Source organism: Labeo rohita, chromosome 19, assembly GCF_022985175.1.
Source record: "Labeo rohita strain BAU-BD-2019 chromosome 19, IGBB_LRoh.1.0, whole genome shotgun sequence".
NCBI classification, from domain to species: domain Eukaryota; kingdom Metazoa; phylum Chordata; class Actinopteri; order Cypriniformes; family Cyprinidae; genus Labeo; species Labeo rohita.
In genome coordinates this window covers 21991807-22063895 of record NC_066887.1, presented here as the reverse complement: position 1 = coordinate 22063895, position 72089 = coordinate 21991807, and the positions used below count along the sequence as shown (strand labels likewise).

General features: G+C 35.6%; 5 protein-coding genes across 10 annotated transcripts in view; 2 read left to right on the top strand and 3 right to left on the bottom strand.

The window, feature by feature from the left end:
- dync1li1 (dynein, cytoplasmic 1, light intermediate chain 1) overlaps positions 1 to 4331 on the top strand; it is a 17820-nt gene extending 13489 nt beyond the window's left edge. The window contains 1 exon segment of the mRNA XM_051136671.1: positions 2703 to 4331. Coding sequence (XP_050992628.1) covers positions 2703 to 2821 — 119 coding nt within the window. The 3' untranslated portion in view covers positions 2822 to 4331.
- Positions 4332 to 4447: 116 nt separating this feature from the next.
- On the bottom strand, positions 4448 to 10463 carry LOC127181766 (CKLF-like MARVEL transmembrane domain-containing protein 7). 3 transcript variants are annotated; one of them, XM_051136674.1, is made up of 5 exons: positions 10179 to 10449; positions 9850 to 10023; positions 8923 to 9021; positions 8651 to 8732; positions 4448 to 4838 (listed from the first exon to the last, which is right to left on the bottom strand). In XM_051136674.1, the coding sequence occupies exons 1-5, from the start codon at positions 10242 to 10244 to the stop codon at positions 4825 to 4827; spliced, it is 435 nt and encodes a 144-aa protein (XP_050992631.1). In that variant the 5' UTR covers positions 10245 to 10449; the 3' UTR covers positions 4448 to 4824. The 3 variants fall into 3 exon arrangements, with proteins under 3 accessions (XP_050992631.1, XP_050992629.1, XP_050992630.1); XM_051136672.1 differs by lacking the exon at positions 4448 to 4838 and adding an exon at positions 7217 to 7443 and having other exon boundaries at positions 10179 to 10463; XM_051136673.1 differs by lacking the exon at positions 4448 to 4838 and adding an exon at positions 7217 to 7369 and having other exon boundaries at positions 10179 to 10461.
- A 187-nt stretch (positions 10464 to 10650) lies between these two features.
- Positions 10651 to 14691, bottom strand: cmtm8a (CKLF-like MARVEL transmembrane domain containing 8a). Its single transcript, XM_051137282.1, has 4 exons — positions 14404 to 14691; positions 11727 to 11894; positions 11383 to 11502; positions 10651 to 11211 (listed from the first exon to the last, which is right to left on the bottom strand). Exons 1-4 carry the CDS (start codon positions 14545 to 14547, stop codon positions 11131 to 11133), a joined length of 513 nt encoding a protein of 170 aa, XP_050993239.1. The 5' UTR covers positions 14548 to 14691; the 3' UTR covers positions 10651 to 11130.
- A 20635-nt stretch (positions 14692 to 35326) lies between these two features.
- Positions 35327 to 52826, bottom strand: LOC127181728 (catenin beta-1). Of its 2 annotated transcripts, none has more exons than XM_051136625.1 (16): positions 52748 to 52826; positions 42291 to 42340; positions 41502 to 41726; positions 41141 to 41394; positions 40480 to 40718; positions 40190 to 40391; positions 39962 to 40106; positions 39764 to 39867; positions 39340 to 39678; positions 38910 to 39068; positions 38708 to 38827; positions 38450 to 38600; positions 38139 to 38260; positions 37995 to 38055; positions 36341 to 36572; positions 35327 to 36255 (listed from the first exon to the last, which is right to left on the bottom strand). In XM_051136625.1, exons 2-15 carry the CDS (start codon positions 42301 to 42303, stop codon positions 36367 to 36369), a joined length of 2340 nt encoding a protein of 779 aa, XP_050992582.1. In that variant the 5' UTR covers positions 42304 to 42340; positions 52748 to 52826; the 3' UTR covers positions 35327 to 36255; positions 36341 to 36366. The 2 variants fall into 2 exon arrangements, with proteins under 2 accessions (XP_050992582.1, XP_050992580.1); XM_051136623.1 differs by lacking the exon at positions 52748 to 52826 and adding an exon at positions 48502 to 48682.
- Positions 52827 to 68930: 16104 nt separating this feature from the next.
- Positions 68931 to 72089, top strand: part of LOC127182420 (cilia- and flagella-associated protein 44) — a 20019-nt gene continuing 16860 nt past the window's right edge. For all 3 annotated transcript variants that reach the window (XM_051137725.1, XM_051137726.1, XM_051137724.1), the window contains exons 1-5: positions 68931 to 68988; positions 69306 to 69462; positions 71098 to 71260; positions 71515 to 71617; positions 71709 to 71925. In XM_051137725.1, the coding sequence (XP_050993682.1) occupies positions 68946 to 68988; positions 69306 to 69462; positions 71098 to 71260; positions 71515 to 71617; positions 71709 to 71925 (683 nt within the window). In that variant the 5' untranslated portion in view covers positions 68931 to 68945. The remainder of the gene's footprint in view (positions 68989 to 69305; positions 69463 to 71097; positions 71261 to 71514; positions 71618 to 71708; positions 71926 to 72089) is intronic.

The following is a 72089-nucleotide window of genomic DNA, read 5'->3' as shown; positions in this document are numbered from 1 at the left end:
TATTCAATTACTAAAGTTTTTACTGCATCCTTCATGTTATTCTGTTGGCTTATTTTTTATTTTTTTTAACAGCAGCTTTCAGTCTGAATGCGTGTGTGAGTCTGTGTGAAGGTTTATTGATAGTCTTTCATCTCCATTCATTCCATCGCTATGCATTTACTTTTCTCCTTCAAGCTCAAAAATGTCTTATTTCTGATCTTTTTGCTGAACACTGATATAGGAGAAGCAAAGGCACCTTTTTACTTAGGCTTCCCACTTGGTCTTGTGCTAAATAGTTTGCTCACAGACTCACAAACACTGACACGCTAAGGATTTAGGTGTTTTGTTATCCCTTGTCACTGATTTAAGAATATTCTGGGTTTAATGCAAGTTAATTTTAGTCGTCAAACACATCAATGCTATCTCATGACCAATTTGTATGTATTTTATGATTTGGCTAAGTTTGTACCTCACTCGTACGATTTTGTATGTTTTCTGTGAGGGAATGGTTTTAGGGCATTTGTGCAAATTCCTATAAATTTGACACTGTGTAAAATACAGACAATTTTTTACACAATGTGAATTGGCCAACTTGTAAAATATGTATAAATTGCTGTGAGATCAGGTTGAACACAATGTTTACTACCACAAAAAATAATTTCGACTTGTCCCTTCTTTCTGGGTTTCAGTAAAGAGTTACTCCACCCTAACATGAAAATTTTGTCTTTAATCACTTACCCTCATGTCGTTCCAAACTATTAAAAGCTTTGTTCGTCTTCTGAACACAAAAAGATATTTTGGATGAAAGCCGGGAGGCTTTTGACTGTCCCATTGACTGCCAAGTAAATACGACTGTCAAGGCCCAGAAAAGTATGAAAGACATCATCAAAACAGTCCATCTGCCATCAGTGGTTCAATCTGAATTTTATGAAGCTACGCAAGGAAAATAAAAATAGCGACTTCCCATTTTAAAGAATATCCACTGGGCGCAAACTGCATACGCTGTTCTGTGTCAGCCGCCCTACAAGGATACGTCTTCTATGTTTATTTATGCTTTGATTAGAATGTAAACAGCGTATCCGTGTGGTGCGGCTGACAGAATAGCATACACGGTTTTCTCCAAAATGACACTATGGTGACGCAATTGATGAATAAAGTCGTTATTTTTATTTTCTTTCATACTTTTCTGGGCCTTGACAGTCGTATTTACTTGGCAGTCAGTGGGACAGTCAAAAGCCGGTTTTCATCCAAAATATCTTGAATTGCGCTCTGAAGATGAACGAAGCTTTTACTGATTTGGAATGACATAGGGGTAAGTGATTAATGAAAATTTTTCATTTTGGGGTGGAGTAACCCTTTAAAGCAAACCCCTGGTATTAAGACCAAGTAAACTATATCTTATACTGAAGTATGTAGTCGAAAACCCATGAAAGATTTATGTTATTTAAAAAATAACATTGTTTTATGCATATTTTGGACTATAAAAGGTGCCATCATTTTGTTGACGTGAAATGGTTGCAATCGTGAGCTCATGCCGCTACCCATTGCTATTTTTAGCACAACACAACTCGGAATACACTAGATTATTTGATAACTGATTAATCTAACGATTATTAGAATGATTAATTGACTAATTGGATAATTTTTGGTGGTGATAAAAATAGACCTATGTAAAGAATAGCTTTTAAAATTACTTAAAAGTAAGCAAGAAATCATATGATTTTATTGAACAAAACTGTTAAAATTTATTATAAACAATAGAGCTAATGTACATTACGCTGTATATTTATTTAATTTACATATTTATTCCATTGAATCATAGCATTTGTGAATTCACAATAGCATTATGCTTTATTATGATTTTTAAATGGGTTTAATATATTATGCAGCCTTGCAGCCTAGCCGATTACTCAATGTAGGCAAAATGAAATTGAGGATTGTTTAAAAATGAATACTCGAATAGGATCAACAAATAGTTGCAGCCCTAAAATACACAACTCGAAAAATAAAATTACTGATGAATATAAGAGTAGGCTAAAACCAAATGCCGTACCATCAATTTTTTTTCCCACAAGGAGTCTAAACACACCCGGATCTTGAGTGAAATCCGTACTGAGAAACTCCTTCAGTGGCTGCGGCATCTAGTGTTTCTTGTCTCTGCCGTTTGTAAGCTCTTTTTGTAGCTGTGATCTACTAAAAGCCTTAAAGGCATCATGGCTAAAGTGGAGAAAACAAAGACGCATGTCTTTAGGAAGTTTTATTCGCCCACTTGCATCTTCCTATTCTTTTCTACTCTTCTTATCACTAGGAAAGTAGTGAAAACTTACATCGCTTTTCTTCGACTGATAATTTACAATCTGGCATCGTATCAGTATTTTATCTTCTGAGTTGTGTATTCAGATTTTGTGTTGCAATAAAAATAGCAACGGGTAGCACCAGTAGCTCACCAAGTGCAACGATTTCACGTCATAGAAATAATGGTGCCCCCCAGAGTCCAAAATATGTATAAAACAATATGGATTTTTTAAAAGTGAAATTATAAATTAGAAATAACTTTTTTGTGGTAACTAACATTATCCTACGAATCGATTAAGCTTAACTCGTATTGAAGCTATAATGTTCTTTTTTTAAAGCTTTGGTTAATACTTCTTTCAAATAACGTCATGAATTTTGGCCAGCGTACTAATACTAATTAAATTTGATCTTATCTTGTTCGTTCTCAGGCTCCAAGTTGGGGTTGACAGATGTCCAGGCTGAGCTGGACCGGATCGCCAACAAATCCGACCTAGACTCCTCAGCCCCTAACGCCACCACGCCCCCTGCCGAAAACGACGAATCCTGAACGAGAGGCGGGGATTATTCACCGGCAAGCTCCTCCCCCTTTGCACTGCTCTCTCCGCCCCCCTGAACCTGCCTCCCTTCTGCCACCTCTCCTCCCTTCCCCTCCCTCACTCTTCCTCTTGATCTTATTCAGAAGGGGGATTTATTCCTGTTTATTCCTTGTACGGCCAGTGACCTGAAGCTGCATGTCGGGCAAATTGCGATCGCTACGTCTGTCTCCACACACACGCACACATGTACAGCGGACGGGTCCGTAAAAAAAACATAGAGACAGGGTTGATGTAGAAATGAAGGACACTAGATCAGCGTTGGACACTAAAAGAGTGACTTAGAGAGGAAATGGGGATGTAGAGAGAAGTCTGAATTAGAAAGTGTAAGGGGTTTGTGAACTTAAGTGTATGTATATGCAAGTTAGACTTTTCTTTGGCTTTACGGTAGTGAATTATCTTTTATGAAGGATCCTGTTCGACTCAAGTAAAAGTCACTCGGCTTCTGATAAACAAACGCACATTTTTACTTATCTAAACGTCTTATCTGAACAAACAATGACTAATAAAGGGAAGCATCACATTTCAGTGAGAGAGAGATTCGATCAAATGATTCACCGGATGTGGTCACCTTGTGTTGGTGTTTAGTAAATGGTTATGTTTAGCACTCTTAAAACCCGCCCTATTCGCAGGACCAGAACAAATTTACTGACATGACTTCAATGCTTTATTATATTTATAACCCCTTTTTTGCTGCTGTTAAACGGTCAACAGTCACCAAGTCAGATTAATGTGATCTGCTGTGTGCAATTTAAAGTATATAAATATTGCACTATTACACAATAATAGGCAATGACACTGAAAATGATCTCTTACAATGCTGATTGTAGCAAAGTAGTACATTAACTGGAGAGCAAGAGAGATTTTAGTATAGACATGGTTTATGAAGTCATCTGTGTAACTGCTGATCAAGACTATTGATGGGACTGACAACTATGTCCGGTGTAAAAAATTATTTGTTTGTTTGTTTGTTTTCTATGTTCATAAGAGCTTGAAAATTGGATGTTTCTTTGTATGTGTGTTCTCATCTCTCAACTACAGCCGGTTATGGCACTGTTTATTAATGGATGCACTAGAGATCATGCAAACAAGATCAGTATTACTGTCTTTTCATTGATGTATGTGTGTGTCTGAGTGTGTCTGAGTGTGTGTGTTTGTGGGTGGGTAGGAGTTTGAGCAAAATGAACAAATTCAGCAGGATATTTGTCTGTTTAGAGACTTTAACAGCTAGAAATTAGTACCGGGATGGGGAGGGATGGGGAGGGAGGGGGAGAGGGAGAGGTGGCAGGGCAGGTGAGATCTCAGATCACCCTCACCTGCATGTACAGTCATCAACCGAACTTCTTACGAGAGGGAGGGGGGAAATAAACATACGCTAATATGGTCCTGTAATTTCACAAGATGTAGTGATGTTTCTCTGGATCAGGTCTGTAATCATTCTATTAAAGTTGTATTTATTGGGAACGGCTGCTGTCTTACACGTTCTTTTGTGTGGGTGGAGAGCGTTGACACAGGAAGTCTGTTATCACAATAGGTTCAACATTTTACAAACTGTATGTTTTTTTTATTTCTCGACATTCATTTTCTTCCATAAAGCAATAGATAGAAGTTTTGTTAATTTGGTTTAAAGATAATTTAGTAAACAAATAATTAACAAAACATTGATGAGACTATTATAACATTAAATTGTACAAAATAAAAGCCATCTCTTAAATTTTATGCACCTGTAAAGGGTATTTCTAATACATTTTTGTAATATTAAACATAACAATAATTATAGTATTAAAACTATCTCACTGCAATAAACCATGTGTGCAATAAATAATATTGTGATAAAGTTTTTTATATTCCATGTAAGTTTACTAAAACATCCATACCCATTATTAACTCCCCATCCAAGCTGTCATGGGATGAGGGCAGTTTTCAGAAGAAGCACTATAAACATCAAGACAAAGTTTTATACTGGTGTATCTGGAATAGAAAAACATTTCAGATAATCAGTTCAGGATCCAGAATCACTTGATGGATATACATTTTGCACATATTCACTTTATCTAAATGCAGTTGAAATCAAAAGTTTACATACACCTTGCAGAATCTGCAAAATGTTATTTTACCAAGAGGGATCATAGAAAATGCATGTTATTTTTTATTTAGTACTGATCTAAATAAGATATTTCGCATAAAAGATGTTTACATAGTTCTTGATTCGCTTGTTTATCCTAAACAGGTAAACTGCCTGCTGTTCTAAAGAAAATCCTTTAGGTGTCACAAATTCTTTTTGTTTTTTTTTTTTAGCATTTCTGTGTATTTAAACCCTTTCCAACAATCACTGTATGATTTTGAGATCCATCTTTTCACACCGAGGACAACTGAGGGACTCATATTACATAAGGTTCAAATGCTCACTGACGCTCCAGAAGGAACCGGGGGGTGTAAATATTTGAACGGAATGAGGATGTGTACAGTTTTCTTCTTTTGCCTAAACATCATCTTTTTTTTTCACTTAGTACTGCCCTTCAGAAGCTACAGAAGATACTTACATCTATTTCCCAGAAGACAAAAGTTTACCCTGCTCTTCAAATTCAAAATTCCTCCTTGCGCATCAAAAAAGTCATGTGACTTTGCGCTATGGAACGGCAAAACCCATCTAACCAGTGGACTGATCTCGTTTCACCGCATCTGAAATGTTGTTATGGTCATTCTGAAATGCCTGAGCAAAGTCTATATAATTGCCTCCCAGAACTGTCTTACATGACTGCGTTCCCAAACAGCAGGCATCCACCTCCGAAAACAATGACTGTTTACTTTTGTCTGCTCGCCCTGAGGCTCAAGTAATTTATTATTTATGATAATGAATATATTCAGTGGCTTCTCCTACTTTTCCTAGTAATATATAGTGTCAGTTTATCAGAAAGTGACTATTTTGTTCTCTTTGACTTGTTGGATGGAAACGGTGCTTATTCGCAAATGTTTTATGCGATATTCACATTTTTGTGCATAAGTTAAATTTGCAACTTTGGATGGAAACCCGGCTATTGTTGGAAAGAGTTAAGAAAAACCACAGAATTTAGCAGGCAATTTAACTGTTCAGGACAAACGAGGGACTCATGAACAACCACCACTAAACAAAACACAGCTGTGGATCATTCAGATAACAACACCATATTAGGAATCAAGTGTATGTAAACTTTAGAATGGGGTCATTTTTATAAATTCAATAAAAAATAGCATGCATTTTGTATAATCCCTTTTTTGGTCAAATAATTACAGTGGTATGCCAAAGTTTGGGCACTCCTGTAAATTTTCATAATTTTCCTTTATAAATCATTGGTTGTCTGGATAAGAAATTTCAGTTAGATATATCATATAGGAGACACAGTGATATTTGAGAAGTGAAAAAAAGTTTATATGATTTATGGAAAGTGTGCAAGAATTATTTAAACAAAATTATGCATGTGCATAAATTTAGGCACCACAAAAGAAAAATTAACTCAATATTTTGTGCATCCTCCTTTTGCAGAAATAACAGCCTCTAAACGCTTTCTATAGCTTCCAATTAGAGTCTGAATTCTGGCAGAAGGTATTTTGGACCATTCTTCTTTACAAAACATCTCCAGTTCAGTCAGGTTTGATGGTTTCCGAGCATGGACAGCCCGCTTTAAAATCACACCACAAATTTTCAATAATATTCAGGGCTGGGGACTGAGATGGCCATTCCAGAACGTTGTACTTGTTCCTCTGCATGAATGCCTAGATTTTGAGCAGTGTTTAGGGTCGTTGTCTTGTTGAAAGATCCAGCCCCGGCGCAACTTCAACTTTGTTTCTGATTCCTGGACGTTGTTCTCCAGAATCTGCTGATATTGAGTGGAATCCATGCAACCCTCAACTTTAACAAGATTCCCAGTCTCTGCACTGGCCACACAGCCCCACAGTCCCACAGCATGATGGAACCGCCACCAAATTTTACTGTAGGTAGCAAGTGTTTTTCTTGGAATGCTGTGTTGCTTTTCCGCCATGCATAATGCCCCTTGTTTTGCCCAAATAACTCTATTTTAGTTTCATCAGTCCACAGCACCTTATTCCAAAATGAAGCTGGCTTGTCCAAATGTGCTTTAGCACACCTCAAGCGACACCGTTTGTGGCGTGTGCAGAGAAAAGGCTTTTTCTGCATTACTTGTCCATACAGCATCTCCTTGTGTAAAGTGCGCTGAATAGTTGAACGATGCACAGTGACACCATCTGCAGCAAGATGATGTTGTAGGTCTTTGGAGCTGGTCTGTGGGTTGACTGTGACTGTTCTCACCATCCTGCGCCTCTGCTTATCTGAGATTTTTCTTGGTCTGCCACTTCGGGCCTTAACTAGAACTGTGCCTCTGGTCTTCCAATTCCTCACAATGTTCCTCACAGTTGAAACTGAGAGCTTAAATCTCTGAGACAGCTTTCTGTATCCTTCCTTTCAGGTCATCTGAGAGTTGTTTTGAGGCTCCCATGTTGCCACTCTTTAGAGAAGATGCAAAGAGGAGAAACACTTACAATTGGCCTCCTTTAAATACTTTCTCATGATTGGATTCACCTGTGTATGGAGGTCAAGGGTCACTGAGGTTACCAAACCAATTTTGAGTTCTAATAATTAGTACTAAAGGTATTGAAATCAATAAAATGACAAGGGTGCCTAAATTTATGCACATGCCTAATTTTGTTTGAATAATTCTTGCACACTTTCCATAAATCATATAAACTTTTTTTCACTTCTCAAATATCACTGTGTTTGTCTCCTATATGATATATTTAACTGAAATTTCTTATCCAGACAACCAATGATTTATAAAGGAAAATGATGAAAATTTACAGGGGTGCCCAAACTTTGGCATACCACTGTAACATTCTGCAGATTCTGCAAGGTGCATGTAAACTTTTGACTTCAACTCTGTTAAAGGGGTCATCGGATGCCCATTTTCCACAAGTTGATATGATTCTTTAGGGTCTTGATGAAAAGTCTATAATATACTTTGGTTAAAATTTCTCAATGGTAGTGTAAAACAACACCCTTTTTACCTTGCCAAAATCAGCTTTGCAAAAATCATCCCGTTCTGGTCGAGGCTTCTTTAAATGCAAATGAGCTCTGCTCGCCCCGCCCCTCTCTTCTCCCTGTGGAGTGACGAGCCTGTTTATTTTAGCCACATTTAGCCGCTAAACTTGCTAACTAGCACGTTATTAGGAAAGGCGATTCATAAAAAAAACCCTTAACTCACTTCTTCTGTAAGTGAAGCTGGATCATGAATGATTCGCGTGAACATAGACGGATATATGTAGATCGGGAGGTGCGTTCCTTTCACAAACAAACATAATCCACTGCATCTTCAGCGACTCAGATGTCAGGAGTAAATGACGACCACTATGTTCATTATTACATCCAGCAACACAACACCTCAATCGCTCAATTCTTGTCTAACTTACATCCCTGCTCCGGCATCAAAACATGGAGGTCGGACTGTTACAACCGATGAGGTAAGACGCTCATGTCAATCAACTATCGTGGGAGCGGCCTCTGTGGGTGTGACGCCACAACAATAGGCATCTGAGAACGGCTCGATTTGAAAAAGGGAATATTATTTTTACAGATTAATTAAAAACCACTGCATGGATTTTTATCATTGTAGGGTAGATTTGTACATACACTGCCAACACACATTAATGTTCAAACAACATGTAAAAGTGAACTTAGCATCCGATGACCCCTTTAAAATACACACTGAAAATACGCACAGCTTTTAACTTACCCGCAGGTTGTAAGTGGCGAGCCGCAACAAATGAAAGTATCACACTAACAACTGAGAGATATGAAGCCAGAAGACCACAAACCTGAAAAACAAACACCAGATAAGCTTACAATATTATCATTGTGACACAATTACAAGCAGTTACAGAAATGAAACTCTGCGAAAATGAGAACACCACCTCAAAACCACTCTTTTACGTATGTTTTAGTTTAATTTTTTTTTTTTACTTGAATCCTTTTTTACAGATTTGATCGACTGTAATGAAGCCTTACTGAGGCGGCAACCAGAATGGGGGTTTCATAAGTCTTCACAGCAGCGACAATGGAACCAGTGGAGATGAAGATGAATCCCAGTGTATCCAGCACAAACTCCTTAAAGAACAAACAGAATGATATTCTTCATCAGAATGTCCATAATCATATAGTTATACTAATTCATGATACTAATGTGGGTAGTAGTTGACATGTGGGAACAAATATGGAAAATTGACATGCTATCCACCTTTTTCTTCCCGTAAGAGTGGTCGCGGACATTAGTACATTTTATAGGTCTGGCTTCCAGCCTTATCTGTGCCCAGCTATTTTTAGCTCTACAAAACAGCTTTGTTTTGCTGCTTGATATTGCAAATGGGTGTGTCTTACCATATTATTTTAATGTATTATATTAATTATGAGCACATTGGTTTGTAGTGCAAACAGTTTACTGCACGTTATATTTTTCTTGCTAATGAACCGGAAATCTCACCCATAGGCTTACTTCGGCAATAAAGAAAAAGGTGGATACTCCATATAAATAATTTTAAAATGCTCAGGTTTTATTATTATACATGCAGGTTTTATCTGACGTTAATTAACACTACACACAATATTTGAAATTTGCCACACCATACTACCATTTACAAAAAAAGGTTTATATATGTTACATGTTAAACTAAAACCTTTATTTCCCTGGTTGGAAAATACATAGTTTTGGACAGACTGGTTTCTTGCTGGTCAACTAGTTACCCAGCTAGATTCCAGAAATAACTTGACAACTTCGTTGTTGTAACGTGTCTAAAAATCACACAAGCCTTATCTGGATTAGATACAGCAAAAGTCCACGGACGTTATGCGTCAACTACTAATCATTTACTAGTGAGCTTCCGTAAGAATAGTGATTTGAAATCAGTTAGCAATTATTATGTAAAACACAATACTCACGGCTATCTTCCAGTTCACAAACGATGCCCTTTTCGGAACCCCAAATACAGTCAGTATTAGAAAAACAGCGACCGTGATGGAGTAACCGAGCGTCACCGCTTCAAAGAAACCGTAAGCGTAGAAGCTGTTGTACCACGTGGAACGAACACAAATGAACGCTACCAGTACAATCACCTGCACACACAAATAAAAAGCTGTTTCTAATATTATAGTATTTGTTACGTTTCATAATAGAGTTTTATAACTGGCAGACATAATTGACAAAAATGAAACGCGGAAGGCGTGTTCAGTCGTCTGATACGTGACAGGTGTCGATTAGAAATACTTACGAGCTGAGCGACCTTCAGAATTCCTTGTTTTGATAGTAGGTATTCCAGAAATAAAACCCCCATCATCGGTCAGTTGATGCTCATGTATAACAATACTCTGCAAGTGACGCGGCGTCACACAACTGCGCTCAACAAAGCGAGCGCGTCTAGTACGATGTGGTCAGGAAACCATCTGACACGATTTACTGCCGTTGCTCAGTTTCACTTCATGATTCACAAGTCATACTATATGTTAATACCTGAGAGCATGAATCACAATTCGTTGGAACACATTATGACATAATAGATGATATCAGCATGTATCTCATCATGTTCCCCTATGAACTTGACATTTTTGGTGTGGGTGGATGAATGCACTTTTGTGAACTTCCCCTTCTAGTTAGTATACTTATGCAATTTACCTTCTATATGCCAAATGTGAGACGCTTTATTGTGTGCAACCATATGAGTTTGACATTTAGAAAAATAAAAAGTAAATCAGATCTGCTTTCAAAAATACAAATATATTGACAGCTTTAATTTGACATTAGAGGTGCACTTATGCTTTGTTAAAAACAAGGCTTTCATAAGTCAGTCACGTAAGTCCAAACATCATGATGATTTTCAACATACTTTTAGATTACGCAAATATGAACCAACATTAAAAGGTACATTTAAAGCACGCATGTGAGACATTATGTCTATTCATTCACAACCATTGTACTCCATTCAAGTTATACATGTCCATGTTCTCATAAAATCCGAAAAAGATATCAAAATATATTTTGTGCATTAGAAAGATGTGTGCATTTGTGGAACAGTTGCAAATACATACAGAGCAAGTTGTACATTTCTTTATTTTTAATATAAAAGACAATCATCATTAAATATTTTTCAAGTTTAGTCCATACCTGAACAATATAAGAATGAGTCATATTTTAACATTCAATTAAAAACTACAGTCCAGCACATTTTAGTCATCTCCTCTGTACCAGGATTTGTAACTGAAGAATGCACTACCAGCGTAACTCAGCGATACAAGGAATGCAAAAAACTAGAAAAGAGACAAATAAGCAAACGTTAAAAAATGTATGCAAAGAAAAACAATTTAAGAATGTAATTTAAAAACTACTCTAAACTCATTACTTGACCACAAATATATATTCCCATCAAAGTTATGTTGTTTACAGCCTTGCACACAATTATACTTCAAACTGATTATTACCGTGGATGCCGCCCAACAGTTGAAATCATGATGACCTTTGACCCCACGATTCACCAGCGTTGCCTCAACAATAGCGGCCGACGTGTACAATAAAGCCGCAGTGCAGTTAAAAATGAGAACCTAGGATTTTAGGGACGGAACTACAATTATTTAAGACAATTAGCACAACAATATGTTTTTTTAAAAACATTTAACCACGTTTTTGAAAGTCTCTAAGATAGTTTAGACCTGTTTCTCTAAATTTAAAATGCAGAACTATTTGTGCAAACCATCATGGCATCCTTTTTTCTACAGCTCTGTAGAGACAAGAATCATAGTATAGATATGTATAGAAGTGCACCTACCACTCTAGTCCAGGGAACTTGTCGGATTTGTCCATTGGTCAGTTTGATGATGAGGAGGAAGAGGGTGAGAAGCCAATAGAAGACAGTCACAAACATCACCCATCCAAATGGGGAAAATCGGAAATACTCTGTGCTTGCAATCAGTGCCCATACCAGCAGGCCCAAAATCTGAAGAATAAAAGAATTCCTGTTGCTTTCAGATATTTATACCTTAGGAAAACCTAAATAGAAATGTTGTAGTACAGTGATTTTTTTTTCCTCTCAAAATTTTTACAGAAAAAATATTTAAGAGATTGACAGCAACAAAAATGTATATTCATAATAGAAAACAGCAATGGCGATTTTCTCAATTGACATTCAAAAGTTTGGGATCAGTAAGATTTTTAAGATTTTTATGCTCGTCAAGGCTGCATTTATTACATAAACATGCATAAAAAAACAGCAATATTGTGAAATATTATTGCAATTTAAAATAATGTTTTTTCTATTTTAATATACTTTAAAATAAAATTTATTTCTGTGATGCAAAGCTGAATTTTCTTCAGTCATTACTTTAGTCTTTAGTGTCACATGATCCTTCAGAAATCATTCTAATATGCTGATTTATTATCAAAGTTGGAAACAGTTGTACTGTTTAATATTTGTTTTGAATTGCTAAAACATTTTTCAGGATTCTTTTATAAAAAAGTTACAAAGTACAGCATTTATTTTAAATAGAAATTTATAACAATATGGACTTTTCAAAAGTTTGAGGTCAGACTTTTTTTTCCTTTTTTTTTTTATAAAAATTAATACTTTTATTCAGCAATGATGTGTTAAATTGATAAAAAGTGATAGTAAAGGCTTTTAGTTAGAAACGGTTTATATTCTGAATAAATGTTGTTCCTTTTAACCTTTTTTTCATCAAAGAAACCTGAAAAAGGTATCACAGGTCCAAAACAAATATTAAGCAGCACAACTGTTTCCAACACTGATAATAAATCAGCATATTAGACTGATTTCTGAAGGATCATGTGATCATGTGAAAATTCAGCTTTGCATCACAGAAATAAACTATAGTTTAAAGTATATTAAAATACCAAAACTGTTATTTATAAATTGTAATAATATTTCACAATATTACTGTTTTATCTGTATTTATGATCAAATAAATGCAGCCTTGATGATTCAGAAGTGATTCCTTTAAAAAAATCTTACTGATCCCAAACTTTTGAACAGCAGTGTAGATGTCTTTTCCCAATATTTCAATTATAATTCCAGAATTTTCTACACTGTAAAAAAACCCTTTTCCTTTAAAGAGAGAGAGAAAAAAACCATTAAGAGAATTTAAGTAAAACGTCTCGATTTTTAGTTATTGTTAAACATCTTTGCTTTAAGTAGCTTATTTTAATGCTTGTTTTGTCTTATTTTAAGTCATCTTGAGGCCCCTAGTGGGCCCCGTCCCCCTGTTTGAGAACATATAATCCCCCTGCTGGAGTACATATAATCTTTCATTTATCTTTTACCGTCCATCCGTGTCCATATATATATGTTAATTTTTTTTTCCAATTTTATTTTTAAAACTTCTGATTTACAGCCCTTAAAAAATAAACAGAAATTTACGTAATTAAAACGCTAATTTGTAGTATTTTTCACATATCTGAAAAAAGGTGTATTTGAGAGAGACTTTGATAGGTTCTGGCAAACCTGTATTGAGTTGTAATTACAAAGCAGAGTTCAAAACAGGTTATTGGGTTGTTGGATTAAACCAGCCATTTCCATTTTTCCATTTAAATACATAGCATCACAATCTCACTTCCTCTGCTACACATTGTCCTTATCTTCCCTGCATTGAAACAGAAAGAGGAACATTCACACCGACCACAATCACACTCTCCAAAAATGAGTTTCACTGCCAGGTTCATGTTCAACAATGGGGAAAATGGGCTTTTGCAGTTACACAGAAATAAATAAAGCTTCACATTAATGATCCTGCACACAAATCACATAAACTCTCCATACAAGTTTGTTATGGGGACTTCGCAGCTTGCATAATAAAGGCTATACATACAAATTAGGTGTTCATATCTTTAAAAACATAAGATTACACAGCCTTAATATGCATAAAGTGTAGACCAGAAGCCCTCCAGTCATTACTACTTCCTCATGAATGCACTGTCAGGCGTTTTTACAGTTGTGTATCTTGCAAAACGTAACATTTGTCTTTTAATGTTAACGTTAGAACAATATACGATAGACTAAAATCAACATGCAACCCATTGTTGACGATTAAAGTGATTCATTGATTTACAGGTGAATGAATGTAGGCCCACAGCGTGCAAAACAACAAAGAAAATCATTTTAAAATGTATTTTGACACGAACGACTTCGAATGGACGTTTACCTTAAGTCATTATTTGAGGTAAACAGTGCTGCATAACTTGGTTTTGGAGAGGAGAATAGCCTACTTTCGGTTGCCTAGCAACCACGCCGGCCAGCGCACGTAATGGCTCTTAACAAAGCGCTATTCTACTTGCGCAAATTCCAGGGGAAAAATCTAAAGGAAAGATAACGGGAAAGACAAACAGGAGACACGTTTCCCTCACCGCTAACAAAAAAAAATCTTTACGACAACCGTTTTGGTTTTCTTTCAGTCGGATGTAAGTTGTAAGAAAGTTCTGTAAAGTAGCCTACTCACAACTTCCACATAGATGAGGTATTCTGACACCTTCAGCACCGACTCCTTGTCGTACCACCGGGTTCCTGTGCTTGAATTTCCGAATTCCAGGTAAGGGCTGCTCACGGTGGTTATTACAACTCTAGAATTTGGATTCTCCGCCATAAATGCGAGCCAAAATCTTTGTGCTCCACCACTCCTATTACTATATTAACCTCTTATTATAATGTGTAATGTTTATTTAACCCCACTAGCAGGTACTACGGATGGCAGTTCCATACTTTTCATAAATACTTGCTCTGCTGCAAACTATCAAAAAATGTTTATTTGCATACTGAGGTTGCAGCAGGAAAGACTCCGCCCAAAGACCACCCCCATCCTCAACCACACTTCCTCCACTTCCTGCACTTCCTCCATAAATACACCTGATCAGGTTAGAATAGATGATGCGTTTTAAAAAGAACAGTGTTAACATTTTTTATGAAATTACCTATTTAAAACGGATGAAAATATTAGAAAAGCATTAGAAATATAATAGTTGTAGTGAGTCGTGATGAATGCTAAAATGTCCAGTGAGGGTTAAGGGTTGCTAGTTGAGCTTCATCACTGCAGATGCTGGGAAAACATGTAGCCTGAATGGTGGTCTCTCAGTTCTCCACTAGATGGAGCCACAGTCAAATAAAACCTGTAGACATGAAAAATGAAAACCCAAACCCAAACAGAAATGGACACAAAAAATAGATATTTTAGACAGTAGTGCAGTTTTTAATATTTACGTAATATAAAAATATAATTTATATACTGCTGTTCAAACGTTTGGGGTCAGCAGGGTTTTGGAAATTTATATTTAAATAAATTAATACTTTTAATCAGCAAGGATGCAGTAAACTGATCAAAAGTGACAGTAAAGACTTTTGTAATTTTACCAAAGAGCTCAAATAAATTCTGTTCTTTTTAACTTACTTTTCATCAAAGAAAATGGAAAATGTATCATGGTTTCCACAAAAATATTAAGCAGCTGCTTTCAACATTGATAATAATACGTGTTTTCTGAGCACCAAATCAGCATATTAGAATGATTTCTGAAGAATAATGTGACACTGAAGACTGAATTATTAAATTTAGCCTTGCCATCACAGGAATAAGCAACATTTAAAAAATGTCCTGTCCTGCTCACCAAGCCAGCACTTGTTTGATCCAAATATTTTTACTATTTAAAGTAACTGTTTTCTGTTTAAATATATTTTAAAATGCTCAAAGCTACATTTTCAGAATCATTACTCTGGTCTTCACTGTGACATGATCCTTCAGAAATCATTCTAATATATTTGCTGTTCAAAAAACATTTGTTATTATTATTATTATTATTATTATTATTTAAAATAGTTGAGTGCACCTTTTTTAGGATTCTTTGATGAATAGAAAGATCCAAAGATCAGCATTTATCTGAAATAAAAAGCTTTTGTAACATTATCCATTATATCGTTCCAAAGTTTGGAGTCAGTATAATTAATTAATTAATTAATTACTTTATATTTGGTAAAGAAATTATAGATATTAATACTTTTATTTAACAAGGATGCTTTCAACTGATCAAAAGTGATGATTAAGACATTTATAATGTTATAAAATATTTCTATTTCAGATAAATGCTGTTCTTCTGAACTTTCTACTCAAAGAAACCTGAAAAAAAATCTACTCAGCTGTTTTCAGCATAATAATAATAATAAATGTTTTTGAGCGGCAAATCACAATATTAGAATGATTTCTGAAGGATCATGTGACTGGAGTAATGATGCTAAAATTCAGATTTGAAATCACAGGAATAAATTATATTTTAAAATATATTCAAATAGAAAACAGATATTTTAAATAGTAAAACATTTCACAATTTTACTGTTTTTGCTGTACTTTGGATCAAAATAAATGCAGGCTTCGTGAGCAGAAGAGACTTTTTTTCAAAAACATTAATAATTTTACTGTTTAAAACGTTTTTACTGGTAGTGTATTTAATAGAAAACAGTTATTTTTCATAACAAATATTTATGATCTCAGATTTTTAAATCGTAGTAATGTACTATAATAGACAGTACTATAATAATAATAATATACTATTTAGCTACAATTTTAGCTGTTTTTGATGAAATTGAGAAAATTTTAATGCTTAGTGCTGTTTTAAACGTCCTCTTTGTATTGTTTAGACTCTTATAAACTCGCAGACCTAAACTACTTGTTCTGCACACAGTTAATAAATTCAGTTTTATCTTAACGCTAGTTTCTCTGTGCATGTGCACAGTTGTAATGATTGACATAATTTACAGAAATAAATCTCTTCTCTACTGTCACATGTAAATGATTAATCCATTAATGTTCAGATTCATAACCCACATAATTCTGACACACACTCATTACTCAGTCAAATACTCAGTGCATGTGACATTTGTTGTATCAAATTTAATATTCCTCTTTGCGCTCTCTTCGCTGCCTTGAAGGCAGATTAATGAGAAGAAGTCTAATTGGCTGAAATTGGATTGATAAGTGGCTGCCGCAAATTTGCATAGAGAAAGTTATGAATTTTAATCTGTTTTTTTCCTTTAAGTGGATGTGTGTGATGGAGCTGCTGCAGAATGCTCATTTTAATAGAAAAAAAAACATTTTGGCAGATAGGCAAATAAAACGGAAAAAGAAAATTACAGAGGAAAGAGAAAAAGTTAGAAGAAGAATGTTTTGAAGCCTTATTTCTAGTTTAGAGGCATCTGTACCAAACCTTTCACAGATGAAATCAATTCATACAAAGCGAGTGGGAACACTGGATGACATTAGCAAGGACAGCATTGATATTTTTTCACTCCAAAGGGCATGAAGAGCTCTATATGCCTTGAAAACACCAAAGGATGAGTTAGAACAACAAAACCCCATGCGCTGTGTGCAGTATGTCTGTGTTTGTGTGAGGTTACCCACATAAAACACAGAGTCATGTCCTTACAGGCCCCTCTCCCACCTGTGCAGAGACAACAAAGAAAAAGGATTTAAAGGAAAAAAAGATTTAGCGTCTTTGAGTGGATCTGAGAATACGAAAATTAGTCTTTCTCGGAGATATAAAACAGAGAAAGAGAATCCAAGGGCGAAACATGTCTAAACACACTCTCTGTGTCCAAACACACCACACGGAAGGCCCTTAATAAAAGAATAAATACGTCAGAACTGCTCTTTAATGTTGCATTCAAAGCTAAAAGCTGGTCTGATTATTGTTGTATTACTCATTATTGCATTAAGCTCATATTTTAACTCAATATTGAATCCTTAAGTCACCTTAATAAAATGATTCAGATCTAGAACAAATACAGTGCAACTGTCTCATTGGTAGATGGTGCTAGAAACTTTTTTTATGATTCCAAAGTATATGAGGATTTAAATAAAATTTCATTACTGTAAAATGAAATGGTAAAGAAGTTTGTTTTAATTAAAAACATATAAATACAAAGGCAGCTAAAGAATACATTGGGTAAAAGGCCCCCAGAGGCACAAGAAATAAATCTGCAATTACTTCTGATTTATAACATTCAACTACTTAATCAACATATATCAAGCTTCAGTGATTTTATTAACTTCAAACTCAAAACATTTTAATTTAGGAGTAAAGTAAAAGAAGCATAAGTATATATTAAGGATGGACGTGTCTTGAGCAGACAAGAGACAAAGAACAAGGAACAAATAAATGACAGCTCTCTTCTGTTGATAAATGAGCGGTGAGTGATTGTTTTACAAGGCGGCAAAGAAATGAAATACATATTAATACTACCGCACCGAAACTCCATCTTATTAATCCTTGGAAGAAGTATTTGATAACACAATTCATATGCAAATAGGTTTAATCCATATTTAATCTGTGTTGCAGAAACTGGTGTGTTTATGGATGAACGTGTGACTGGGGTTGCTCTTCATCACTCATGTAACTGTATCGCTGCTGTCATTCCTGTTTATCAATGGCTGTGACGACTTCAGAGGATGATGCAGAAATTTACAAACTCCTGCATATACAAATCACTTTATACTTATATAATGCAGTCTTTTATGAAGAGTAGGATGCAACTGGAGGTTTGATTCAACTACATTCATGGCCAAATGCAGCTTGTAGAATATGAAATGTGAGAGAAAACTACATGATAAAATCTTTTATGAAAGCTAGCAATATACAGAACATTTATGCTATTTTAAGTTATAAATGGTGCTCACTTGGGAAATGCAGGTTCAAGTCAGGCCTGCAATTCCCCGTTCCTATCTTTCTTTTCTCAAAAATTTTGAGGAAATCTGCCATTGGCATCTGCTGTTTTTGGTTAAAGACATTTTTTGTCAATTTAACTAAACTACCGCTGATAGACGTGCTGTGTTTTGTTTATGCTTGGGAGGCTGCTTTAGAGAAGATATGACATATATGATTTTTTTTGGTGTTATAAAACAAAGCATTTGGGTGTTTAGTATTTTTAGTGCTTGTCCTTGTTTGTTGTTTTTTTTTTTTGTCCTATGAAGATCTGGCAACGCTGACACATACCACAGGGCTTGTGAGCGCAACTAACCCCGTGTCAAAATGTGTCATCGGATGCCGATTTTCCACAAGTTGATATGATTTTTTAGGGTCTTAATGAAAAGTCTATAATATACTTTGGTTAAAATTTCTCAGTGGTAATGTAAATAACACCTTTTTCATTCTGTTCAGGTCGAGGTTGCTTTAAATGTTAATGAGCTCTGCTCACCCCGCCTCTCTCTTCTCTCTGTGGAGTGACGAGCCTGTTTACTTTACCCGCATTTAGACACGTTTAGCCGCTAAACTTGTTAACTAGCACGTTATTAGGAAAGGTGATCGCAAAGATTCATAAAAAAACCCTTATACTCACTTCTGCTGTAGGTGAAGCTGGATCACGAATGATTCGCGTGAACATAGACGGATATATGGTAAGACGCTCATGTCAATCCAGTATCATGGGAGTGTGACGCCACACCAACAGGCATCTGAGAATGGCTCGATTTGAAAAAGGGGATATTATTTTTACAGATTAATTAAAAACCACTGCATGGATTTTTATCATTATAGGGTAGATGTGTACATACACTGCCAACACACATTAATGTTCAAACAACATGTAAAAGTGAACTTTGTATCCAATGACCCCTTTAAGGTTAAGACTTCCTTCACTGTTATTTTCTTGCATATGACAGAGATAGACACATTTCTGATGCATGTTTAAATATGTAATTAACAACTAGTTGTTCTGGTCAGTTCGTACATACTCTGTAGAATTTCTGCAAGGCCACGTACACACTGCAGCTAAATTCAGTTGTCAGTTCACCTTTTACTCCTTAATCATGTTCGGTACACATAATTCACTAAAATACGAGAGTGACAACCGCATTCGACAACCGAATTAACTGAACTGTATGGAACTGAACTGAACAACTAGCAACGTATTTAAACACGCATCAGAAATGTGTCTTCGTCTGTATGTGAGATGTGAGAAGAAAATAACAATAAAAGAAGTCTTAACCTTAGCACATTTTGACACAGGGCTAGTTGTGCTCACGAATCCTGCGGTTAAATGTGTTGCCAGATCTTCATAGAACAAAATAATAAACAAGGACAAGCACAAAAAAACATTAAAACACCCAAATGCTTTTTTTATAACACCAAAAATCATGCAGACCACTTTATTAATTCCATTAAGTTCCTAGCTTTATGAGCTAAGACCAAACAACATGCCTAAAAGCGATTGTAAACATGAGCATATGGCAACACTGCAAGACAACGCTCTCTTAAGCAGCCTCCCGAGCACAAACAAAAGACAGTACATCTATCAGCGGTAGTTTAGTTAAAATCGATGGACAAAAAGAGTCTTTAGCTGAAAAATGGCAGATACCAAACGGCTAAATTCCTATTCACTCCCTGCAAGATGCCAAAATGTTGCTATAGTTACAAAAGCTGTAATGACTGTTGTCACTGCTGAAACTTGCAGTGTGTACATGTCCCCATAATGTAGGGACATTTTTTAGTCCCCATGAGGAAAACAGCTTTAAATCATACAACTTTTTTTTTTTTTTAATCTAAAAATGCAGAACATTTGCTGAGGGGTAGGGTTAGGGTTAGACGATAAAAATGCTGTTTGTACAGTAAAAATCTGTCTATGGAATGTCCCCATAAAACACGGAAATGTGTATGTGCAGCTTTGTCCTCCATTGTGGGGACCAAATGTGACCTTGGACCACAAAACCAGTGATAAAGGTCAATTTTTTTTTTAAAATTGAGATTTATACATAATCTGAAAGCTGAATAAATAAGCTTTCCATTGATGTATGTTTTTTTGGGATATGTTTCTTTTTAGAATAGGACAATATTTGGCTGCGATACTATTATTCGAAACTCTGGAATCTGAGGGTATAAAAAATATTGAGAAAATCACCTTTAAAGTTGTCCAAATGAAGTTTTTAGCAATGCATATTACTAATCAAAAATTAAGTTTTGATATATTTACAATAGGAAATTTACAAAATATCTTAATGAAACATCATCTTTACTTTATATATGATTTTGGGCATAAAAGAAAAATTGATCATTTTGACCCATACAGTATATTTTTGGCTATTGCTACCCATGCTACCTAAGACTGCTTTTGTGGTCCAGGGTCTGTTCTGAAATGTCTAACATTGTGGGTACCAGCGGACCTTATGAGGGAAAAAATAAAAATACGAAATGATGTTTATCTGAAAATGAAAAAATGCAAAGAAGTTTTCTGTGAGGGGTAGGTTTAGGTTATGGATAAAAAAATATTGTTTAGTCAGTATAAAACCAATAGAAATCTATGGCAAGTCCCCACAAAGATAGCTGTGCAAATGTGTGTGTGTGTGTGTGTGTTTTATGGCCTCTAAAAGTCAACAACATTGAGTCCAGTGGCAAACTTTATTATCACTGTCTAGTGTGTGGGAGAGAGAGAGATTAGAGTCTCTTGGGGGAACCAGAGATCCCAGCGGCCCTCATTATCTGCCTATTTGGTGTCACTTGTGGTCAAGCATAAATATGTATTGAAAGATCAATGTTTGTGAGTGTGTGGGTGCGGGTGTGTGTTTGCTCAGTCCCAACATCACTGCTGGGCCTTTATGCTCATTGAGACACAGGCCAGACTCTGTTTACTTCAAAGAGACCCTTGTTCACAGCCAAGAATTATGTCTATTAGTGTCATATTCATTTACAAAAACCCATTACAGTCTAAACACTCTCTCAAGCCGCAAACAACAAGAGCCACAGACCCATACTACAAATTACGTTATTCCTTCATGACGAACATTACTTTGACTTGCTTAGTGCACAAAATCGTATTAAGGTGCATATGTTTTCACTCAGCATCAAAGACGTTTCTTTGATATGGGTGCACGCTTTCAAAAATCACACATTTATTAAACCCCTCAGTTCATTTCAGCATTAGTTGCATCTCTTTTGCTCTGTAAATGGCTGCGTCTCGGCTTTTTGCTTAAAATAACTTGCTCAATTGAGAGCCTAACCAACCGTATTTCCCTTGGGAGAGACGGAGAAGGCGGCAAGAAAGAAAAGAAGGAGGAAATGGAATAGGAGGCAGTGGACTGTGTCTTTCTTGGGCCCCCTGCAAAGTCTTCCTCTGGGAGCTGGAGGGAGTGTCTGGTCATCAAAAAGGGGCGTGGTTGCATCCAACCATCAAAAAGATCTCCAATCCCCTGGGCCAAGGCCTCCTGTCCAATTCATTCGGAGGAGCTGTCAGTCAAATGAATCGCCTCACTTTCAGACACTGAAGTGCAGCATTTCTGTTCCCAATTAAATGATGGACTCTCTCCTCAAGTACAGCATATACATAAATGCAGCTGGTCCACAAAAGGGTCATTCATTAGTCTGCTCTTCCCTCCCTCTGGGATTTTAGAGTTGTCGAACTTCATAGCCCTGGGCCATATTCGATGAGGTGATCGAATTTTAGAGTTCTACATTTTTTTTACCATCTGCTGATAGTGCAATACATGTGGAGAAAAAAAAAGAAGGAACCTAGAAGAACAAAATCTATCATTTGACGATGCTTTTATGGCTAATGTTTAAAAAGTACCTGCTCAATATGACTTCTCAGGCCGAAAAATGCAAAGTTGCACTGGGATTTGTCAGTGACACTTCGCATTTTGTGTATCCTGAGTGAATGAATGATTAATTCACTGAATTGATTTATTCAAAACAATGATTCACATATAAAATAAGTATCTTTATGAGAGTCTTTGATCTTGCACTCAACCAATTTGTTCAAAAACAATAATTCATTCAGGAGTAAATAATTAATGAGTTATTGAATCATTCAAACCAATCAATTTGTTAAAAACAAATACATGTGGAAGCAAAATAGATACACAGAAACACTAGTCTAAAAAATTAAAGAATTTGTGTTTTAGGTAAATACGTTGATGAGTGTGTGACTGAATCATTTAATCAGCGGATTTGTTTAAAAACACTGATTCATTTGTGTGAATGAAACAAATACATTTATGAGCGATTCATTAAATCATTCAATTAACTGATTTGTTCAAAAACACTGATTAATTCTAGAATGAAACAGGTGACTATATAAATGAGTGAATCACTCGATTAAATGATTCATCCAAAAACACTGAGTCTAAAGAATTAAAGAATTAGTGATTTAAATAAATTAGTTGACATGTTATTTATGAGTGTGTCACTGAATCATTCAATTAACTGACTCATCCAAAAACAAATCTAAAGAATTGAAGAATTAGTGTTTTAAATAAATTTGTTTATTAGTTATTTGAGTGTGTATGTATGAAAAACACTGATTCATTGAAGAATAAAACAAGTATCTTTTGAAGTGATTTACTGAATCATTTAATCAAACAATTAGTTCAAAAACGCTGATTTACTGAGGAACGAAGCAAGTATTTTTATGAGTGAGTGAGTCAATTAATCATTCATTCAACAGATTTGTTTAAAAACACTGATTCATTGAGGAATCAAACAAGTATCTTTAGAAGTGATTTACTGAATCATTCAATCAAACAATTAGTTCAAAAACACTAATTCACTGAGGAACGAAGCAAGTATCTTTATGAGTGATACAATATATGTTTTGTTTCACATTATATCTGAAAATAAAACTATATAAAAAAGAAACACTGATTCATTGACGAACAAAACAAGTATCCTTATAAATGAGTCAATTTATCATTTAATCAACCGATTTGTTCAAAAACACTGATTCACTGAGGAACGAAACAAGTATCTTTATGAATGAGTCAATTAATCATTCAATCAACAAATTTGTGTAAAAACACTGATTCATTCAAGAACGATACAAGTATCTTTAGAAGTGATTTACTGAATCATTCAATCAAACAATTAGTTCAGAAACACTGATTCACTGAGGAACGAAGCAAGTATCTTCATAAGTGATTCATTAAATCATTTAATCAACCGATTTGTTAAAAAACACTGATTCATTCAGGAATGACTATATGAGTGTCACTGAATCACTCAATTAAATGATTCATCCAAAAACACTAAGTCTAAAGAATTAAAGAATTAGTATTTTAAATAAATTCATTGATGAGTTACTTATGAGTGAGTCACTGAATCATTCAATCAATCAATTTGTTCAAAAACACTAATTCATTTAACTGAATGAACTGATTCAAAAACACTGAGTCTAGAAAATTAAAGAATTGGTGTTTTAAATAAATATGTTGATGAGTTATTTATAAGTGTGTCACAAAATCATTCAATCAACAAATTTGTTCAGAAACACTAATTCATTGAGGAACGAGTGATTCACTGAATTATTCAATTAACTGATTTATTCAAAAACACTGATTCATTCAAATATTAAACATCACTACTGGGTGATGAAGATTCAATGTTAGATTTTACATTCATTATTATTTTGACTGGTGGAGCAAAAAATAAAAAAAAATAACTGGCAATATTTTGCCTAAAATGTAAGTTACTCACTATTAACTTATAGCAACCTTCCAGGACACCCTAGCAACTGCATGTACATGTGCTAAAATGACATTTGATATGCAGTAGGACTTTTTGTCTGACTTGTGTAAAGCTCAAAACAGACATGAAATGTTTCATGTATGTTACTCATGCGGATTACTTTGTGTAGGCTTGTAAGTTGAGCTTTCATTAGCAACAGAGATTTCACTGGAGACTGAGGGATTGTCAATCACAATGATCTCTGCTGTGAGAAACACACATTGTCTTTGCTCTCTCACAAAGACACACACATAACGGAGCTGCTTATTAGAGCAGACAGGGGAGTCTGGGAGGTCGTCGGGTCAAGAGATCACAGGTCACCGTGTCTGATTTCCCTGTGCTCTGTCATGGGTTGGAGGGGGTGTGGTTTGCAATAAACCTGCCTCTGGCACTAAAACTGAGAATCTCTCCTAGCAAAGCATGATTGACACCCTTGCTGCCTCCAGCCTGGTGTGAAGGTTGTGAAGGTCACATATACAGTATGTTTCAGAGAATCAATGCGCACACACACACACACACACACACACACAGACTGCTCAAGGCTTGTAAATGGTGCCGGAGGTGAAGATGCATTGGGAATGTGAATCTGAATATCAGTTACATTATGAAGAATTTGCATATCTGCATGCATGATTAAGACTTCAAATATGAGATAGCTGTGAAATACATAATCTAAGATGCAATAAACCAGTTCTCACTGTATTTTCTTTAAGAAGAATCCTTTTTGTGCCACTGTGCAGCAAAGACAGGTGATATTCTAGTCTCTCTTCTCTGAGGACCCCTTCAGCTGTTTAACTGCAACCTGCCCCCATTTTCTTTTCCTTCATTTCAGTGCAACAAAGAATCTACTTAACAGATAATTACAGCCCAAGGCTCACAGAGATTAAGAGACACTGGGAGAAAGAAAGAGAGAATATCAACTGAAATTGAGTTTTTAGATTTTTTCCCCCCAGATATTATATTTTGATCAAGGCCAAATCTTCTTCTTCATCTTCTACTTCTTCTTCTTCTTCTTCGGGGCTTTATTTGTTTATTTATTTATTTATTTATTTATAATAAGTTATTACTAGTAACTTATTAGTAATAAAAGTTAATTTTATTATTATTATTATTATTATTATTATTATATTTACATGGTAGCATTATTATTACTATTTTTATTATTATTATTATTATTGTTGTTGTTGTGTTTGTTATTTTATTGATATGGGGGCATTATTATTATTATTATTATTAAAACATTCTTATTAAATTACTAATAATGAAAGTTAAATTATTTAAATTATTATTATTATTATTGTTGTTGTTTTTTTTAATAATGATAGTTAAATTATAATTAATTGATTAATAATAATAATAATAATTATTATTATTATTGTCATTATTATTATTATTATTATTATATTTATATTTATATGGGAGCATTATTTTTTATTATTATTGTTGTTATTTGTTATTTTATTGATATTGGGCATTATTATTATAATAAAATTTTTAATAATGATAGTTACATTATTTTTTATTAATAACAATAGTTAAATTAATAATAATAATAATAATAATAATAATAATAATAATTATTATTATTATTATTTTATTGACATGGGGCAATTATTATTGTTTTACTGACATGGGACAATTACTGTTATTATTAATATTATTATTAACTTATTAATAATGATATTTAAATGATTATTAATTGTTATTATTATTTTATTGACATGGGGGCATTATTATTGTTGTTGTTATTTTAATGACATGGGGCATAATTATTATTGCTATTATTATTATTAATATTATTACATTATTTATAAATAATAATAATAATTTAATTAAAAATAATAAATAAAATAATAATAGTAGTGCTTTACCTGATTCCCAAAGTATGTTATTGCTCAAATTAATTTACTTTTATATTCCACCATGCATCAAGATGATGTTTGTCTTAAATCTTAAAATTGCTTAAAAATTTAATAATTATAAAACTGACACAAATTAAACAAACTGACATTACATATAAATACCGTACATATAAAGCATAAAAAAGACATACCAAATAATTTTGTCCTTAAAAATTTGTTGAAAAATATTAAAGTTTAAATCAAAATCTCTGACTTCTGACTGCAGACTTTGGTTTTGTAACAAATGTGAACACAGTTAGAGATACTGTTGAGATCTCGTTTGGAACCCCATAGTAACATTTGACACTTTTACTCAAATCAAGTCTCCATTTGTGTGCAACTCTCTATTTAATCTCACTGCTGTCTAAGAAACATCTGCGATGTTATAGAGATCTCGTGTGATTTTTACTTTCCTGTGGGTCGCCACTGGAGCGCTGACATCATTATTAACGACATCATACTGCCTCATCCGATCTCTCAAGCTCTCCTTGCACAGATAATGAAGCTTCTCTCCTCTCACTCTTAACTAAAGCGCTTGTACATTAGCAGAAAACTCAGTGTCTCTGGGTTTATCTCTTAGTTCATCTCTTTTATCTGAGTAAAAAGCAGGCTTTCATCTCCCTGTTTCAAGTGTGCGTCTGTCCCCACCCAGCCTCTCTGCTCAACCAACAGACACCTGCACACATGTGCACGGATGTGCGTGAGCGCCAGAGTGCCTATAAGTGCCTCTCCTGCCATAAACCCCCCGGTTGCCAGGCAACAGGCCCCTTGCTCTTGTCAGAGAGGCTGAATAAGCATGTGTGTGTGTGTGTGTGTGTGTGTTTATGGGGCTTCCCAGCCTTTTATACATTGCAAGCAAATACTTAAACTGCAAACGAACAGTGAATCAGCCAGTGCTAGGATTGTTGTGTCAGCTAATCACTCACAGCAGCCCGGCAGTATATTGATTGTTAGAAAAATACTTTTTGATGGTATTGGAGTTTCTCTGTGAAAGTAGCTCTGTATTAAACTACATTTTCTGACGAGAATGTGAGTGCTATTTACATTGCAAAACTGGTTGGTTCTTGGACCAAGTCAAAAATGACTCCAAATCTCTATTATTATGATCCCTATATATCCTTCAATTAAACTCTATTAGGTTTTTGACCTTGTTTTTGCTAAACAAGGCGATTTTAAACATTTTTACTACCGACAAAACATTAGGAGCAAGCCATTTGATGAATAAAACGTTTATCTGGCAAATTGCAGAACCTAATCAGATAAAAATCTTACAAACCATAACGGCTGCTGTTGTGAGAAATCTTGGGAGATACCAACCTCCACAGTTCAACCATTGGAGAAAGCATAACGGTCAACATGGATCATGTGTACCTTAATGACCAATCACATTATAGTCCTGGAATTATTGAATTTTTGTCAGTGTTGTGCAACAGTCAGTCACTGGTTGTGTATATTGACGAAATGAATGAGAAGGACCACAAACTAAATCCTATGTGTTATTTAAATATTTTAAATGAATGTCGTCAATATGCATACTTAGCATGTTACTCATAGTTTATATTAGATGGAGAATCAGTTTGGCGGTTTAGTAAGGAGTCCTATACGCAGCGAAGTATCCTGAAGGATTCACTAATTGAGCCTAATGGACCTTTCTCACATTTCCGGGTTTCTCATAGCGGAAGTCGTCATAGTTGGGTAAAATCCCATAGCAGTGAATGGGAGAGTACCACAAATATATGTTTTGCATTCCCATTTGCTCAAATAACAAAAGAAAAACTACACAGTAGTGTTTTCACGACTTTAATTCAAAGGAAAAAAATTGAGAGAGACTGATATCGGCAGTCAGAAGAGAGAACGATGTCAGATTTACCCTCCCTCCCATAGACGCGGCATTAGAAACACCCTCGCATAGCGTTAACTAGTTTTTTGGTAACTTGATGAAAAGGTGGTATAATACAAAATATAGTGTTATAAATGCGCATACATATTTTTAAAAATCAAAATCTAAATAAGTTTAAAGGATTTATCATCATGATGACCGTTAAAACGCGTCATCACAGGCTTGTGAAAAGGGTCCATCATTTAAAATTCTGTCTCGTGAATCTTTTTGACTGACTGAATCACCGGTTCATACGAGTCATTTGTTCGTGAAGCGAAAAGAGACTTTTGTTGCAGTTAGCTCTAATCCTCACGATATCTGATCACAGATGAACAAAGGTTTCCGGACCTTTCCTGCTGAACTTAGCAAACGTAGCTAATAAAGAAAAACATTCGAGTTACGCTTCGCGTTTGAGTTGTTTTAAAGGCTGTTGCGCTCTACAGTAATTGTCTTATCGAATATATCTCCTCCCGCACCTCATATAGCTCCAGAGAAAGAAACATGAACTGCGGTAAACTATTGTCTACCTTGACACTTGCCGTCTTCACAACGCAGGGACTGACAGACACTAGATCATGATCCGTCTATGAGCTTTGATCTCGCGGACTGGCTCTCTCAAACACACAGGCGTCCACACAGGTGTGTTGCCTCGAGGTAAGGGAATATGTGGGAGGGAAGGTCAGGGAGTTCTCGGGCTGTCTTTCTCTCTCTTCAGGGCAGCCAAAATCTCCCGTATTCTGTCTTACCTTCTCTGTGACTTCTAAGAAAGTGTTAAAGTTGCGTATAACTTTTAACGCATTTCCTTGTGAGTATCTATGTTTTGCCGTGTGGAGTTAATACTCTATTAAAACATACTTTTAACACTTTTAATATATTAATCGTTAAAAGGTGAACATATGCGTCACAGGAAAATTATGATGTTCGACAGCATTGTGTGATGACATTTTAAACATTTCTGGAATGAAATGGCTGCTATAGCAACGCGTCATTAATCGACCATATTGGCGGCAATGAATGTAAACAATGCCATTGAACCGAACAGAACTCTCAAATTTAGCTGGTTATTGCTGCTGAAAATGGTGATTTATTGTCATGTTTTGGGCTGTAATAAATGGCTAGACCAGAAAACATTTGGAGTAGCCTACTATAGACTGCCAAAAGATATGACAAATAGAGGAGAAGAGTGCAAAGGTCTGAGGAACAAAAGACGTTTGTCGTTGGCCAAACTGAACCAGGATTTCCAGGGCAAGAATCTTGACAACATTTGTGTTTGTTCTTATCATTTCTGGTCAGGTAGGTGAAATATTACTTAATTATATACTTAATTAATCCTGCTTGTACATATCTTTACCACTTATTAATTTTAGTTTGTCCAGATATTGTGCTCTTTCCTGTTTAATAAGTCCTTCTCTATATGATTTAGCAGCTTCCACACATTTTTTCCTTGTTTAGACAGCATAAATTAGCAGAACAACATATTCAGTAGTACATTGCCCCTGCAATCAATGCTGTTGTTTACATCTGAGTATTTCCAATATGGCTGTGCATCTGGGTCAGGGCTGTACTTATTTACACGTATTTACACTTCCATTTAAAAGTATGGGGTCAGCAGAATTTTTTCCCTTGAAAAATTAAATGCTTTCATTCAGCAAGGATGCACTAAATAGATCTAAAATTACAGTAAAGATTTTTATAATGTTACAAAAGTTCTCCATTTCAAATAAATACTGCTCTTTTAAACTTTTTGTTCACCAAAGAATCTTAAATCTAGGCTTATTTCTAGTGTTTGTTTTTTTTAACCAATACTTCAATACCATGAATTTAAAACATTACAAAAAAGCGATCATCCGACAAAAACATAACTATTCGGTTTGACGCATGATCAGTCTTCCCCCGCACAGCCGCACTTCCACATACATCAGTCACCTGATTGTGATAGATGTTCACTTCACTAATAAATTATTAGTATGTCAAAAAGACCAAAGCCCTCTGCTGCCCCGGTAAGAAAAAAAGAGAAGAAAACGAAAACCGGGACAAAGACAGAGGTAGTATGATGTAACGAATGATGATCATATAAATAAACTACATGAGGTAAAAGTTTGTGAACAAACTTCACGTTGGCCTAGTCTAAAAGTTTAAAATAGGGTAATAACAATGGAGTTCCAGAGATCTGAGACTTTGTAACATAATCGTGTCATTTTTTGTGTCACATGATAAACCATAGGTATAAACACAAGCATTGACTAGAGTGGCCGCTTCAGAGCAGTAACGCGCCACAGACATGTGCAGTACAGGGGGTCGGAACACATGCCGAAGGCGCGATCTACTCCGGTTGCCGCGTCAGAGCCGTAACACGCTGTGTGCAGTGTGTGGTAAGAGATTTATTCATCATACAGTGTAGATAGCTTCACTTATAACGCGAGTGTTTTTTAAAATGCAAAAACTTGCACTAGAATAGGTTAGGCTAATCAGTGATGATGTTTTTTGATAATGTTAGGCTGCTTTTAGCCTTATGCTGGAGCTGGTTTGGGGCAATGAGTAATAAGTATGTAAATAATTAAATACATTAGCACAATAAAATCATGTATTGGCGATCTCGTAGGCTGATGATAGGACCCAACACTACTGTAGCATATTATTTACTCACTCTCCATGCATCCTAAGTGTATATGACTTCCTTCTTTCAGACAATTGCAATCAGAGTTATATTAAAATTTATCCTGGCACTCCCAAGCTTCATTAATCTCCCGGGCCTCCTGTAGCGAATTGATGCATTTTTGTAAGAAAAATATCCATATTTAAAACGTAAGATTTACTATTAATCTAGCTTGCGCTAACTGCTTTGACAAGGGGCATGGCAGTACTGAAACACTGTCTAAGCTGTTTGCCAATCACAACGCACTGGGATAGCTAACCAATCATAACACATTTCCTTTTTTCGGAAGGCTGGCCTTCATTAAACCCGGAACTAATCGAGCTATTTGTGCCAGGCTGGGAGAAAGGTATTGTAATAATGTAAATTATGTGAAAAATAATGCGTATGTTCTAGTACACCCCCAAAACAAAATCAAGACTTTGAAAAAGAGCATAATAGGACCCCTTTAAAATCACAACATTTTATGTAAAATTCACTTTAAAGATGTACGTTTCTCAGTTAAATTCGAGGTGATAACGTTAGCAAGGGCTAGTTTAGTAAAACATTGTTGACATCTACTGGAAATCAAACACCTTTCAAATTTATTTGAAAGATTAAACGGTAGCGTTACTGTATGCTGGAGAAGTGTTCAAATGAATACAGTTTTGTGTTGAAATACCAGATGTAATTATTCTAGCTGTTTGTCTTTAATTTATAATGTGACTTAGGCAGCATCTAAATTTTATAGTTTCATTGGAAAAAATTTAAAATAAGGTAAATTTTTAATAACTAACATTAACAAAAATAATAAATTCTGTTACAAATGTATTGTTTATTGTTAGTTCAAGTTAGTGTACCGTTTAAATATCATCAGCTTTTTTTTTTTTTTTTTTTTTTTTATAGGAAAATGTATCATTGGTGGAATGGGCTGTGAAGCAAAGGGCACCAGGTAAAATCTTGCCTAGGGCGGCAAATTAGCCAGGGCCGGCCCTGATCCGGGTAACTGACCAAACCGTAACGCAAGTGCAAACCCTCTAGCTAGCATTTTTGTGCTCTAAACACTAAGTTTGATTAGAAATTACACAAAATAATATATTAATCTAAAGTGATATTTACACTTCCATTTAAAAGTCTGGGGGTCAGCAGGATTTTTCCCTTGAAAATTAAATACTTTCATTCAGCAAGGACGTGCTAAATAGATCCAAAATTACAGTAAAGATATTTATTATGTTACAAAAGTTCTCTATTTCAAATAAATGCTGCTCTTTTAAACTTTTTGTTCACCAAAGATTCTTAAATCTAGGCTTATTTTAAATTGTAGTAACATTTTATAATATAATATAATATTACTGTTTTTACTGTATTTTGAGCAAATAAATGCAGCCTTAGAAGACATACATCACATCTCATATTTTATGTCAAGTTCTTAACACTATTAACACTGTTGTAACCCACAAGTACAATAAAACAATCTATTTATAAAAAATTAATTAGGGTTAAAAATGGTGGATGTGGTGAAAAAATGACACCACAGTTGAGGAAAGCTAGTATCATAAGTTTATTTTTACTCCACCTTTGGCTTAGATATATAAAATGCATTTGAACAGTAGAAATAAAAAAGTTGAAATCAATTTTGAGAAAAAAAAATTAACCTTTAAGACAAAAGTGACCTAATTTGAAAAAAACACCTATGGATACTTTCTTGGTTCATATAACTCCATTATATAGACATGTCGCCCTGCCCCCTGTTCAAACCGGGCAAATCTATCCCCCTCTTTTTTTCTATCTGAAGAGGGGGATGAGTGTTTTTTGTGGAGGCGGTGAGGGCTGCTCAGCACAAAGCATTCTGGCAGCACTTCAAACTACAGCCGCCGTTTGGCAAGGCCTCAGTGAAATTCCTTTCCCAATAGAAAAAAAAGAGGTGGAAGCAGAAAATGGAGACGTTCATAAAACTTCCAGAGCGCAAGTTTAAATGCTGATGCATTACAGCTCATTTAATGGTTTGTTCATTCAGCGTTTGTATGGATATAGATTCAAGCAAACAAAAAATACGCAAAGAGCCTTGTACACTCCCTTGTATAAAATGGTAACTCTATAAGGACATGCAACTTCAACAAATCAATTAAAAACCACATCAAACATGAGATTAATGCATCATATCAGAACTGCTGCCTGTTTGAGTTGATTAAATCAAACTGACTTGAATCAGCCAAGCGCAAGACATCCGATATGGATCCAATTTAGAAAAAAGGGGGTAGCTAAAGCACCCACATGCGTGCACAAGTGCAGATTTCATCGCCTGCCCTCGTCCCCACACGTTTAGATAAGAGAACGGAAATCATCTCCACCCCTCCAAGGCTGATTTACTGATAATGAATCTTCAACTTTGATTTCACACACACATGAAGATGTTAAGTAGCCTCCAGAGAAGTGGAAATGAATGACAGGCAGCAGAGAAGGGAAACTCCGGCCCATTTAAACACATTTAAGTTTATAGGCGTCTTATAACTTCTTATTGTGAATACAGATTGTACTTCAAGGAGAAGTTCACTTCCAGAACAAAAACTCACCCTCTTGTCATCTAAGATGTTCATGTCTTTCTTTCTTCAGTTGTAAAGAAATTGTTTTTTAAGGCAAACATTTCAGGATTTTTCTCCATATAGTGGACTTTAATGGTGCCCCCGGGTTTGAACTTCCAAAGCGCAGTTTAAATACAACGTCAAAGGGCCCAGCCGAGAAGGGTTTTATCTAGCGAAACGATCAATTATTTAAAAAAAAAAAGACAATTTATATACTTTTTAACCTCAAATTCTCGTCTTGTCTAGCACTGCGTGAACTCATCCGAGTCAATACATTTATCTCCCATCTCATTTTCTCCTCCAACTTTAAAATCGTATTACATCGCTGCAGAAGTACCGACCCAGTGTTTACATAGTGAATGTGCAAGGAGGGTCAAACACCCTTTACAAATGGTTAAACAGCAATGTAGGACGATTTTGAAGTTGGAGGAGAAAATGAGATGGGAGTTTTTTTGACATACCCTAACTGTCATGAACTGGAATACGCAGAATTTATGCAGAGATAGACAAGACGAGCATTTGAGGTTAAAAAGTATATAAATTGTAACATTTTTTAGAAATTAACTGATCGTTCCACTAGATAAGACGCCTCTTCCTCATCTGGGATCGTTTATTGCCCTTTAAAGCTGCATTTAAACTACATTTTGAAAGTTCAAACTCGCAGGCACCATAGAAGTCCATTATATGAAGAACATTCCTGAAATTTTTCCTCAGAAAAAACAACTTCTTTATGACTGAAGAAAGAAAGATAGAACATCTTGGATAATAAAGGGGTGAGTAAATTATCTGTAAATTTTTGCTCTGGAAGTGGACTTTAATAGACTGCTTCATAGATATAAAGAAATACATTATAGATATTTTATAGAAATATGCTGAAAATGTATTCACCTTTGGCCTCAGATGATCTTTATTGAAACGGATTCTGAGAAACTTAGCATCATCACTTGTTCACTAACGGATCCTTTGCAGTGAATGGATGCCGTCAATATGAGAGTTCAAAACCATGATAAAAACATCATGATATGTCCAAGATGTTTTAATTTTAAACCATTGCTTCTGGCCAAAATACAAGTCTATAGTTCAGTCCAGAATAAAAATTTCCTGATAACATCCATGTTTTATTCATGTCTTTCTTTCTTCTGTTGAAAAGAAATTAAAATTAAAGGAAAATATTCTAAGATTTTTCTCCATATAGTGGACTTCAATGGGGATCAATGGGTTCAATGTCCAAAATGCAGTTTCAGTGCAGCTTCAAAGGGCTCTACATGATCCCAGCCGAGGAATAAGGGTCTTTAGTTTAACAATTGGTCATTTTCTTAAAAGAAAATATGTAACATATACTTTTTAACCACAAATGCTCATCTTGCACTGGCTCTGCATCTACAGTTTCACGCATTGCGCAGTCATGTTGAAATGGTCACGCGTGACGTAGGCTGAGGTACCAACCCAGTGTTTACAAAGCAACTGTGCAAAAAAAACAAACAAAAAAAAAAAACACATTGGATGATTTAGAAGTTGGAGTTTTTCCACCCTACCCTACTTTTCTGAACCAAAGTACACAGCAAAAGAACTAACAGTTTAGAAAAGAAAAAGACAGATTGTTTCACTAGATAAGACCCTCATTCCTTGGCTGGGATCATGTGGAGCCCTTTGAAGCTGCATTGAAACTGCAATTTGGACCTTCAACCTGCTGATCCCCATTAAAGTCCACTATATGGAGAAACATCCTGGAATGTTTTCCTCAACCTTCATTTCTTTTCGACTCAAGACAGACATGAACATCTTTGACTAACCCCTTTAAGTTAATAAGGAAAGGGTGAAGTACCAAATAATGCAAACAATTGTTTGCTTTTATGTAAGTCACAACATAAATACCTTTTATATTTAGGCATCACACAACACAAATGGAATAAAAGTCTTTTATTGAGTAGCCATGTCATTATCCATGTTCCCAAAAGAAGCCGCACAGGCTAACAAACAATGACGTTGCTTCAATAGAGACTACCTCCAGATAGCATAGAAAAGATTTCTGTCTCTGTGTATACCTCATAAACCCCATCTACCCCCCCGCCCCACCCTTGCTGCATCCACACCCTTTTTGGAACAATAGTGACATTGAAAACCGCTTCTCCTTGCTCAACTTTAAGCATTTTGTAAGAATGCATATAATTTTTTTCTACTCCCAACAACCACCATTTTAAATGATCATATAAAAAGCTACACATTGTTACACTTTCAGTCAGATTACATAGGAACTGAGATTAGTGTTGTACACTAGCACGTGATAAAGATCCAGAAACCAATGAGGCAAGTCCACTACAACTTAACACTATAGAAGACATTTAAAAAAAAAAAAAAAAAAAAAAAAAAAAAAAAAAAAAAGAAAAATATGGAATACAAATTAAATGGCAGAAACAAAAAAACAAAACAAAAAGAGACCAGGTTTAAAAAAAAAAACCAAGCTAGGGTCAGTACCATGAAAAGGCTGATTTAAGGAAAAGGAAAAGGGGAAAAAAAAAAAAAAAAAATTGTTAAAATAGTTCCATCTTAAAAGATCCTTTTCATGTGCACTCGTTAGCATCCGCATCACAATCCCTCTGTACTTGCATTTTTTCCATCCAGGGCAAAAAAAAAAAAAAAAAAAAAAAAAAAAAAAAAAAGAAAAGGGGTCGTAGCAATAAAGGAGACTGATATCCACCATTTCCCCGTTAGATATCTCCCTTTCGTCTGCGACAAGTGTGTTGTGTGTCAGGCACTTTCTGAAACACTAGCCCACCCTCTGGCAAACCTTCCACGACTCTTCAAATCACAATGCAGATTCATTCAACATACAGCTGTGGAGACACAGAAGTACATTAATCTTTATTTTGAAACTTAAGCAGGATTCAGTGAACACAAGTCATTTAAAACTCATCTTACCTTCAATACATGTAGACCGTGCGTGTTTAGAGGTCCGTGTCAAACCAGGCCAGCTGATTGGAGTCTGTAGGGGGCAGGCCATCCATCAGGTCCTGAGCATGGCCCAAGTCGGGGAGTCCCTCTACGGGGTACTCCGCTCCAGGATGGTGGCCTCCAATCTCATGCTCCAGCATGCTATCCATACCCAGACCATCCTGACCGTAGCCAGAGTGGAAAGAACGATAGCTGGGGTCTAAAAGGAATATGAAAAGTCATGAGTATTGTTTAAGTAAATGTTTAAATACATACATGTTAATAAATAAACAAACAAACAAACAAACAAACAAACAAACAAAAAAAAAAAAAAAAAAAAAAAAAAAAAAAAAAAAAAAAAAAAAAGGTAATTGCGACTCACAATTCTGACTTTTCTCAGAATTACATGATACAAACTTGCAAATAAAGAGTTATAGAGTTACAAAGTCAGAAATGTGAAATAAATTAGCAAATTTGACTTTTCCTCAGAATTGAGAGTTTCTCACACAATTCGGACTTTACACGCAATTACGAGTCATGTCAGAATTGTGATAAAGATGCAATTCTGAGAAAATGACCAATATTTTTTTAGAATAAGTTTATCTCTCACAATTTTGGGGGGGAAATTGCAAAAATAAAGTCAGAATTGTGAGAAAAAGTCAGACTTTGAGTTCTTGCAATTCTGACTTTATAACTTGCAATGAGTTTATTAAGAGATAAACATCCAATTCTGACTTTTTTTTCCTTGCAATTAAGAAAAAAAAAAGTCAGAATTGTGAGTTTTTAAAATCTCAGAAATCTGACTTTCTAACTCGTAATTACGAGTTTATATCAATTCTAACTTAATTTTTCAGTACAGAGATATAAAACCTTGCAATTCAGACTTTTTTCCTTGGATCTCACAATTCTGAGAAAAAAAAAGAAAAAAAAAAAAGAACAGTTTTATAATGGAATTCTGACTTCATAACTAGCAATTACGAGCTTATCGCAATTCCAACTCATCTCAGTTCTAAGGAAAAAGTCAGTAGCAAAAATTGACTTCAATAAATTATTGAATATAATTGAATAATTCAAATAGAAAAGCAAAAGGTAAAAAAAATAAATAAATAAATAAAACAAACAAACATATACATACTATATATATATATATATTGAAGTCAATTTTTGCTACTGACTTTTTCCTTAGAACTGAGATGAGTTGGAATTGCGATAAGCTCGTAATTGCTAGTTATGAAGTCAGAATTCCATTATAAAACTGTTCTTTTTTATATATATATATATATATATATATATATATATATATATATATATATATATATATATATATATATATACACACATACATACATATATATATATATATACACATACATACACACATATACATATATATACATATTATATATATATATATATTTTTTTTTATTAAACTATTTAAATCACTTAAAAAAAAAAAAAAAAAAAAAAAACTATAAAAATATATAAATAAGTAAAAAAAAAAAATTTAAATAATCATTTACATTTATACATTTAAAAGGAAAAGTGATTAAACAGTTTAATAAAAAAAAAAAGTGCGCATGAAATTATTAAAAAGGTTATGTAAAATATAATTATATAAAAGGTACATAAATACATGTCTTACCATCTGGTCTGTATCCAAGAGGCTCTCCCTGTGCACCAATATCAAGGCCTAGGTCCCCAGTCTAAGACAAACACATTTTGTTTCATAAAAATGGATTCATACAGCATTAATGGTCTACATCTGAGAGCAGACAAATGTTTGTACCTCGTTCCAGGCCATGGGCTCTGTTCTGAAAAGAGAGCTGGTAAGTTCCACAGAAAGACGTTTCTTGTAGTCCTGAGGCTTATCTTCAGACATGCGGAACAGCACTGCTGCAGCATATGTGGCTATATAGAGAAAAGTACATGAGAGAGTCAAAATTAATGGAAACCTTGAGTGTCCTAGACCCCTTCCACTATTTAGCTGGCAACACAAGCCACCAGAGAAAGTAATTGTAAAGACCTGCCCATTGATATTAAGAGAATTTTTGTGTTATAATGCTGTATGGTATCTATCAATAGGTGGCAGTCACTCACCAACTCCCTCGTTTCTGGAGTGCAGCAGCTCTGTAAGAGGAGCAGTGGCTCCTTCTGCCTCAATGGCCTCTGCCGCTTCCTTATCCTGAGCCAGCTCGCACAACACTCCTGCCGCTACCCGCTGGATGTTCTCAATCGGAGAATACAGCAGCTACAAAGCAAGAGACACACTTTAAGAAACTCAAAAATGAGAGAGTTTTTGAGATTGAACATGGCAGCCATCTTTAATGTAGAATGTGCAATGTAAAAAAGTCATACTTGTACGAATAAGGGGATGGTGTTAAGCCCCCTGATGACGATTCTGTTGTGTACGTCTCTGGCCAGGATGTGAAGTGCTCCAGTGCAGCCTTCCACAATCTCCTCCATGCGAACTCCCTCCTGAATATTACAATTAGCATCAAACATTTAGTTTTCCACAACTACAAATGCCTTTCCGCTACAAAAACCAAATGTAACTCACCACAAACTGTTGCTGTGTGCCACCCATTGAAGTGCGCCTCTGGGTGTCCTGGTGCGCCCTCACCAGCAATTGGACCAATCGGGGAATTGCACCCTGTTCGCGGAGCGGCGCATGATTGGCTGGGCATAGCGCCAGATTACGGATCAGACCGACTGTTGCCTAGAAAGGATGTGGAAAGACTCATTAGAATGTGCAAGATGGTGTTGGCACCGATATCCTTGTGGGCAGTGCGCTGACACACAGCGCAGCTGCGCAACGGGCGTCCCGAGTTCGAATCCCAATTTTATGGACCTTTCCCAATCCCACCCCCTATCTCTCTCCCACTTCGCTTCCTGTCAGTTCTGATCTGTCCTATCATAATAAAGGCAAAAAAAAAAAAAAAAAAAAAAAAAAAAAAGGGCATAAAACTGGTGACTATCTGGCAACGTACCTTAATTAATGGCCAGTGTGAGGGTGGGTGCAGCAGTTTGACCACTACAGGCAGGCCGTAGTGAAGACGCACTGCATTCTGGGCCATCTCAGCATCTTGGTGTCTGGATGTTAGATGGCGTAGCGCACAAACAGCAGGTTCGGTGATGTCCTCTCTGTCGCCAGCCCTAAGAACAGTACGGACCAGGGCCTCGATTCCACCCACTTGGCAAACCATCATCTTGTTCTTGTAGTTGTTACACGTGAGGTTGGATAGTATGCCGGCAGCGCATGTGACAACATTGATGTCATCGGAAGCAAGAAGCTGAACCAGAGTGCCAAGAAGTCCTTCCATCCCTTCCTGTAAGGAAAGAGTGTTAGATTAATAAAAGTTGTTTACAATTCCATGACACAAACCAAATTGTTGATGGTTTGCATGAACTAACCTGCTTGGTGGCAGCATCTGACAAGTTTCTGAGGGTCCACAGGCAGTTTTGAACCAGGCGCTGGCTGGGATCTGTCAAGTGAAGGCCAAGAGCCTGCATGCCACCTAAAACCCACATAGAAGCACAAGATGAGACCCTGACATAACATAACATAACATACGTGAACAATGAACGCATACTTAATTTGCATATACATACCAGCCTCAACGATGGCAGGTTTGTTGCTGGAGCAGACAGACAACACTTTAAGCACACGACTTGTGGTCCAGAGCAGTTTCTCATATGTGTATGTTCTCATGATGTTGACCAGAGCCTGAGGTCCTCCACTGGCCAGGATGATCAACTGTGGTGGCAAAAGTTGAGACAAATTAGCATAAGTACATCTAGCATTTATCCTCCAATCAGCAAGATCAACGCAGTATGTACCTTGCTCTCCTGGTTGCCGTATGCCAGGATCTGTAAGCAGTCTGTGGTGATGGCAAGGAATTTGACATTGGTTTTGTTGAGCAGAGCCACCATCTTCTGAAGTCCTCCAGCAAGACGCACAGCCATTTTAGCACCTTCCTGATGGAGCAGGAGGTTGTGAAGAGTGGTGATGGCATAGAACAGCACACTGTCAACGGGGGACCTGGCAACATAATCATGTAACGTCCATTTAGTGGAGAACTAGTATGAGGAGGACATCGAAATGAAACAAAAATCTTTGCTGCTCTTACCCCAGCATCTTGACGAGGGCTGGGATTCCTCCCGATTTAAAGATGGCAAGAAGGCCCTCTCTGTGATGGGAGAGGTTGTGTAAGGTGCCGGCAGTACAACGCGCAGTCTCTACATCATTGGTGTTCTGCATGGTCCTCACGATGGCCGACACCATCTGGGGAGAGCGCATGATGGCGTGGCGAGAGGCCTCTTTCTTGGAAAGCTGGTGCACCATCACTGCGGCTTTGTTCACCACCACCTGGACAGGAAAAGTGAACGATTAGGAAGGAAGTGAGACGGAGCAGATTTGAAATGGCTGGTTACTTGTCATTTAGCAGTGCAACTGCAGAGAAATCTGGAGTAATTTGCTCGCCGGATGCAGAAATCTTTCAAGGGTCACTTCAAACTAGTGACTCTCTACCAATCTTAGATCTTCCAACAGGAAATGCTACATTATGCAAATGACAACATTCAAAAGCGAAACTTAAGGCGATTCAGACAGTATTGTCATTGCTTCAAATTTTAGGTCTAAAAATAATCTTAATGAAGGCTCTTTTTGCTATCAGATGATCCATTTTTAGCTTCAGATGGAAATGTTTCCTGTAGCAGGAACGCACATCTTCTCAAAGGAAATCGCAATTTTGATGGTTTAACATCAACATTTCTGCTTTCATTTCTAACCTGGTCCTCGTCATTGAGAAGTTTGGTGAGCTCAGGAATGGCTCTGGTGGCCAGTTCAGCATCATCCTGGTAGTTAATGAGATTGACAACGGCATGTTTGAGCATTTGGGAAGGTTCAGCTAGCCGCTGCACGTTGGTGGGGTGGGCAGAGTCAAACTGGGTAGAAGTGATCTGCATGCCCTCATCGAGAGTCTCAGGAAACATGGCAGCACGGACACGCTGTGCACGGGTCATGGCATACTGCCCGTCCAGGTCTAAGAGAGGAAGTTTGTGATTAACCAGACAGGAAGCAGGCAGGAAAAGGCCATTTTTTTCCTAATACAAGCATCATAATGAGTTGGAAGCAAATACAGCTACATACCTGCCACCTGCTCAGGTGTGAAGGGCTGGTTGAAGCCCTGTTCCCACTCATAGAGCACCTGGTTGTCCAGATCCTCCTCCTCAGGGTTGCCTTTCCCTGACAGAGATGGCGCTGTGGTGGTGGCCCCAGAGTGAATACCTGAATCCAGGTAGGACTGCTGCTGCCAGTGACTCACAGCAGCTTTACGATCCTGCTCCATGGCCATATCAAGCTCCATAAGGTCAGCTACAGGACATAAGACAATGTCAGACATTCAATTTAATGTTCTTTCGGAAATACATTTTTGGATCTACTCTAAAGTCTAAAGTCTCATTATCACGCAATATTCCTATACTTTTAATGCACATTTTAACACCTGCAGCTGCAATGACCTCTATAGAAGCTTAGTGGCAACGATTTTATCTTGGCTATTTTTGCTGCCTATATTCAAGATATTCAGATAAAGTCTAACATTACAATTAGGAATTTTAGTTCCAGTATCACTACACTCAACTCAGCATTTGAATGCTAAATTTGAGTCAAAACTGTCAGACGTGGTCTTAGACAGCAACCATGTTGTGTGGATTTTCATGAGATTTCAACTCTATAGTAACAGAAACAGCATTTAGTATTCTTAAGTTAAATAAGCATTTACTGTAGTTTGATATATTGGGTCTTTGAGGGTTAACCGAAATTCAGTAAATAAACCGGTTCCTTATCAGCTCATCTGTATTTGTGTTTGCGTCAAGGAGCAGAGTCATTGGACAAACATGCCGATAAACTGACAGGTTAACATGGAAAAATACTCACACTGGGTAGCCATCGTTGCGTCAATCCCTCAGCCTGAGCGACTTCAAAACCTGTAGGGGGGAAAAAAAAAAAAAAAAAAAAAAAAAAAAAAAAAAAAAAAAAATTTAAAAGCTCATCAGGACAAAAACTACATAACTGAACCAAGCATAAGGTCAAGAAAGAGCTCCATTTTACAAATTAGCAGTAACATTTGGCTATTCCCCCTCAGACACCAGCTGTTTTACAAGCGAGAAAGAGGCTTTAATCTACATTACAGACCCTAAAGGTAGCGTTAACTGTGGGAAACTCCCCTCATTTAGTCTGTAAGGTGTCACGCGAGAAGTCGAGAGAGGGAGTCGGGACGGTGAGTCATCTTGGCAATGCCAGTAAAAACATGCTGAGGGGGTTAGTCAGCTTCATTCATCCAAAGCTGATGAGAACAATACAGCATCAACCACCGCAAATTAAGCGACTATAAACAGCCCGAAGACACGAAACCAACACTGATCTTAAGTTGCTTATTTGGATCCTTACTTTATAAAATCAGATTTACTTGTTTCACTATTAAAGCAGAAAATTGTAGGTTGCAGACCATTATTCTAGGATAATGGGATGGGTCCAAAATCATTTTACAATATCTACCCAAATTGTCAGTTTTAGGTTATAAATAAGTGACTCGAGTTGAAAACTTCCACCCGATGATATATTCAGAGGGTGGGGGGTTTAGATGACTACAGAAACAGATAAAACTGAAAAACAATGAACATACCCCAACATGTAGGTTCACAAGTAGACACTAAACCACCATCTAGACAATTTATAATTAAGCATACATTTTTAGGAGTACTCGCACAAGACACATTCTTGTTTAAAAGCTGCTGGGTGGAGTGGAACAGAATGGAACAGAACTAAGACTATTTTTAACTTGACACACTGTTGAAAAATGCAACCTTCATGTTGCAAGATGCTTACGTGGAAATGACTCTTGTCCAAGAGGTTTTTACGTGACAGAATGCTGACAGCAGTATTCTGTGCTTCGACTGTCATTTAAAAAAAAAAAAAAAAAAAAAAAAAAAAAAAAAAAAGTAATACTATTTAAAGTGTACCAATGTTAACCATCTTATTTTGATCTATTTTAAAATGGAATTACTTCCTGTAATGGCAAAGCTGAAGACTGGAGTAATGGCTGTTGAAAATTAAGTGTTACATGAGCCTTCAGAAATCAATGTTGAAAACAGCTGTGCTGTTTGATATTATTGTGAAAAATGATTTTAAGATGTTTTGAAAAAGTTCATTCATGTGAAACAGAAGTCTGTTGTAACAGACTTGTCATCTAAATGCGTGTCCTTGCTGAATAAATGTTAATTTAAAAAAAAATAATTCTTAGTGACGCCAAACATTTGAATGGTACTGCATAAAGCATTTACAAACAGTGTGCATTTGCTAGAGAACATGTAAGTGTCTGAAGTTAAATCACAGTGCTATAACGACCTCTGGAAACCTCAGATGCCTTGAATTCTCCAGAGTCTCGCGCAGAGCCTCAGGCTAGTGATGCCAGTTCATGGGGTAGAGGACACATTTAGAAGCGTGAAAAGATGCCACAACGAAACGAAAGCTGCCAAGCATTTAGAATGTGAAATAAGTTTCCTCATGCTGGCCTCAAACCAGAGCAGTCGATTTTTTATTTCCATAGGAAACTGCTCATGTCTGCTTCTGGGCCAGTCTTCCTTCCTGCATGGGCCTTCAGAGCGCCAAGCAGCAATTAAATCAATGAAATGAGTCTAACATCCCTCCTCGGCTCAAAGAAACTAATAAATGCCGTCCAAATAAACACATCCTTCAGTATAAATCAGCATCAGATTAAACTCTTCTGTAGAAAAAGCATTAATTGATAGCCTTACTAACTTGATGGGACATTTTCGGAAAATAACCATCTAGAAAGCGGACAACCTTTGAAAACGGAAATGACAAAAATCTGGCTTCCTGCTGCAGCAGAGAACATCAGCTCTCACATCCTGCGAGCCTCAAAAGACCCGATATGCGTCACAATATTGGGGTTAAATGTAAAGTACATACTGCAACAACATGGGAAGAAACCGAAAGGCTCGTTTCCAACCTAACTACACATTCAACAACATCAATCAATGTGGTTAACCCTACCGCAAACAAACATCCTAAGAATTAATTTGGTGCCGTGGAAAGGAAGAGCATCACGTGGCAAAGGAGATCAGTGCAAGTTTACAACTATGAACACAGTTCATAATACATTTACAACTAAAACCTAGTGCTTGACCAATATGAATTTACAGATAGCCAATGCAGATATCCTTCAACCTTTGTGATTTTATAAATGCGGATTAAAAAAAAACAAACAAAATGACGGCGTTTGTTAACCAATGTTATGTGGCTAAAATGTAATCAGAATAATCGACCGATTACTCCATTACTAAAATAATCATTAGTAAACAAGTAATGATTATTACTCGAGATGCTTCTTAGACACTTTGGAAATGCGTTTATATCAGGCAAGCCATCGCACAAACATTGACTAGAGTGGCCGCAACCAGCTCCGGCAGCCGTGTCGGAGCCAAGTGTGCATAGTAAATAAAGGGCTTTCCAAGCATTAATGGCAAGGAAAGAATCTTATACTTGAGAGCAGCCACATATGATGTGTTTATTGGAGGTTATAGTACACTAAAGAATGATCAGGTGACCTGTAAATGTGAAAACTGTTTTCATTGCAGTTATGCAAAATATTCCTTTGAGTTGCCTTAACCACTTTATGCAAGTGTAAAAACTATGTGACATATGGGAGTTAAGAAATTGACATGTTTCCATTCAGCGTATTTTCAGTTTTCAATTTGCTCAATTTTAAAAGAAGGTTCTACATGAAGTGGCAAAGCATTATCAAATTCACTGAAGCACTGAATAAACGTATAAAGAAGACTTTTAGAACATAATTGCAAAAATCTGACATTGCAGGTTATTCCAAATGAACAAATTTGTCAAGTGAATTGAACTTCTACAGATGTCCCACGGTCATGAGTGCAGTGACTGTGTGAATCAGAACACGGCTCAAGTCACATGCACTCCAGCACTCTTGTGCTAAATTGCAACCCTCTGCAAGTAGGTTAAGTGCCGGTTCTCAGCTGGATGAGCATCCAGGCTGTCTGAGAACATACGGCTGAGTGAGAAGAGCTTTTAATGATGAAGCTGCAGAATCACAGTGTCATCCTTCACACACTCTCACCAAAAACCAACTTGGTACAGCATTCTAAAGTGCTGCTGTTCCAGAATATTTCAACACGAGCTCCAAAATATACCATCAAGAGCTGCCTTCACATACAGGTATTTACAGGAAACCTTGCTTATGATAACATCCTGCAGTCAGCGCTGGACATTCCTTTCCTCTGTGTGTGTGTGTGTGTGTGTGTGTGTGTGTAAGTCTGCATGACACAAGATACAGCACTTCAAATACAGGCCTGTACTGAAAGACCCCGCTAGCGGGAAACACATCGCTGTGAAGCCGTGCCAATGTTAATAAATTAGGCTTTTTAAGGGTGCATGTGAAGGCAGAGAGGCTGATTTGAGAGCAAACAGAGGCAGCTGTGGTAGTTTATGCAAAACGCATGTGTAACCCTCCACAGTGGTGAGACTGACCTGGAATTAATTTACCAGACAATAAACACTGAAGGGAGTCAGACACGAACTCGCAGGGTTTTCCTTGCGGCACCAGTCAGCATTCCGTACAGGCGCATGGGAGGCGGACGTGCAGACGAATCACTGTGTGATTATGGGACGGATTTGGAAACTGAACCTTCAAAGTAAAGGAAGGCTTCCTGATTAGCCCTCTTAATGGGCTCATTTGAGGTTTATTCACTGTATCCTGTTAACACAAGCCCAAATGTTGCGGTGCATGGCCGGTGCAAAGGAAAAAAAAAAAAAAAAAAAAAGCCATTCAAGAAGTAGTTCGCAGACGATTTTGGGTGGATTGTCCCTTTTTCAACAATTCTAACAATTATAGAATCCTGTGTTGATCCAGAATCTTAGCATTTGGTGGCAAAATAAAAGATTTTAAGCAGAACTGACAGCCTTAAGGCTGAATAACTATAGAACGATAATTATAAAGGTAATAATCATTTATCATATACATATGTGTGACCCTGGACCACAAAACCAGTCATAAGTCGCACAGGTATATTTGTAAAATTAGTCAACAATGCACTGTATAGGTCAAAATGATAAATTTTCTTTTATGTCAAAAATCATTAGGATGTTAAGTAAAGATGTTCCATTGTTCATAATGTTCATAATGAACCATTAAGATATTTTGTAAATTTCCTACCGTAAATGTATCAAAACGTAACGCCTGAATAGTAATATGCATTGCTAAAAACTTCATTTGGACTACTTTAAAGGCGATTTACTCAATATTTTTATATTTTTGGCACCCTCAGATTCCAGATTTTCAAACGGTTTAATCTCAGCCTAATATTTTTCTATCCTAACAAACCATGTGTCAATGGAAAGCTCATTTATTCAGCTTTCAGATGATGTATAAATCTCAAATTCAAACAGTTGACCCTTATGACTGGTTTTGCAGTCCAGGGTCACATATATAATTTACACACACACACTCTTTTGTCAAAGTCATACACAATTGAAGGATGAGTGACAAGTTGTGCGTGTGTGTGCGTGCGCGTAAATGATCACTGTAAACAATGTTTTGATGTAATCTACAAAAGCGAACATGTCTGACTACTAGAGAACCAATTTTTCGGGTTGTGTGAAAGCAGAATAAATAAATTCACAGTAAACAAGTCAAATTATGTTCCAAAGTGTATTATTTTCACAGGTTCTTCCATTCTTCCATAAACCGTGCATTGTGTATTATGGGAAACCGAGCTTGTTTTTAAACACTACTGCGGGTATTTCCCGCACAGGTATGAAACCAGTGTCACGCTCGCCACTAAAAAACGCGACCACACACGCGTAATCGCGGAAAAAAAAGTTTCGACCTCTTCAATTTCCACAGCGCAGCACGCTGCCGTCGGATTTTGGCTCCGCCCACACTTCCTCCAGCGGAGACGCGTACGGTGGCTGATCTGAGGTCAGCTCTATCGTGCTTCTCAAGGTGGATACGTCTAACTAAAGTGTGTGAAACAGCTGTTCCGGGCTCTGGGAGCAGAGAAACCCGAGCCCCTCCTAAAAGCACGCAGGAATTCGGCCATCGGGGCCTTTGTTTCGAGGAAGAGTAATGAACCCTGAAATGTTTCGACTCCGTTTAAAAACTGACTTAAAAACCTGCCTATCGGATAACGGAGAAATGTGACCCCCTATAACGTCACACCAAATCTGAGGAGACAAAACGAAGATAATTCTGACTTCTCCTTAAATTCAAATAAACGTGACATCCCATTCAGCAACACTTTTAGCAAGAAAGCAAATTTAATCAATTCAACCCATCCTAACAGTCTTTGAGCAACCTTAGGTTGACTTACGAACTTCACATTTCACTCGTTTTTCAAGCTGACTACATGTAAGTGAAGTTATGCAACACAGCAAATATGTACAAAAAATAAATAAGGGAAAAAAAACTATTTTCCTCCATTTTAAATTGTTGAGAAAACGATTGCATTTCTCGCGGACACTTTCACCCGATCTTAGAGACGTCAACATAATAATCGATCGGCTCAGTTTTCACTATTATTTGTATATGACAAAATACACAAATAAAAGTTCCCCAGTATGTCTGACGACATAAACTGTTGAAGCAGATGAAACTAAATTACGATGCGGTTAACAAAAAACAAGAGCAGAATATTAGTATAAACACCAACACGGGGAGTCCCTGGTGAAATCATGCGTTTATCAATCATCTAGTTTATTGATTGAGATTTGCTGGTTTGCTGTTAACGTTAGCTCGCTACTCGAACCATAGAACTGAATGAAAGCTAACGTTAGCTAAGATTAGCCAGTGTTTGCGAAGCTACCGTAAACAAACACAAGAGTCAACGTGCGTGTGTGCATTAACCTGCAATTTAGCGAAAAAACAGTATAAAATAAAGAGCAGAAAACCTATATGAGGCTGTTTTAAACGCTCAGGTCGCGGAAGGTAGATCCAGCCTCAAGTCTAGCATGGAAAACCCTGGGAAGATCCTCCCGATGCTCCCATCTCCAAACTACTACGTTAACGTTAGGAGTTTAATCATTCCGCGTTTAAAACGCTTACCTGAAATTAAAACCACGAATCCCTTTGTTTGGCCGGCGAAGCCTGACCAACGCGTCGGTATCCTAATAGGAATGAAACAGCCAAGCCAGCCGGTGAGATTCCCGGACGGGTAGCTGTTCTCCTGCGTTAGCGGTGCGGCAAACCTTCCGCGCTGATGTGAATCTAGACCTTAAAATGGCGTCGCTCAGACGCAGCTCTTATACGAGGAATGCAGTTCATGTATCCTACCGCATCCGAAAAACTAGGGCGCAGCAGCGGCTCACTCCGGCATGACGCTAAGCGTTTGTGTTATATGTATAAAGTGACAAGAGATGATCGACAAATGCTTTATTACATTCCGAGTGCCTCGTCTGAGGTCTAGGTGTTTTTTAAGTCGACACCGGGAATGTGGTATGCGCGGAGTAATATAGCAGCTACAGGAAGGGCGAGGTGCGTCCATTAGGTTGGAATGTGGGTGTTTTGAATGGGATGTCGGGAGCAGCTATACAAAGGTAACATTTGTATTAGGGATACAGGAAACGCTGCTCATGCTGCAGAATGGTTAATTTAAGCTGCAGTGTTTTCCCCTGTTTAGCATTATAACTAAATGGTATCATTTTTATACTGCCTTACCTTTTAGGCTATAATTTTTTCAATCATTAGGACCAAACAGACGCTGAACACTAACAGTTTTGCTCATGCAGTAGACCTACAGCTATCACTGTATATTTTGTGCTTCATAAAGAGTGTTCCCCATTTAATTTAACTGGAATAATAAGTCAGTTTTGAAAATAACAATATTCATTTTAATTATACAAATAAACTTTACATTTTAATTGTTTCCCTTATGTGAATTGACTTCACACCCAACCTAAAACAGCATAACATAAATATATAAAGAACGCATAAATGCTGTATATTTTGTATATATTTTTTTAATTATTTTAACAAAGATAAACAAAATTCATGTTCATGTTAAATTCACATATCATGTTTAAAAAATTGGCATGTTATAATAAGAAACACACATATAGCATAGACTTCAGATGAGAAATTAACAAATTTATTAAATCAGATGAAACTTCAGACATAAATAGCAGCTGTGAGTGGTGATTAAGGTTGCAGGTTTAATCACTATGCATTCTGCAGATGTTATGTATGTGTATGTGTGTGTGTGTGTGTATGTGTGTGTATGTCTGTAAGCTTCTCATTCATGCCACTATTCAACAGTCAGTATACAGAGGTAAAAAAGTGTTAGCACTTCTGACAAGCGAGCATTCATTTCTTTTAATATAAATGTTAAACATTTATCATCTACAGATGATGTCAATAACAATCTCATTTAACAGCAAGTAAATATTCATCAATTAATAGGAAGATACTGTCTTTTAAAATAGCATCTTCGACTGTTTACATAACATGCCTCAGGATGCAATTTAGAGGTCACATTGTTTTATAGATGCATGCACTTAATTTATGTTAGTGCATTATTATTGAATCCAGGGTAACAAAACATCTGTAAAATGTCATCAGTTTATTAATTAAAAGCATTAGTGTTTGTAAGTGCATGTGTGTGTGTTTCCATATCGGCCTCCAATGGTATTTGTGTGTGCAGATTTTGGGGAGTGGCCACACTAAGTGCTTCTGAATGGTGGGAGTGCCCTTAACAACTTTAAGTGCTTTATGCCTTTCATCAGGCCAACCCCCATGACCCCCTCCCAAAACAGATAGGATCTCTTGTATTATAAGCCTGTTCACCTTAAATAAATACATAAATAAGGGTTGGTAATTGCATTATTGTGAAAATCATTTGAGTTGAAAATAAATTAATTACTGTAGTTTTTTAAAAAAGAATTTTTATCTTATGTTTCTGTTATGGAATGGAATCTAAATTATAAAAATACATGCAGCTTTATAGTAGAAAAAAAAAGAAAAGATTAGAAAAACCCAATTTCTTTGTATTTAGCTGTTTTTGTTTTGTTTTTGTTTTTTTTTGGTAAGAGTACCAGGTGTGAGGTAGTCAACCAAAACTCCAACAGTCATATTTTAATAATCTCCTCCTGTTCCCTGTGTCTCTAACACGCCAATCCCTACTACAGACTTGCCAAATTCACTGCGGCCTACAAAATCTGTCTGTCTACCTTCACGGGCAGATACAGAAACAATACCTTAGAAATATATTGATTTTGTTACATCTTACAATTTCGCTTTGAGCATTTTAAGGGAATACTGTTTTTCTTTCTTTCTTTCTTTTATACTGGAGTGGAGATGTTGCCTTTTTAGCATTAAACAAATATATATATATATTTTAGCATGAACCATTTTAACACTAAAGTACAATTATAAAAGTAATTCAAGTGATACAAATTTATGAAATGCAAATCTAAACTGTGTTATAAAACATGACCCTGGAACACAAAACCAGTCTGAAGTACCACGGGTATATTTGTAGCAATAGCCAAAAATATATTGTGTGAGTTAAAATTATAAATTTTTCTTTTATGCCAAAAATCATTAGGATATTAAGATCACATTCCATGAAAATATTTTGTATAATTCCTACCGTAAATATACCAAAACCTAACTTGCATTGCTAAGAACTTCATTTGGACAACTTTAAAGGTGATTTTCTCAATATTTTGATTTTTTGCACCCTCAGATTCCATATTTTCAAATAGTTGTATCTCCAAATATTGCCCTATCTTATTTATTCAGCTTTCAGATGATGGTAAATCTCAAATTTAAAAAATTGATCCTTATTGATTTGTGGTCCAGGGTCACAAATGGCATGACAAATAATCCATGATTCATTCATTTTTAGGCAATTACAATTGCTGCAAACACATTTTGTATAACTAATGAATTCACAATAAACTGTATAAATAGATTCTGTGTCGTAAATCAAAGAATTAAAAAATATGTATCCATTTACAGTTCTTTATGATTTGGTTTATCAGACAAATGTGCAACAAAAATGAATGATCAAAGGCTAATACATATTGTTATCTTTATTCTCATCACTTTCTTTTTTATGTAATACAAATTACACAGTCCTACATCGACATTGTGTATCCTCAGGAAATCACTGAGACTGAGGCTTTTGTAATGAAGATGAGCAAGCGCAGATCGATTGCAGATGCTGTAAAACGGAGGGAAATTATCCATATTGGTGCCACGTTAGCTTCACCTTAAATCACATTTACATTTACAGCGCAAACGCCACAGAAATCGAAGGAGGGCTCCTCGAGTCATCTTAATATAGACTCCATCTTGTTCTGCTTTCACAGAGCTGCGTTTGTCTTTGACTTTTTTTCGGAGGGATCTTCTTAAAAACCACAGCACACCTTAAACCTAGCAGAAAATCAATCAGCTCTCATCTACTCGCCTTAAAAGGTAGAATCGTGTGTGTGTGTAAACAGCAGAACAGATGTAGGTAATCGGCCGCCTCGTAATATAGCTTTGACTCATGGTTGGTTCAAACATTATTCATGTAATATTAGCATCTCCACGCTTGTGAACATATCATAGGGTATTTTAATGAACAAACAGATGCAGCTTGGATTCAAAACACCTATTTTCGGCATGTATTTCCCACTAAGCAAAAGCGGGAGTATATTATATTCAATATACAGTACTATATGACGACTTCTGCTCTTTTTTCACACTGGTTTCATTTATACACTGCTTGACTATTGTCCTTTTTTCTCTCATCCTCTCCAATGACCTAATCCTCTCCTTCTGCTCATGCCCAGTTTGCAGACATTCACATACTCACACACACACACACACGCTTGTTTTATTAAATTTTCTGTCCTATTTACCTAAATCAAACCCTCACTTTAACCGTATTGGTTTTTGTTGTTTTTTTAAACATGCTTGAGTAAGCTGTTTCTCTTACCTAAAAACCCCCCCAGTGTCCACAATGCAGGCAAAAACTAAGCTTAAAATATTAATTCAATATGTGATAATGAAAATGCATAAATGCTCAAAATAATCAGGCAAATTGCTACTTATATACTCAGTCTTATTAAATCCATTTCATTACATCATATGCAAAGTTAATGCATTATCATCACACAAGTTCATTTTATCATCTTGGATTCTTCATCACATACTGGATTCCAAAAATATTCCATATCTGTTGAACTTTTCACTATCATGTCTTCAACACTGTGATGTGCTTGTATAATATATCTTCATTGTTGATTTCTCCTCTAAACCCACAATAGCAAAACATTAGCATAGATGTATTCAAGCAAAATCTTACCCATAATAAAGCGCAACTTCTTCCACTCCTGATGGGTCAGATTCACATATCAGTAACCCAGATATTCACCTGCAGTGTATATAAAAAGCAAGTTTCTAATTAAATTGGCTTTACAGCATATAACCCAAAAACAGAGAATCTGAGAGTGACTGCGGCTGCTCACGTTCACCGTTCACATCCATTTCTGAGTTCATCCCTCGTTTCTCCTGGGATAGAAGGGGCATATGCACGCTCCAGGAGGGGTGGGTTGGCGGGGGTGGCACCCTGAAATTTTAAGCCTAGATTTCTAAGCTCTTTTTGTCGGGAAAAGACGCCGCAATCTGGGCCTCTTCTCCCCGGGAGCCATTAGGCATGGTTTGGTGGCCAGCGTGAAAGGAGTACAAGGACTTGGCACAAAAGGAAAAAAAAACTTTATGCTCTTTCTTGGAAAAGAAGGCTTCAGATATATTTTTTGTGCTTTTCGGCAAATGACGCAACCCTGGAGTTTTGGTAATGTGCGAGATGAGAAGTGAGGGGGCTCGGCTGGCATCGCAGCTCTTCAAATGAACAGCGGGACGTTTGGCCAGAAAAGAATGCAGGATTATGCTTGGATAAGGAGTCGGGATAAGCCTATATCTACATTATTTCTATTTAGCAGACTCTTTTCATTGCATTTATCACTCGTTCTCCATCCATATTTTGCACACACGCCTACAAACAAATGCTCACTCTTCTGTCCACTGGATTCATGATATTATAGGCCTTTTGAGGCCTGTTCACAACAAACACGTTCTTGTGTTTAAAAATTTAAGACAGAGTGAAGCAGAATTTTAATACGTGTTCATGGCGGCGCTAATGTGCGAGACAATGAAAAAATCTAGTGGATGTTTACGTAAAAGCACAATTTGAACAGCGCAATGAAAATTTTGTTGCAAAAGTATTCAACAGCAAAGTCGCAATGTTAAAGAATAGACAATAAGACAAAGTCTCCAAATGCGCTTTAAATGCGTGTTAAAAAAGCAGCGCTTGAAAATTACAAATGAGAAAAATCACAAAGATGTAGGTCTAACTCACACTTATATAGAAAATCAATTAAAAAGCAGCAGACGACACAGTACGATACAATACGATATGATACGTCACACTTTATTGCCCTTTTGAACATTTTTCTTGGATCTTTTTTTTGCATCTCACTACGTTTATTAATTGTCTTACAACATAAAAATGCACTAGACAAACATCTTTGACCATTGCAGAAATTAAGCAATTTCTAGCGCTCGCGCTCTCTAAAAAAATTCAGAAGTGCCACCATTTTTCTTTTTCATACAGCACTAAAACTCATTTATGGCAGAATTCGTAATGTAGTTAAAACGTCAAAAGAATAGAATTAAAATGTGCGAGAAGCTGAAAATGTTTGGACAACAGAAAACACTAAGTAACCAGATATTGGTAAATATATCTGACACACTTTGTGTTGCAAATATTTAGAAATGACGCATTATTAGCTGTGTTGGCTTTATGCAATTTACAGTAAACTGTATCGTCACACCCTGCGGTTTTATGAAATATCTTTTTACCCAGTGTCAATCTTGTTATGAAATGACACATTTGGCTGTTTTATTTTTCCTACAGTAAGTCATAAACAGTTATGCTGGTAATTAAAAGCATATCAGTGGTGCTAAAAATAAATTAATTTCCTGGAATAGATCATATGTGTGTGTGTGAGTGGAGAGAGGGTGAATGAGCACAAGCATTGTGAAAGCTGTATTACTGAAACCATAGCAATACATTTTAGAGGCTAATTTCTCTCCATTTCACATCCACATATAATTGCATCCAGAATCAGATCTAAAATGTGCATATGTATTTCTGTCTCAGAGAATGATACCAGACAAGTGAAGCCTGCTGCTGGATTTTGCTTCAATACAGCACAACTAGATGTTCTTCCTCTGATCAGTAGCAGTCAAACATCCACAGTCGGTTTTCACAGCACTTGTATATGTGCGTCAAAAAATAGGACATCATCCTGTGACAGATGCTGCACTTTGCATTATTTATAGACTGTAATAAAGAACAGATGCATTTTTGCTATTTTTTTCATAGCTGAGGCAGATAAATAAAATGTAAATATACTGTATATCATTTAAAAAAAGACTTCGAAAGAGGTCTCTTATGTTCACCATGGCTGCATTTATTTAATTAAAAATACAGTAAAACAGCAATATTGTGAAACATTATTATTATAAACTTTACAATAAGGTTACATTGGTTAACGTTAATGCATTAACTAAGATGAGCAAACATTAAACTACATTATTACAGTATTTATTAATCTTTGTTAATGGTAGTTCATGAAAAAATAGTCATTCATTGTTAGTTCATGTTAATTCACAGTGCATGTTAACAAGCACAACTTTTGTTTTTAATAATGCATTAGTAAATGCTGAATTGAACATTAAGATTAATAATTGCTGTAGAAGTATTGTTTAGAAGTATTAGTTCAAGTTTACAAAAGCAGTTAACTAATGTTAACTAATGAACCTTACTGTAACCCTAGTTAAAAAGTAATAGATTTAAAATGCATTTATTTTATACTAAGTATAGTTCAAGTCTATTAATATAATTACTGACATATCGCTCAAGAGTTACTGATGTAAAAATTGTAATTTAACTTTATTTAGTGTACTGCTTGTGCACAATGCACATTTCTTAATATTAAGCCTAAAATGTGTTTTAATGTTACTATTGATGAGGATTGTATGATCCTTAATTAAATATCGGTCTTTAAATGCAAAATATTTAAAGTGTACCTAATGTATACTTGCAATAGTTTCACTTTAGCACAATCAAATATACTTCAGTATATCTTTAGTTGGTCTTCAGCACTACTTCTGCACAAATAAAGTGCATTAAGCACAAAATTAGTTGTTCCAATTTAGCAGACTTTAACTAAAAAGTACAATTTCAGGGTATTTTTATTAAGTACATATTTATAGCATACTTAGCATGAAATAAATGTATTTTAAATACATTTTAGTAGATTTATTTTTCACTAGGGAAGTGTTACCAATATTATTATAAACTAAAATAACCATTTTCTATTTTAATATATTTTAAAATATATTTATTAAAATGTATTTTAAAATATATTTATTAAGTAATTTATTCCTGTGATGACAACGCTGAATTTTCAGCAGCCAGTCTTCAGTGTCACATGATCCTTCAGAAATCATTTTAATATGCTGATTTGCTGCTTAGAAACCATTTCATATTAATTTCTTATCAATAAGAAACATTTCTTATTATTAACACTAATATTGAAATTAGTGGTACTTATTTTTACTGGATATCGTGATACCTTTTTGTGGATTAAAGTACAGCATTTATTATAAGCATAATGGATATCATAAATATCTTTAATCATCATAAATGTCTAATTATAAACATTATTATCTTTACTGTCACTTTTGATTAATTTAATGCATCCTTGCTGTATAAAAGCATTAAGTTATTTTTTCTTTTTAATTGCATTTTTTATACCCCAAACATTTGAACGGCAGTGTATCATGATGCCCCTAGTGAAAAATAAATATACTAAAATGTTTTTGAAATTCATTTATTTCATACTAAGTTTACTGCAAATACATTTACACATTATGTACACTGTAAAAAATAAACAACACAATTTGTTGAGTCAGCTTAAAATAATTTGTCATCCTGCTGCCTTAAAATTTTAAGTTTGGTCAACTAATCGGTCAACTTGAAATGTTAAGTTGTACTAAGTAACAACTTAGATATTTGTGTTTGCTAAACTTAACAGATGGGTACGTAACCCAGCTGCCTTAAAATTATAAGTTGATTCAACTCAAATATCTAAGTTGTCACTTAGTATAATTTAACATTTCAAGTTGAATAAACTTTTTTTGAGTTGACTGAACCTAAGGCAGCCAGGTTACAAATTATTTTAAGTTGACTCAACAAATTGTTTTTTACAGTGTACTAAATACTTAATAACTAATTTTGTACTTAATGCACTTTAATTGTGCGGAAGTAGTGCTGAAGTCCAACTAAAGATATACTGAAGTACATTTGATTGAGCTAAAGTGGAACTACTGCAAGTATACTTTAGGTACACTTTAAATATTTTGCATTTAAAGACATTATTATTTAATGTTACTTGAAGATCATACAATCCTCATCAAGTGACATTAAAATATATTTTAGGCTTGATATTAAGAAATATGCACTGTGCACAAGTAGTACTCCAAAAACAATTTTTATATCAGTAAGTCTCGAGTGATATGTCAGTAAATATGTTAACAGACTTGAACTATACTTAGTATAAAATAAATGCATTTTAAATCTTAATATTTAAACCCAAATACCTTTTTATTAGGGGCAGCACAACTGAAGAAATGTTTCTATTTGATTGTTGTAACAACAAAAATGTAATAGTATTTCACAATATTATTGTTTTACTGTATTTTTGGATCAAATAAATGCAGCCTTGATGAGCATAAGAGCATAATTTGCTTTCCGTCAAAAGCAAACTTAAAAAAAAACAAACAAAAAACATTTGAACAGTAAAGTAAAATGTCAATAGTGTTTTAAAATGAACTTAATTCCCTTGAATTAATATTTATAGCCTACTATGAAAACATACATAAATCTTGTATAACTTTCTAATATATAGGAAATAAGTAAGATATATGCGCACACATTTAACATCAACGTGAGTATCTGAAAGCTTATTATAGAGATCATACACTCATCAAGAGGTGGCGTGAAATGCTAAACAGATTATATGGGAATTATCTGTCTTTGTTTAATGTAAGTGTTGATTAAAGACAGCAGGAGGTGAAGTTAAAAACTCATCACACACACTCCTCACTCACATACTCATATATGCTGTCAGCATAACCTTGGTATCAAGACGTGTCCGTAAGACACCCAATATACACGTATCTTCAATGTACACACAAGCTTTCTTAGCCGCTGCTGGAATGATGACCTTCATCTAGCGTCAACCTTGACAGGAAAAAAGGGGCGGAAAATAAGTGAAAATTTATGTCTGTGTCTTTTCGGATTGTATTATACCATACAAGAATACCCTATATAGCCCATCACTTCAAGATGTCCTTGGACACAACAGCCTTTGAAATGAAGGCCTCGTTTTGTATCAGAGGAGACATAAATTCCATTTTGCTGCCTGACTTTATAGATGGACAATCAGTTGATGTTCAGTTCGGAGAGAAAATGTACAGGGTAATCGCGACACACACTGAGGATCTATTTGGGTGGATTTTACCCTACAGCAGGCCTCTATTTTTAGAGTAAATATGTCTGATATTATTCGATTAAAGCTGTGGTTTTAGTTGATTATTCTTAAACTGTATGTTTCAAAAGGGTTGCGTAACCTGTGGCACAAAACAAACTAAATTGTTTTAATTATTCTGCTGGTAATTATATTTCAAATTGCACCTCGTTCAAGCCAGCACAGTTTCAGTCACCCCTCAAACACAAAACAACAGCTTCTGATTGGCTACAACATTTGTTTGCATGATTCAGAGCTGTAGGCGTAGTACACCTTGTGCTTTAATTTTAGACATTCACAATTGAGAAAAATGCCGAGATCAAAGCCGTGTTATTTTATAAATGTAAAATCGCGTAGACTCCCAGTATTATGCTGTCTATTTTCATATGCAGCAATGTAATTATTTTTATTACGGTCATATTTAAATCATTCCCTTGCTTTGTTTGATGTTTGAAATGGAGGGAGAAACTAAAGAAATTATAAAGAAAATGGCAGAACTACTCAGTATAAACATGAAAATTATAGAGGTTGAATAGAAAAGACTTCAAGAGGGCGTTGTTTTTAAAGATTTAAATTTATTCTTTTGAAATATCAAATGTTTTAAATATTATTACACACTTCTGTACATGCCTTAGCAATGTTCATGTTTTGTCTTTTATATGAACTAGGTCTTAGAATAGTTAGCACAATTTTAAACAAGAGCAACATATATATATATATATATATATATATATATATATATATATATATGTATATATATATATATATATCAGTCAAAAGTTTTTGAACAGTAAGATTTTTAATGTTTTTAAAATAATTCTCATTTGCTCACCAAGCCTGCATTTATTTGATCCAAAATACAGCAAAAGCAGTAATATTATGAAATATTTTTACTATTTAAAATAAATGCTGTCTTTTCAAATATATTTTAAAATGTAATTTATTCCTGTGATCAAAACTACATTTTCAACATCATGACTCTTCGGTTTCATGATCCTTCAGAAATCATTCTAATATGCTGATAATTGTTCTAATTTTTATTATTATTATTATTATTATTATTTTTATCATGATTATCATTAATATTTAAAACAGCGGAGTACACTTTTTTCAGGATTCTTTGAAGATCCAAAAATTGGCATTTATTTGAAATAAAATGCTTTTGTAACATTATACAATATACCATTCAAAAAATATAATAATATCACTCCTTAATAATAAGAAATTAATACTTTTATTTACCAAGGATGCTTTAAATTGATCAAAAGTGTACAACCATAAAGACATCTATAATGTGACAAAAGATTTCTGTTTCAGATAAATGCTGTTCTTCTGACCTTCTATTCATCAAAGAACCTGAAAAAATTCTACTCAACTGTTTTCAACATAATAATAATAATAATACATGTTTTTTTTTTTTTTTTTTTTTTTTTTTTGGAGCAGAATATTAGAATATTCTGAAGGAGCATGTCACTGGAGTAATGATGCTAAAAATGCAGCTTTGAAATCACAGGAATAAATTACAGTTTAAAATGCATTAAAATAGAAAACAGATATTTTAAATAGTAAAAATATTTCAGAATTATACTGTTTTTGCTGTACTTTTGATCAAATAAATGGCTGGTAGTATGTATATATATATGAGTTTAGATGCAAAACCAGCTAAATCCATCTTTTAAAAATGCATTTTTATCAGGCTTTTTATCAGCTCAGTTGATAGATGTGACAGAAATGAGAAAATAAAAAAGTTACTTATATTGATTGCTCTATGTCTTATATTTAGCATGTAAACAGTGTAAAATCAGTAGAGATATTAATAGAAAACGTAATGGATAAAGGTATTATTAAACATGTATTACGGCATTTACATTGATTGTCTGCAACAATCAGACATTGTCTGATTCGAAATCAGTTAATCAGCAGATAATTACATTAAGATGGAAATGAGATATGTAATAATTGCTCAGTTTAACACAGAATTCAGTCATATTGCACTGAAAGGGATATGCAAGAAGTTACAGTTCAACAGAGCTCCTGTTTAGGCCTGTGTTTCAAATGGATCTGTCTAATACCAGTGTTCTTGCCTTCCTTCAAGACGGATACAAGGGATTATAAGTTGTCTTTCATCTAATAGCAGTTTGCACTTTTCACCTCATCTACTAAAGCCTTGTAATCATCCCAAGCTGATATACTGCAACGTGCAACGCAACAGCCCATTTCATGCCCTTGCTTGTGTTAAATCTAATAGCGCTACTAAAAAGACTTTGAGTATATTGCACTCACAGATGCTTTTCTTTGTCACGCTTCCATTTTTTACAACCCATCCAGCTGAGGAAAGTGTGTGTTACTACTTTTCAAGGTTGATTTTTTTAAATCACAGATTTGACTAGAGAAATCTCAAACAATTTAGCCTGTATTCAAACCCATATTCACATGTTCTGAATAGGTTGTAAATTTAGTTGCTGCTAGGCCCGCAGTGACTATTATGGCATTTTCAGCACTGGCTTCCCACCAAACCAAACATCCTAGACTCTCCGCTATGGCAAGGATTTGAAAGCAAGCCAATGGAGAAGAATCTGAAAATGTGAGTATATGCTGACTTTAAATGATATTTCACCACAAAGCTGCTGGAGAGGTTAGCCAAATATCGATCAGCTCCTCAAAGCTGTACAGTTCTACCTCAGGTACCGCAATGATCGAATTATGATGAATCTCCTATTATTATGCCTCTACAATAAGCATCAATGGGATATAGCTGAACCCTAACTTTTACATACCTCAGATCTTCATCTCCTCCTCAGGAATATATCTTATTCCCATCTAGCTGTGAAACGGCTGGAATTTTTGCATGCCGATTAACTCAGCCTGGAATCTCCTGATCCAAGGGTTGACTTTCGAGGTCCAGAAGGACATAAAATGATGTTAAAGAAACTTAAGAAAATGAATAAGCAGACCAAGACCGTGTTGAGTCCTCTGTGGCTTTGTAAGAAGAAAGTGAGGCTGGAAGACTGAAGATTTCGCTTTTCTTTCCCTAAATAAGTGGAGCTTCAGGCCCCCCAACTGTGCACAGCATGGGCCTAGAGCTGGGAAAGCCAGAAACAGACTCACTTAGCACAGAAAATGATATAAGGAGCGTTCGTTTTATATTACGTAAAAGGAAAAAGATATCAGACTAGCTTAGAAATATTTAGGCCAATTTACAAGGAGAAATCCAGGTCATACCACTGGAGCTGCGCTAAAAGATAAAAACAAATGACTTTATAATTGCATGAAATGACTCAAAAGCATGCACATACCTGCATATGCATTAACTCACATATACACTCATTATGCACGTAATAATGTGTTTCAAGGTGACAAATATGCTTTAATTGACATTTACAGGTATGCTACATAATTTGCATCACTGTAACGGTAAATGTGGATTATTAGAGCTAGAAACATGGTATTATCACAAAACCTAATAATATGGTATTATGTAAATGTACTTGTTCCAGCACTGCAATATAATAGTGAAGCTACAAGGAATCGGACTGTCACATTCGGTCTCTTCAGACTGAGAGGGCAATGAAAGGACCAGTGCAGTTTACACACTAGCTAAACCAACACAAAACACACACACACACACACTCTAGTCTGTGTCTGGAACCTAATATCATGTTAATGACCCTGTGCCGTGCTTTAGAGCGGGTGGATTAGGGAAATGCTGTGGTCCCAGTGCTCGGCTAAAAAAGAGCGGGGTCGCAGGACTAAAGGGTTTACCCTGCACACACAGACCCAGACGGACAGTCTCTCATTCGGCTGTCACTTTGACTCACCTCTGCGAAGCTCCGCACCCTCTCCTCACAATAGAGTCTCTCTTGTTTTCTTTTTCTCTGCGGCCAGACGCTCCTGCCTTTGTCCACCTCCAGCTTCCTTTTTGTTTGCTTTTTTGTCATTGAGGCTTTAGTTTCTGTCTTGCTTGCTTTGTATTTATCTCTGTTTTGTCCTTTATTGGAGACTGTTATGATATTCATTGCAATGTTACATGAAAACTAACTGGTAAAGCAAGATTGTTTAAAGTTTATTTATTTGCCGTATTAGCATTAACCTTATTCATTTATAAAAAAAAAAATGCATAAAAAATAAAATAATACAATTAAACTTCTTATAAAATAACAAACTATAGTTTAATATCTGATATTACCTAAAGAGCAAATCAATTTCTAGTCATTTCTGCACTCCATAAAGCTGACTGTCTGATTTGTCATTATGTTTTTTAAATATAAAACAAAAAGGAGCTCTATATATGCATTTATTAGTCTAGAATACAGATACATATTTACTAATGAGATTCAATAGGAGGCACAGAGACTGCAGAGCACAGTTCCGTGGCTTGCTGTTATGCCATATGTTTTGACATAACAGGCTGTTTTCCATAAATAGCATGGCTGGAAACATCTCTTGTTTGTTGGTCATTTTCAAAACTATACAGAATGAGCAATATAGCTTGAAATGAGGTACAAAATATGCTTGGCTTTTAAATGCACATACTGCAACAGGCTATTTGTGACAGAAACAAACACAACCATGCAACAATAATAGACTCTCATTAGAGACACGTCCCATATGCTTTCAAATACAAAGGATTTTTAGCTTCAAAGCTTATTGTAATGTTCAAGAACTACTGTTGTTACATATGGATTGTGTTTTAAAATATCTATATTGAAAACAGTAACCGTGCAGTGATCTGCAAGTATATACACTCTAAAAATGTTGGTTTATTTTTTAACCCAAATGCTGGGTTCAGCCTGCTGGGTCATTTTATTGGATTGTTTTTAATATTTTTTACCCAGGTGCTGGGTAGTTTTTCTGCACTCTAAAAAAATGCTGGGCCTGCTTTTTTTTTTTTTTTTTTTTTACCCAAATGCTGGGTTCAGCCTATTGGGTCATTTTATTGTTTGTTTTTTTAATATTTTTACCGAGGTGCAGGGTGTCACAGTGTGTTGAGGAATAAGAATCAAATGCAGATCCATACTTTTGAATATACTTTACTAAGAAAACGAGCATGGAGCAATACATAACATAAAATAACCAACAAAGGATAGAACAGAAACAGAAGTTTAAATACACACATGGTAAATGAGGGAATTAAACAAGAACAGCTGGACAAGGATTAACCAATCAGAAACGATGGCAACTAATGAGAAATCAACAGACATGACTAGAGCTGAACTAAACTGCATAACTGTGACAGAGGGTAGTTTTTCTACACTGCTGGGTTCTTTTTTTTTTTAACCCAAAATGCTGGGTTCAGCCTGCTGGGTCATTTTTTGGGCTGTTTTTAATACTTTTACCCAGGTGCTGGGTAGTTTTTCTGTAGCTAAGCTCAGTTACAGTCAGCACTGTAACTGTTTTTGTGTCCTCTACAGCAGAGAGCAGTTGTTAGCAGTGCCAATTTGGTGCACTTCTTCAGCGTAATAAAGGTTTGTATACATTTTATTTCATTTATAAAGTCTTTACGGTGCTGTAAATTATATTATTTTATGCAACACAACATACAACGACAAGATGTCAGTCAGCTGCGTCAGCAACGGTTGTTTTGCATGATGGAAACGCCTTTTGCCTTGGATGACATGAAATCGATTTTCTTCGTTATAATACTGAATTTAATTTAATTTAATTTGATGTTAAAATATGTTCTCTAATCTCAGTACCGTTTGTTTATGGGCAGGTTATGTAGTCAGTCACGCCATCTTTCAGCTACGAGTGAAACGCGAGGCGGTGGCCTGAGGTTCGTAGTTCCCCCTGCAAACAGCAGCCCATCACTGGCTTAGGTTTTGCTGACACATGGCACAAGAATTAGCACTATTTCGGTGAAAAGTAATTACAGAGAACGGTTGAATACACTTAAATTAAAATGCTACTTTCAAATGTTACATTTTTTATTTGTACGCAATATTGTAAATGCTGTATTCACCCAGATAAATTCTATTTGTCTTATATTTTTGTCCATGGGTGTTAATAATAAATGTTCATTTTTTGATTATTGCTCTATAATTCTGTGTGTGATTTTTAATTTCCAGCCCATTTTAAGCCAACAATATAATATTTTTTAAACAACAGCTGACTTAAATAAAACAACCCAGCATGTTTGGTAAAAACATTTAACCCAACCAGCTGAGTCAAAATACCCAGCATGTGTTCTGTCCAATATTTACTTAGCGCTGGATTGCCAAAAAAACCCAAGCTGGGTTGTTTTTAACCCAGCATTTTTCAGTAGAAGTGTAAAAGTAACTGCTCTCCACATAATGTAGTATGGACAAATTATTTTTAATGCTACCGTGACAGCAACCTGACAGGCGGCAGAAAAGAATCTAACCAGAGTAATATTCAATTAAATTAAACCAAAGCACACTGTATAATCACCATCACACAAATCAGGCAGAATATAAATGCTTAACAGACAAATGTTTACTTGTAAATTCTAAATTCATGTAGCCTAACCTGCAGAATCTGTTGATACTGTGTGTTTATCTTTGCAGTCCCAGAAACCAAATCATTTCTAATTTATGGTAATAATCCAACAGCAATTCAAAAAAAAAAATTAACCTTATTTTCTCCTTAAATGATTATACGTTCCTCTGAAGTAATCAAAAGTGTTGTGGCCTATGCAGGGTCAGAAAGTTCTCAGATTTCATCAAAAATATCTTATTTGTGTTCCGAAGATGAGCGAAAGTCTTACGGGTATGGAAGGACATGAGGGTGAGTAATTAATGACAGAATATTCATTTTTGGGTGAACTAACAAGTTAGCCATCTGTTTGAAAAATGAGAATGGTATCCAGTTATGACATTTCTGTTTCAATGACAATGAAAATATGAGAGAGTGATTAAATGTTAAGATTAATCATTTTTCCAACTAATTATATGCATAATTCACCCAAAATTGAAAATTATGTCATCATATGATGTTCTAAACCTGTAATTACTTTACTTCTCTGAACCCAAAAGATATTTTGTCCATACAATGAACGTCAATTCTTCAAAATATCTTCTTTTGTGTTTCACAGGAAAAAACAAATGACAATTTTCATTTTCATCAGCTGTATTAAAATGAAATTTGTGAGACACCAAACAGAACACGAGGCTAATGCCATAATATCTGAATTAAAATGCTTATTGCGTACTGCGGTATTTGCACACTGCAACTTCACTGGAAAACCTTCTGCATTTGCAACCTTGGCCTGCACTTCCACAACACCATTTCTACCGGCTGCTGGAAGAGATGTCTAAAGTAGATATTTGAGTATGTGTGTGCGCATGTGTGCGCATGATAGACAGGGACACTGTCTCTTATGTTTCATTATCATTCCTGTTGCAGACCCTCCATGAAAGAGCAAAAATCCAGAGATTTATGAGGCGGCTTACCCCCCGCAGAGCACATCATCAATGCTCGGCACTAACCAGACTAACTCACAAAACACACACATATATACTTAGACTCTTGCTTTGCCCTCATCTATGTCTAAACCTTCACATGAGCACATACACTGATGATTCATGACGTTTGCATACTGACAGACAGACAGCACTGTATAGGGAGGCTTAAAATAGTCCAAGTGCACACTGTCAGCGGATTGTCGCATTGTGCGTCGACGTGTTTGCACGTGCAGTTGTTAGTTTTTTCCAAATAAGAGACATATCAAAGCGTGATTCCTGCTGTGCGGGCTAGTTAGAGCGAGCAGACAAGGGAATGAATTTTTCACAGGCTAGCCTCTTTCTCAGCACACACACACATATACAGTCACATTCTGCTTTAAGTCTTTTTCATAAATAATAGTGTGTGCAATTTGAGTGACAGTGTGGGCACAGGCAGTACAAATACTAATTAAGTTTCACAGCAGGGGGCGGAGCTGTAAGAACGATTACTTTTGACAAAGAGGAAATTAAACTCACTGCACAATAACATCATTTGCATATTTCTTCACAGAGATATGCTATAGATGCTTTGGACTGGACTGTTAAGCGAAAGCTTAGTTCTGTCTGCAAAACAACTGGTCATTTCCTGAAAGATATTTCAAACTTTGCTATAAAACCCATAATTTAAATCTCTCAGTGGGTAACATGGACTTTCACTTGAGTTAAGATGTTTTCAAACCACTTTTTCCATTTAAATTCATGTTTGACGACCTCATGAATACTGTTTGGGATCTCAGCATTTGCAGTTAAAGTTTAAGCTACTTCTGCTCTCCAAAAATATGTCCTCAAGTAAGACAGATGTGTATCTTTGTGTGTTACGAACACAAACAAGCCTGCCAGGTGACTCACCTCAGATAACAGTGAGTTCATGCATGGGGTGAGGGGAGAGAATGACCTCTTTGGATAAAAGAATGAGTCATAATGAGTAACCCTACACATGTTGTCACTCACACCCACGCACACAGTCCCAAGTATCGGGTTAAAGAGATAGTTCACCCGAAAATTACGCCGTGATTTAGACCAAGAAACATACTTAACACAAATAGGCGAGCGCTTGGCCAAAGAGCGGGTCGTTTATCTGGCCGCAACAAATCTCATTCAAACGCCTCAGACAATAAACCTGATGTGTTATTGTTCGGGAACGTTTATATAAACACATTTACTTTACTTGCTAAGCAAGGCTGCCTCCGCCATTGACCTGAGAAAGAAAACTCACCGTAAAATAGAAGATAGTCACGCTTAAAGCTCGTTATAGCGCCCCTTACGACAATTTATGCTTGCGACGGGTTTATTGTGCTATTAGTTTGACTGGGAATCTTAAATTGCCTTCTAGCCTGAACGTTCTGAGTTGAGAGCGTGTCAGTGAGAAATTATGGCGTAAAGAATAGAACAATTACGAAAAAAATGTTGTGATGTAGGCTATTTTTCTTGTAAACTTACAGTAAAACTGTCTAGATTGCCCCTGAAAATATTTGAGTACAATTAGGCTACCAGTGTTGTGGAAAGTTACTTTTTAAAAGTAATCTATTACAATATTGTGTTACTCCCTAAAAGTAACTAAGTAATGTTACGTTACTTTTGCGTTACTTTCGCATTAATTTTTTAAACGGGCAGGGTTTGCTTGTTTAATATAAAAAGTTGTCACACCAAAAAGTTTCACAGAAAGTGTCACACCAAAGCCATTTCACACTAAAAAGTGAAATTAATATGCCTCTGGCTTAAGAAAAAGTACATTTGTGTCTGTTGTAGAACGCAGGAGAAGAAGGTTCAACACTCTTTGGCAATTAAAAAAAAACAATGCAGCACAAATGGTAGTTTATCTAAAGTCGTTGTTTATTAGTGTTATTGAATCAGATCATCAAATGTCAGCAGCAAAGACAATGGTTAATAAAATGGGATTAAATACATTAAAAATATTTGTGTTATTTTGACATATTTAATTATTGCAGGTTTGCATCATATTCTGAGTTTGCGTTTCACTGTTTTAATTCATTTTGTTGAATAATGAATCTTTTTTTTTTTTTTTACTGCATGTTCACAGTTAGTCTAGAACTATAGCAACATCATATTTACAAAATGCACACAACTCCTCTGTATTTCTGTCAATATGGGGACTGGAAACTTGTCAGTCAATAAATGGGAAAACAGAGTAACTGGCGTTACTATATAAAAAGTAACTGACATATTTTTGTTGTAAATTAAAAAGTAATGCATTACTTAGTTACTTGAAAAAGTGATCTGATTACGTAACTCACTTTAGTTGTATTGTTGAATGAAGTTTTTTTTTCTTTGCGCACAAGAATATTCTGGTAGCATTCTGGTAGATGTCACAAGGACTATTTTAACAATGTCCTTACTAACTTGGTGGTTGTGTTGCTGTCTATGTAGGGTCAGAAAGCTCTCGGATTTCATCAAAAATATCTTAATTTGTGTTCCAAGGATGAGCGAAGGTCTCATAAGTTGGGAATGACATGAAGGTGAGTAATTAATGACAGATTTTCATTTCTGAGTTAACAATCTCTTTAAGGTGAAACTACCTCTGTAGTAGAATGACTGTACTGGCCAGTCTCCAGTTCCCTCTTTTGCATATGTGTGTGTTGCATTCTTTCACAGATGTGTTGTTTCTTGTCTTTAAGTATCACTGTTACCCTGTGTAATAAACACGCTCTCACATACAGGAAAGGGGCCCCGCCGTGTGATGCTGACTTCCTGCCATTCTGCTTTACAATCAAGTCAAAGGATTAAAAAAAAAAACACTAAATTATGTGTGGGCTTGTGAAGGCCGAGTAGTAGTTTGCGAGAGATGTGTGTGGGTGGATTGTTAATGGCTGAGAGAAATGGGGACATTGTGTTTATGTGCGTTCGAGCACAAGTGTGTGTGTTCAGGCTTGTAAGTCACTTCTGAGTGATGCACAGTTTTTGTGTGAGCAGGTGAGTTTGCTCACAGATGAAAGGAGAGCTATAGTTGTAAATTCTGCAGCACCCGGGTGACTGGGTGTGTATTGTGTGCTTGTATGCAAGCTTTTTTTGGCTTTCTGTGAAAGACATTTCATTGTTCACTTCAGACATTGTTTTTGATACTTTCAGTCTTATGTCAACAAACATCATCCTTGTATTATAACTGACTTATGTGCTATGATGTCTTCTATTACGTCCGAGCACTGTGCTGTGCTGCCATCTAGTGGCATCTCTACAAATTCATTTTGTCAACAATTTTAATATGATAAGGTCTATGTCTAATTATTAGACTAATAATTACTTCAAAGGCTACAAAACAATTATTGAACATGATTATAAGGTATACGATTCATACGTTGACGTTCACATTTTGTAAGTAGTTGTAACAGTGAAAACCCACATGGCTTCGTTGTATTAACAATGAACTACAATACCCAGTGGGCAATGCGCGAAGTGTACTGTTGCTAAGCAACGCAGTCAAACGAAGATGGACGCTTCCGAGACGCTAACAGATGAAGTTACTTTACAAGGTGAAATAACACTTTTTATGCGTTATTTTGACTTAAAACAACGTGTTTGACAAATGCTTCGTGTTTACGCAATTCTTCCGCAATTTTAACTAAATCTAAACCTTTTAACTTAAGGTCATCGCCAGCAGTAAACAAACTTGACGTCTGTTTGCCTAGCAAACAATTACTGTCATATAAAGAAATTTTCGAATTGTTTAGTAAATAACGTTTATGATTAATAGTGATTATCACATTCGTCTAACGTATTTTCTTATTTGTGTGTCAAATGCATAATGAATTCACGTGATACTCATGATTTAATGGCGTTTTAATTTCAGAGCAGACAGCTGTTGTGGGGGATGAAGAGTGTGAGGGAAACCCTGAGGAAGAACAGAAGTCCATTCCAGATGACATGTATTACAGCTATGAGGAACTGTGCTCCAAACCCTTCATTACTACAGACTCCAACATCCCACAGAACCTGCTGCACCTCTCGTATCCACAGCAACTAACACTATAGAAAATATATAGCCTGCTATATATTTCTTCAGCATACGTATATGCTACTAGTAAAATATTATTACAATTTTACTGGTTTTAATATATTTTAAAGTTTGGGATCAGTAAGATTTTTTAATGGTTTTAAATAAGTTAAATAAGGCTGTATACAGCAAAAATACTAAAATACAAAAAAAGTAATTTAAAAACAGTTTTCTATTTATTTATTTTTTTTTACTTAAAAATATATTTTATTCCTGTGAAGCAAAACTGAATTTTGAGCATCATTACTCCAGTCTTCAGTGTCACATGGTCCTTCAGAAATCATTCTAATATGCTGATTTATAATCAATGTTGAAAACAGTTGTGCTGCTTAGTATTTTTTGGGAATTGTGATGCTTTTTTCAGGTTTAAAAAAGTTAAAAAGTTTTTCAAAATAGAAATTTTGTGTTACAATTTACTATTCAAAAGTTTGGAGTCAGTATGTTTTTTTTTTCGTTCTTTTTTCCTTTTTTTTAAGAAATTAATACTTTTATTCAGCAAGGTTGTGTTAAATGTATAAAAAGTGATAGCAAAGATTTATATTGTTAGAAAATATTTCTATTTTGAATACATTTCTGAAGGATCACGTGACACTGAAGACTGTGGTAATGGCTGATGAAAATTCAGCGCAGCTTCACAAAAATAAACTGTATTTTAAAGTATATTAAAATAGGAAACTGATTTTAGATATTAGAAAATTGCAATAATATTTCACAATATTTTGTATTTTTGAACAAATAAATACAGACTTGATGAGCGTAAAAATCTTACTGATCATAAACTTTTGAACGGTAGTGTAATATATTCATGTGATGTCAAAACTGATTTTTCAAGCCACCATTATTGCTGTCTTCCATTTTGCAAAAAACCTTCAGAAATCATTCTAATATGCTGATTTGGTTATCATAAAAAATCTTACTATTTTCAATAATGAGAAACATTTTTTTGCTGCTTAATATTTTGTGGAAACCATTAGACACACTCATAAGTTTAAGGTAAGTAAGAAGTAAGAAAAAAATTAGCAAGGACACAATAAATTGATCAAAAGTGACCAATAAAGACATTAAATACCAAATAAAGACATCTGGTTTGTGTTACAAAGTATTTTTATTTCAAATAAATACTGTTCAGTCACTTTTTATTCATTAAAGGGTCCTGGACATGTTTCCACAAAAATATTAAGAAGCAAAAACAGATTTCAACATTCACAATAATAAGAATTATTATTAATAACTGAGTTACAATAATAATTGATAATAATCAAATCAGGATAATGTGACACTGAAGACTAGATTTTTGGCTGCTGAAAATTCAGCTTTGCCACCACAGGAATAAAATATATTTTAAAACGTATTTAAATAGAAAACAGTTTTTTTAAATTGTAATAATATTTTACAGTATTACTGTTTTTTAAACTAAATGCAGCCCTAGTGAGCATAAGCATAAGTCTTTCAAAAACATAAAAAACTGTAATTATTCCGAAGGTATGAGGAGTAGTATACTGCCACCTTGTGATAAGTTGCCCTGTGATGAAGGGTGTGGCATTCATGACTCTCTGTTCATTTTATTTGCTCCTTAAACTGAGCCCAGACATTCATTTGGCTATGACTGTGGTCGGAGAGGGAACCTACAGCTGTTGGATGAGCATACATTGGCCTTCATAGCCGGGAATCTGCTTATCCTATTGGATGTGCGCACCAAAAAGCAGTGTTACATCCGCTCTAGCAGCGGAGGTGGCATTGGTGCAATTATGGTATATTAAAACTGTTATTTAGATGACTATATGTGAATGTAAACTGCAAGGGCAAATTAAAATATCAACAGCAGCAACAACAAAAAGAATGGCCTTGATGCATGAGTGTATAGCACCTATTGGGCTTAGACATATTAACATTTATATTCATAATTCATTTTACACTGTATAGTAATCACATTATGTAATTATGTGGTTGCTATACAGATTTTTGTGGACTTGAAGACCTAATATCTTCTTTTCTCTCTCTAAAGACACATCCAAGTAAGCAGTATTTTGCAGTGGCAGAGAAAGGCCATCAGCCTAACATCATCATATATGAGTATCCGTCCCTGCGGCCTTACAGGGTCCTCAGAGGTGGGACATCAGAGACACTGTCTTTGAACTAGATAAGGTTTGAGACAAAATCATGCATGCGTAATTGTAGTTTGTTTTGTTTAATTTAAAGGTGGCACAGGCAGCACATACAGCTTTGTGGATTTTAATCGTGATGGCTCCTTACTGGCCAGTGTGGGTGGAGCTCCAGACTACATGCTTACACTGTGGGACTGGAGGCAAGAACAGGTGACATTATGCAATAAAGCTTTTTCTCAGGATGTCTTCAGGGTCACCTTTTCACCTGACTGTGTTGGACAACTTACTACATCTGGCACTGGGCACATTAGGTTTGTATCGCTACAATTTATTATCTTATGTATTTGGATTTTAAAACTTTTTTAATAACTATATTTTTATACATTTATTTTTAGTATTTTTGAAAGATGCCTTTTCATATTAAGGTTTAAAGTTTTGGGGTCAGTAAGATGTTTCTATTTTATTTTATTTAAAA

Bases quoted from the DNA above. Each gene is read 5' to 3' on its own strand.
- LOC127181766 (XM_051136672.1), bottom strand. From the start codon at position 10,244: ATGATGGGGGTTTTATTTCTGGAATACCTACTATCAAAACAAGGAATT. The intron at 10,024-10,178 runs GTAAGTATTTCT...TTGTGTGTGCAG, and splicing joins TTCTGAAGGTCGCTCAGCTC to GTGATTGTACTGGTAGCGTT. The intron at 8,733-8,922 runs GTAAGGCTTCAT...TTTGTTTTTCAG, and splicing joins CCATTCTGGTTGCCGCCTCA to GTTTGTGGTCTTCTGGCTTC.
- cmtm8a (XM_051137282.1), bottom strand. From the start codon at position 14,547: ATGGCGGAGAATCCAAATTCTAGAGTTGTAATAACCACCGTGAGCAGC. The intron at 11,895-14,403 runs GTGAGTAGGCTA...TTTATTCTTCAG, and splicing joins ACCTCATCTATGTGGAAGTT to ATTTTGGGCCTGCTGGTATG. The intron at 11,212-11,382 runs GTAATAATCAGT...TCTCTTTTCTAG, and splicing joins ACTGTTGGGCGGCATCCACG to TTTTTTGCATTCCTTGTATC.
- LOC127181728 (XM_051136625.1), bottom strand. The intron at 39,679-39,763 runs GTTAGTTCATGC...CTTTCCTTACAG, and splicing joins CAGATGCTGCCACCAAGCAG to GAAGGGATGGAAGGACTTCT. The intron at 38,261-38,449 runs GTGAGTGACTGC...TTCTCTATATAG, and splicing joins CTCCAGAAACGAGGGAGTTG to CCACATATGCTGCAGCAGTG.